General features: G+C 32.5%; 4 protein-coding genes across 4 annotated transcripts; all 4 read right to left on the bottom strand.

The window, feature by feature from the left end:
* Positions 1 to 26074: 26074 nt before the first annotated feature.
* Positions 26075 to 26908, bottom strand: LOC110708899. Its single transcript, XM_021887123.1, has one exon. The coding sequence runs from the start codon at positions 26906 to 26908 to the stop codon at positions 26075 to 26077; it is 834 nt and encodes a 277-aa protein (XP_021742815.1).
* Positions 26909 to 27944: 1036 nt separating this feature from the next.
* On the bottom strand, positions 27945 to 32438 carry LOC110708509 (probable nucleolar protein 5-2). The gene is made up of 9 exons (XM_021886643.1): positions 32312 to 32438; positions 32088 to 32198; positions 31951 to 31992; positions 30388 to 30567; positions 30129 to 30293; positions 29787 to 29987; positions 29002 to 29499; positions 28759 to 28893; positions 27945 to 28653 (listed from the first exon to the last, which is right to left on the bottom strand). Exons 2-9 carry the CDS (start codon positions 32163 to 32165, stop codon positions 28213 to 28215), a joined length of 1740 nt encoding a protein of 579 aa, XP_021742335.1. The 5' UTR covers positions 32166 to 32198; positions 32312 to 32438; the 3' UTR covers positions 27945 to 28212.
* A 4681-nt stretch (positions 32439 to 37119) lies between these two features.
* Positions 37120 to 42391, bottom strand: LOC110708508 (purple acid phosphatase 8-like). Its single transcript, XM_021886642.1, has 7 exons — positions 41932 to 42391; positions 39875 to 40031; positions 39132 to 39239; positions 38907 to 39031; positions 38566 to 38694; positions 38239 to 38306; positions 37120 to 37604 (listed from the first exon to the last, which is right to left on the bottom strand). Exons 1-7 carry the CDS (start codon positions 42121 to 42123, stop codon positions 37391 to 37393), a joined length of 993 nt encoding a protein of 330 aa, XP_021742334.1. The 5' UTR covers positions 42124 to 42391; the 3' UTR covers positions 37120 to 37390.
* Positions 42392 to 44297: 1906 nt separating this feature from the next.
* On the bottom strand, positions 44298 to 50626 carry LOC110708507 (double-stranded RNA-binding protein 2-like). Its single transcript, XM_021886641.1, has 4 exons — positions 50020 to 50626; positions 48426 to 48685; positions 47691 to 47910; positions 44298 to 45649 (listed from the first exon to the last, which is right to left on the bottom strand). The coding sequence occupies exons 2-4, from the start codon at positions 48669 to 48671 to the stop codon at positions 44529 to 44531; spliced, it is 1587 nt and encodes a 528-aa protein (XP_021742333.1). The 5' UTR covers positions 48672 to 48685; positions 50020 to 50626; the 3' UTR covers positions 44298 to 44528.
* Between the last annotated feature and the right edge of the window lie 4295 nt (positions 50627 to 54921).

The following is a 54921-nucleotide window of genomic DNA, read 5'->3' as shown; positions in this document are numbered from 1 at the left end:
TAATCTTCTCTCATTAAATATTTAATTTAATTCAGTTTAGTAAATCAAAATAGGTCCTACATGACTCTTTGTGGTGAAATTTTAAGGGTGGTATACTGGTATTATGACTATAATCTAGTTTATGCATTTTTTTATGAGATGGTCTTGCTTGTTAGAGAGATTTTTGATGATTTGTTAACCGATTGTCTAGTATATGTTGATTTGATGAGTTCTTTGCATCATTGTATGTATGAGATTTAAAAAAAATAAAAAATAAAAAATAAAGGTAACTGTATTGTAAATGTTGGTTTTGAATTTTTTTATTTGTTAATGAAACATCTAAAATTTATAACCTCAATTTAAGGCATGTTCTTGTCAGCTTAATTCCAGTGCAGTTTAGTTTAACTCCAACAAATTCAGTTCAATTCCTATTTTCCTTCTCTCATAAACAATTCAGTTCAGCTCACTTCAGTTTAGTTCAATTCAGTTCGGCTTCAATTAGTTCAATTCAGTTCTACTCAACTCAGTTAAATAAACCAGAACGAACCCTTAGTATTCATTTTCATTTTACATGTTTCAATAACAAAATAGATACAACATATACTAATGATAAAAAAAAAATTATAATTTTAATTGAATTAGTGAGTTTGTCTAAACATATTATAACTTTATTAACTTATTAAGTAATAACTCTCAAGTATAAATGAGAAGAACACTCCCTAAAATTGAAGTCGAAGGGATTTGGCTCCCGTGTTGTCATTTTCAAATTCCAATGACCCCTTCATCCCCAATTTATCTATTATAGTAAGGTGTCATTTGGTTGCTGTGGGAAATTACTTCCCATAGGAATTTGTATTTCATGGGAATTAAATTCCTACATCAAAATCATGGGAATTGTATAAAGTTGTTTGGTTGGCATGAGGGAAGTTGCAAATCATAGGAAGTTTGACTTACCTAGGGGGGGTTAGGTAATTAACTTCCCATGTTTTGTGGGAAGTCACAATTCCCATGAATTTGCAATTCCCTCATTTACACTTTTTATTGTCAACCAAACAACTTATGTATTTTCAAATTCCCATGATTTTCCACTTCCTCCATTTTCTTTGTGTAACCAAACAACCCCTAAGAATTATGAAAATTTTCTTCCAAAAATATATTGAAAAACTAGAGGAAAAAAAAAAAAGTTTTAGTCATTTTATAAACACATACCAAATTACCAATGTACCATGTCATCCTCATTATTCTACAAATATTTGCTTTGGACTTTTGTTATCAGGCAGCTGTTGCAAGATTTGTCAATTGGTCATCCTCTTCAACGAATTAGGAGGTATGGAGTAACATTTTTCAACCTATATTAACCTATTTTTCCAAATCATGTGATTATATACTTGTATGAAATTATTGGAACCTGTTTGAACTTATTTTATACGTATAAATATATATATAGATAAAAGTTTAAAAGGATATATCCTAATTAAATAATACAGAGTAGATATCTCTTGGATCAAGATTTGAATGTAGGTGTGTAAACAAATTGAGTGTGGTCCTAGTTAACTTAAAACTTGATAAACTTAGTATTAGTGTTCGAACTATATTTATCATTAATGATTTTTTTTTTAGATTAATGTTAATTAGATAATAAAGTGTTTGACTTATTCGAGTTTAGCTTGGGAATGAGCTAGTTTACATACTGAGTTTAAGGCTTTATTTGGTTCATCTAATTTTGCCTGAAATGATTTATATAATGAACTTATTTTATTTTATACGTGTTTTTTAAGTTGAACTTAGTTATTTTATACGTACTTAAATCATTGAATTATTTGAACTTATTTTATCGAAATATTTTGTCAAAATTTTTCTCGGTTTATTTTATATGAATTTCTTTTTATTATTACACTTATTTTATCTAAGGGTCTGTTCGCATTTACTGAACTGAGCTGAATTGAACTGAACTGAACTAAACTGATTGGAGCTGAACTGAACTGAATTGAACTTATTGAAGCTGAACTGAACTGAATTGAACTGAGTTGAAATAAATATTTTATGAGAGAGGGGAATTAGGAGCTGAACTGAATTGAAATTAAGTAAATATGAACAAACCCTAAGCATATAAAGATGAAAGTTTAAAAGGACATCCTAAAATGACAGATCTCTCTTTGATCAGGATTTTAATGTTGGTTTGCTAACACGTTGATAAAAATAATATTAGTGTTTGAACTATCTTTATCTTTAATGTTTTTTTTTAAAGAGTATTGTTTGATTGGATAATAAAGTGTTTGACTTGTTGGAGTTTAGCCCATGAATAAACTAATTTGCATATTGAAATTAAGGCTCTGTATGGTTCATCTAATTTTGTCAAACTTATTTATATGAAATTAATTTAATTTAAAAAAATTTGATTTAAATAATAATCCAACCTTTGCTCGATTTATTTTTAATAATAATCCAACTTTTTGATTATTCTAATCTTTGCTCAGGCAACTTGGTGGTGTAGGTTGGTGACTGGTTTGGTCTAACAGAATAGAAAGGGGTATAAAGCTTGGATTATGATGGAATCATAAAAAGGTTGGATTATTAAAAATAGGAAAACTTGATTTTAATAATCCCAAATTTGATCGATTTTCTTTAAAAAAATCCTAACTGTTGGTTATTCTATATTAATCTAACTTGCATAGGTATCTTCTTATTATAATCCCAAATTTGATCGATTTTCTTTAAAAAAATCCTAACTGTTGGTTATTCTATATTAATCTAACTTGCATAGGTATCTTCTTATTATAATCCGAAATTTTATTTTTATTATAAAATAGTCCTAAAAGGGATTTAAAAAAAAGCAACAAAAACGACACTTCGAAATATTTTAGGAAGATACATATATAAGTTGTGATTGTTCTAGAATAAATAAAAGTTGAGATTTTCTTAAAAGAAATCAGTCAAATTAAAGTTAAGATTATTAAAAATAATCAAAATGTGCTTTTTTTAAGCTGAACTTAATTTATTTTATATGTACTTATTTCATTAAAATTGTTTGAACTTAATTTGTTGAAATATTTTGTCTAAACTTATTTGATTTTATTTTATATGAATTTATATTTTCTGAACTTGTTTTATCTCAAAATATTTTTGTCTTATCTAAAATTATTTTCAAGACTTATTTATCTAAAATTATCTTAAATCATTATTTGAAATATGTTGAAATAAGATGAAACAAACAAATCTTAGAATTTCAGTTCAATTCAGTTTAGTTCCGAATTTTCTTCTCTCATAAACAATTCATTTCAGCTCTATTCAGTTCACTTCAGTTTAGTTCAGCTCAGCTCCAATCATTTCAGTTCAATTGTTTTTAGTAAATCGGAACATGCCCTAAGTTTGACTTATCTTTATAAAATATAAAATGATCAATACATAGTACAAACTATTTTTTAAAAGATCTTATGCATGCATTCATTCAATCTGATATGGAGTACAAAATTTTGTCACTTAATCTTTCATTATTATTTGTACATTATTTAACAAAATAAGAGTTTTTTTTTTTATATTTGTTGTTGTTGTAAAAGTTTTATTCGCCCGTATAAGATAGTCTAGGTACTTAAATGCTACATGTAGTGCAAGAGAGTTTTATATAGTTCGAACAAGCTAAGTTTTGAATGAGGTATACAAAACAATATACAAATCAAATATATGTGAACGAGTTGTTCACAAACATTTATAAGTGACAAGTAAATATGAAGTTGCTTGAGTTTGACACATATATATATTTAGCAAGCTTAATCATTTTTTGTTCCTGTTTGTTTAATTTTTTTTTTTAAATAATAAAAAAAAAACGAGCTAGAGTATTGACATGTTTTTAATAATGAGAATAGAAGAAATGTGTGCTTTATTAATTATTAAAACTCAAAAGCTCAACTTTTTTTGTCTCAAAGTATTTATATGAACCCATATTTTATTTGCTTAATTATTTCTTCCCTTTGCCAACTTTCTTCACAATTATTTTTATTATCTAAAATTATTTAATTTCTCTTTTTAGGGGGAAATAGAAATTATGATAATACCAAAGAGTTTAATTAAAGTACGTACAATATGGTAAACAGACAAGCGCAGCTTAAAACACTCAAGCTACACAAAACCAAAAAGAAGCAGCAGCCTCAAAAACAAAACATTAAAGCACTAAACCCTTAATTTTCTTATGTTGTAATTCTTGAAAACAATAATATAAACAAGAGATTATAGATTTAATTTGTGCGTGCACAATTTTATTAGGCTTTTCCGCTTTTGTTTGTTGTTCTGGAATAAATCTTAGTGTGCAGTAGATTCATTTCTTGAATTAAGAAACAATATGCATGCTTTATCAAATGCAATAATACACTCAAATCTTAAGCAAGTTATTGAGATAATATAAACATAGTCAATCTATCAATTGGTTGTTGGTGTAGTGGTGATTCAGGCTACATTTGGTAGGGAGAATTGAGTGTTCGATCCCCGCAACAACAATTAGAAGACTGGAACCAAACCTTCCAAAAATCTGGATTAGCTCAAAGGGTGAATTGTTTGGAACACCAAAAAAAAAAAGAAGTAGATGTTAAGATATCAACAAACTAACAAAGAGTGAATGTCTATGTACAATATAAGTCAAAGCTTTGAATTTTTTTTTGGTAACATATTTATGGACCGTTAAAAAAAAGCTTGGTCAAACTTATTGAAACACAATCAAATCAATAAGGAATTATGGATATTGAACTATTATTAATATATATATAATTTAATTAAGGGTGTGATAGGCCCTATTTTGTTAGCTTAATTTCATTTCAATTCCTAGTTTCCTTCTCTCACAAACAATTCATTTTAGCTTTATTCAGTTCAGTACAGCTTCAATCAGTTAGTTTCTAATTTTCTTCTCTCATAAACAATTCATTTCAGCTTTATTCAATTAAGTTAAGTTAAGTTCAATTCAATTCCAATCTGTTTAGTTTAGTTCCTAATTTTCTTCTCTCATAAACAAATCATTTCAGCTCTATTCAGCTCAGTTCAGGTCCAATCAGTTCAGTTCAATTCAATTATTTTCAGTAAATCGAAATAGGACTAATGAAAAAAGAAAATATTCAAGAAATACTCTTTGCAATTTTTTTTTTATATCGTCTAAATTTCATTTTATATATGGTTAAAAATGATATAAGAATGATGAAAATGCAAAGAAAACAACAATAAAACTTTCATATATGTTTTAGCTAGGTTAATAGTTGCGATTTAATTTATGATTTTCCAACTGTATAAATCGGAGTAATTTATGAACTATTTTAACTTTTAGTATGGTGATCAGTATAAATTGACTAATTGCTACCTCAAACTCAAAATTTTTGGCCTCACTATTTTAGTTTTAGCTTCTATTCTCAAATGCATTGCATGTACTATCAAGTGTACACAATGGTCAATGTATGTCAATTGATGTGTTAAGTAACATGTTAATCAATCAATGTATGTCAATTGATGTGTTAAGTAACATGTTAATCAATCATACAACTTGGCGTTTTTTCTATTTCTTTTTTACCTTTAAGATATATACTAGTAATAATTATTACCTCCGTTTCTTATTATGTGCAACAAAGGGGTATTATTCGTGAGACATAAAATATTCTTTTGTTGCATATAATAAGAAATGGAAGTAGTATATTATATGGCTTCGTTAGGTTAGGAGGGGGGTAGAAGCTGCTCACAATAATTTTTAAGTATTTATGTGGAGTTTCTTTACAAAGAGACATGTAATTAAAGCTTTAAACAGGACCTAAGATTAAAGCATTGATCGTTTTCGACAATAATTTGCTACTAACACACTCCTTCTTACTATTGTTTAAATCATTAATTTTAATTTCTTTGTTAAGCAAGGTGATGTACAAGCACAAACATAGTATAGTATTTGCGTTTTAAAAAATAGTAGTATAAAATTTACAACAGTATGTTTGAGTGCAAAAAAAATTTACAACAGTATGTAGACTCATCCTTTATTACTTGTATTTGGCATTAGAATTATATAACAACATAAAAGGGGCTGCTCTCATACGTTTATTTTCAGTTCAGTTCAGCTCAACTCCTAATTTCCTTCTCTTATAAAATATTCATTTCATTTCAGCTCAGTTCAGTTCAGCTCGGCTCAACTCAGTTCAGTTCAGTTCAGCTCAGCTCAGCTCAGTTCAGCTCGGCTCAGCTCAGTTCAGTTCAGCTGATTTCAGTCTATTAGAACAGGCCCTAATGCTATCGGGTTTGAATTTCGCTAAGTAGGGGTGTTTGGTTGGAGATTTCTTCACCTTAATTTTCCCCCTACTCCCAAAGTCCCAAATTCGTAAATTAAATCAAACATATTTTGATGTAAATTTGCTTTTTGGGTGAACTATGATCACTATCTCATTTTTGTCAAAAACTTGTTGCTTCTTATAGAACAATCAAACTTAAACGACCCCAATTTTAGTGACTAATATCTCTAATATACTTTGTATAAGCTAAATTGTAATGTTTAAATTTGTACTCGTATTAGGCTGAAAACAAACTTCAAAACAAACTTCATACAAGTACAAGTATTATTTAATAATGTAACGAAATTATTCATATTGATATCGTATTGATGACTAAAGTTGGCCGTTTCTTGTATGATGTCGTATGATGTTAACGATTTCTAATGGTTGTTTCATGCTTGATCGTCAATTTAATAGCACCATCAATCATGATAATGATTAGGTTGAGGATCAGAGTGTCATATTTTAGATTTTTATTTAGATATTCAATAATTTCTGTAAACTGAGCATTATTTTGTTTTATATAGGTTGGTGACTTGGTAGATGATTGTAATAAATTGTACTTTCCCAATCTTGGGTTTACATAAGTTTGATGGCAAATTCTTTTTTTTGAGCTTGTCCCATCCGATTATCCGGTTTTTAGTGTTGATTATATCCGGATTCGACCCGGGTTTCGCACCTGATTTATGGTGGGCGACACGTGACTTATGATGGGTGAGTCTTTCAACAAGAATTTTCTGTATTCGGTGAGACTCGAACTCGAGACCTCCTTTAAATGACATCAAACTTCTTTACTCTTATTGGTTGATCACAAATTCACGGTAAGAATTACATAGTTTATTATTAGCACTCTAGAGTTAATTTACTCTATAATTATTATAGCTTGCCTTTCGCGACAAACTTCACTAGCTAGTTATTGATAAGGATAATATATGCTTGTATGGATGATTTAGAGATGTTCTTATTAGGTTTGGCCGGAAATTGTTGGGAAGCACTAGCAAGGTAAGACAAACTTTTCGATGTAATTTTCTCATTAACTAAGTCGCGGTTATTTTTTTGTTATGTTTATTATTTCGAAATAACATTGTTGTACATATGGGCCAACCTTTGAAGTTTGATTGAATTGTGATTGTGACCAACATGCAACAATATGTCTTTTACCTGATTTTTCTCTGTCATTTGTACAAATTCAGTGCGTTGCAAACCATGAAAAGAAGAAAGTGGCTAACCCAACCTAAAGAGCTCACCATCTTTATTCACCCTGAGAGACTACTTTGCTACTTGCTAGCTTATGAGTTTCTAAAGGAATGATTTCTAAAACCTTGAAAAAAACTATGTTAAATCTTATGCATTTGGCACCAACGTTGGCTTAGGAACTACCAGTACCAAATTACCAACATAAAAATATTAATGTGCTTGGTCTTAAGCTGATACACTAATTAATCTAGCAAATCACATATTTTAACTAATTGAAAACTACTTGGACTGCTTTATTTACTAATTGTTGACTGCTCTACTGTGGATTAGTGGGCCATTCAGCTGCTCTTATATTTGGACTGACTTGAACAACTATATGACTATGAAGTCAAAGATCATCATCATATTGGGCTTGGAGAAAAAAAAAAACAATATATATACGTAATTTATTCTTCTTCTAACTAACATAATGGAAATAGTTGAATATTCTAACTTTGATCGATTTACTTTTAATAATAGAAAGTTGAAATTATCAAAATAAACTGGACAAAATTGTGGCTATTAAAACAATTTTTTCCAACATAATTATCCTGGTTGTTTATTCACGATTGTATGAGAATCAAAGTTGGTCTAATTGTTTAGAAACCCTCCTTCCACCCATGTGAGAGGGGTTCGATTCTCACCCTAAGCAAAGTGAGAATTGCCAATTTCCAAGCAAGGGATTTCATTATTCCATGTATTCGATATAAGTTGTCACATTGTGCACCGCAAAACTAATAGATTTTGTGATTAGCTTAGTTTTAGATCGAGTAATGTGAGTGAAACTTCATATTCTATATTATTTAAAATTTTCTTGGTAAATCTAATTTTATTGACTTTTATTCCAACACATACGAGGTAAATGTGTAACTCTTTAGCTAATTTGTTGCTGTAGAACGTAGATACACATACACTTTACTTGAAAAGATAAACTAGGAAGCATTTAAGAAGATTTTGGTAGTTGAACAATATATTAAGTATATTGACCAAATAACACTATTTCAGCCATGAAGTCTCCAACTATATTTGTTCAGCACAGGTGAAAGACTAAAGAATAAAGTTAAAGCAACACACATCACCAAATTCATTACTCGTACAATACCTAAAAGTGATGTTGATGGTCTCTTTCTACTATTTGAATTTAGTTACTACGGAAGTACGGAGTAAATTGGGTGTTACCAATAATCAAATATGGGCCTTGCAAGCGGCGCAAGGCCCATATTGTGGGAGATCAAAAAGAAAAAAAAAAATAAATAAAAAAAAATTCTCCTTTCGTTATTTTGAGTCTATAGATTCAAATAACTTCTCCGAACTAAACTAATTTTATCTTTTAAAAAACCTTGACGAGTATCTACTTGTTGAATATGTTATATAATACGGAGTATATACTACGAAGTAGAAAATATTTATAATAAAATTAATAAGATCTGTAAAAACTTTGTATGGAGTACTATGTATAAAATTGATAAAATGGACCTCAAAAAAGGTTTTGAATTGATATGAGAGACAAAAACTTTGCGTTAAAAAATTGTTTCATTGTTTAACTCATTTGGACTACAGCTCATAATCTAGCAAAGGAAATTAGTTTCAATTTAAATTTACAATATTAGCAAAAGTGTACCTTGTGAGTTTGTAACCCTACATTCAATTAATGTCATAATGGGACAACCTCAATATCCACTACAATTTGTTTTATGCTTTTATACATTTCAAATATTCAAATACTACGGATTATAACAGATTATTTTCATTTAAACAACTTTTTAACTTTTGGAGTAGTGTTTTACAGAAGCTAGCATATCATTTTTTTAAAAATCAATGTTTATGACTTAAGTTATTTATTTAGCTAAATATGGAGTGTACAAAAGTATTGTGCAAAACTTTGAAGGTTTTTGGGTAACTTTTAAAAAGTTAAATCTACAAGTCACAACCAATATGATTTTATGAGAGTAAGTTCAATTAGAGTTTATCGATTTTCATCACTCGCCAACAATGTACAATACTACATAGGTAAACTAGCAAAGATGCATGATTATAACAAGATGGGTTCATGTTTGTACAAAAACTTTCAGGACTGATTTTTAGGCTAAGCTTTGAATTATTTTAGTCAGTGACCCTCTTTTACGCCTAAAAAGCCCAGCCTTTAATACCTTAATTCAAATTGGATTCCTGGCCCATATTAACATTTTCCACTTTAGTCCGTTTCTAAAAATTATAAACGGACTCATTTGTTGTTTGCTGTACTCTCAGGCGTTCTTTGTTTAAACCATTCTGGACGCTCTTTGATTGGCTTGATGAGCATTCATGGACAAGTGGACAATTAAAGTTCAGTTCTCTTCAGATCATTTTCAGTTCATTTCTTGATTTCCTTCTCTTATTTTTTTTTTTTTAATTTCTACTTCACTAAGAGCAAGTTTAGCCCCAATGGCTGACAACATCATTTTGAGTCTTAAGATTTATACTTAACACTTTTCCCATTTTTCTACAAAAATCTCAATCAAGTCTCAAATTGATTCTTGAAATTTCAACTTAATACTCGAAATTGGACCCACTTCATCCACTAAATTTGTATAAGTCCTAGGGTGTCTTCACAAGAATTTGATGACATTATTTTAAATGAAAAACCACCAAAAATGATGTCACATTAGGGCTAAACTTACTTAAGTTCAATTCAATCAATCAAAACAGGCCTAAAAGAATTATCTGACCAACTCTCACTTTGTCAATTTACTTGCCTCATCTATATTATAATTGTAGAGTCAATTCACCACAATCACCCAAATCCTCAATCCTAAAATTCTATTGATCACATTTTTTTAAAAAAAAAAAAATTTAAAACACCCATAACTACCCTACCCATCCCACTATTTTTTGTAATTTTTTTTCAAGGAATACCAATAAGCAATAACCACCAACATTTCACTTTAAATAGATTTCTTTCGCATATAATGTATCCCGTGCAAAGCACGGGTATGCTCTAGTTTACGTAATTAGAGAGTATTCCGTACATTGTTCCATTTTACTTGCCTCAATTACGTAATTAGGAGCAAGTACGTTTTATCCATTAGCTCAACTACGTGACATAACTAATTCTTCCTCCAAATTTCATAACAATTTAACTACCGTTACTGTAATAGAATACTTCTGACCAAATAAGTTAAATCCCACTAGATTCAACTAACTATGGTTAAGTCATTAAAGCGGTCCAATTCTTGAAAGAGAAAGGTGAAGAGACAGAAACACGGGTTACCCATAAACAGCTCACCCATTTATGTTTTTCCAACTTTTTTTAAGAATATCTAACAAAAATAAACTATAACAAGTAAATCTGTCAGAATTATTTTATTTCTTAGATCTACCTCCATGTTCAAGACTCACACTGATAATTTTTGCATCATTCCAAACTAATAAATTACAAAATTTACACACATTAAAGAAAAGAAAAACAACTTCATATTATTCCAATTGTAATTCGGACACATATTAGACTCCGACTAATCCGGATTCAATTTAAAACACATGCTATATATTCTTACATAGTAGTAGAATTAAGACAGATGTCAGAATTACAAGAATAAGCTTACAATTAAAGCTAAAAGAAAAGAAAATATTTTTCATTCCTAAACTCAAGAAGTCATATGGTATAGAGCTTCATCCTGACAAAAAACAAAACACCAAACATCATCTCATAAAAAACAAGTTGTACAAAAAATAGATCTATTACATAATTTTGAATTCACCTCTTACACTATATAGAAGAAAAAAAAATTTTACAAAGCACAAAAATGACAATAAAAGTTTAGATCGATCTAAAACACAAGTAAGTCAAAGTCATAAAAGTTTCACAACAGAAGGCTTTTCTTAAAAATCATGTAATAAATACTATAAAATGTAACAAATATTATAAGAGTAGAACAAATTTAGAGAAAGAGGAAGAAATTTGAAGAATTAAAATCATGTATCAAAACTCAAAACCACCCAATATTTTGCTACTATAAATAAATAAATAGAGTTTAAAAAAAAAATCACAAAAAAAGACAAATAAATTCTGTAAAAATGATTTTTTTAAAAATAAATAAAGAAGAATTAAAGGAGAGAGAAAGAAGGGAGAAGGGGGATGTAGAGCTCCCTTCAATCCAAAAAATGACCAAACCTTGAGAGGGCAAATGACAGCTCCTGAGATATGCAAAACCAAAGGCCTATCATCAACACCCATTAAAATGGATAGGACTATGGATAACCATATATCAGCAGCTGTATTATGCCCTAGTTAGGCCTTCTTTTGGACTTCAAGGAGCTCTACTTTTAACCACCTCCACTTTAACATCGACATGAACACGAACTCGACTCGAATGGTCACCAGGCCATCTTATTATTATCATAATAGGATTTGCTTTGTTCATCTTTGTATCACCTTATAATAAAAAAATTTTGTTTATTTGTATGAAGAAATGAAACCCTAAAACACCAAGAAAAGAATTATTACAGCATGAAAGGGAATGGTGGTGGGTATATATATATAGGGAATGAATGGATGTATGTGTAACTAACCCTAATTCCGTAAAGTTATGTTATACTCTGAACATAACCCTGAAGTTATACTGTGTCAAGAGATAAAAGAGAGGGGGTTGATTAGTCTACCTTGGTTAATTGTGTATTTAATGGTATTAAAGTGGATCACAAATGAGTGGTTCATGCCAATCCTTGGGTTTCCTTATTATCGATACCAAATACAAAGCACTTCCTCTGTCCCTAAATTACATTTCTGTTTGTAAAATTATACGGGAATTAAGGAGAAAAGAATAAGACAAATAATAATAATAATAATAAAATATTTCAATGGGAAATACTAACATTAAATGATGTCTTTGAATAAAACAAAGATAGATTAATGATGTCATGTCAATATGTCATCAATCCTTTGCAAAAAAAAAAAAAGGAACAATAACATGTTTCTAATTGAAAATTAAGAACCAATCATATTCATTATGTTGGTTATGGGAAGTACAGATTTGAGAAAAACGATGGTGATAGAATATAAGAGTGAGAAAGCATTAAATATACAACAGAAAAATAGAGTTGATTTAGGATATTTGGAAAAAAAAAAATATATATTACTAAAAATAGAAAGGAGGAATGTAATTTTGAAATACCCAAAATAGAAACAAGGAATGTAATTTAGGGATGGATGGAGTATATTGTATTATTCCATCCATTTCGTAATAATCACGACACTTGTCTTTTATATTAGTTGTATACAAAGTAATACTAATAATTAAGGTTTGTTCTCTTTCGCTTATTTTCAGTTCAGTTCAGTTCAGTTCAGCTTCAACCAGTTTAGATCAGTTATGTTCCTAATTTCCTTCTGTCAAAAATATTCATTTCAATTCAGTTCAGCTCAATTCAAATCAATTCAGTAAATCAGAATAGGCCTTACTGCATGAATTCCTAATTTGAAACTGCTTTGTAATACTTTTTGTTACTCCCTATTTCTCTTTATCACTAACTTCCTTTTTACTTTTGATCAGGTATTTAGGTAGGAATGATTATGATGAATCATGTACTCGTAATCAAATTTATTCAGGAATAATATTACTCCATATTTAGGAATCAAATATTTTGATATCTTGTACTTCGTATTAAAATTTGAATTAACGCATTCAAATTATTTAATACTCACTTATCGTCCTCGAATATGTAACTAGCGCCCGCAAAATAAAATAAAATTACGTATTTATCCTTATTATAACGATTATAAAAAATTAATTTTAACTCAATTTCACACTTTTACTGCACACAAAACTTTTTACCATTCTCTCTAGAGATCAACGGCCACTATCGCTCATCGAACAACCACCCCAACCACCAGAGTTTCAAAATCAAACAAATTTTTAAAATTTTGCAAAATCAAATTCGTTAGATCTTATGGACAACGACGAAATACCAGAAACACAACCTTAGACGCTCGCTAAAGGCTCGTCAGACCGTACGGAATTGGTATTCGCGATAATTTTTTTAAAAAAATTCGAAACCCAAGAAACGCCTAGAATTTTCGAATACCCTAGGCTGAAACGCCTAGTTTTTTCGAAACATTCGAAAAAACTAGGCGTTTCAGCCTAGGGTATTCTAAAAAACTAGGTGTTTCACCTCAAACGCCCAGATTTTTCATACAACCACACGATTGTTTGCATGGACTAGGCGTTTGAGCCTAGGACGTGCGAAAAATCTAGGCGTTTGACGCGAATTCAGAAAAGAAAAGAAAAACATTTTCTCCACCGGTGACCGACTTCCCTTTGTCCTTAATTACTCGTCATTCCCGCATCTGTGTAGATTGTGAAACCGGAGGTAAGTAGTTGGTGGTTAAAAGAAGAGGAGGAGGAGGAGGAGGAGGAGGTGGTGGTGGTAGTGGTGGTTAGTATGAAGAGGTGGTGGTGGGTAGTGTAAAGAGGGGGGTAAATTGAGGGGGTAATTTTTTTATTAAAAAAGGGTAAATTTGTAATTTTAATTTATTTTGCAGGCGTTAGTTAGATATTCGAGGGCGACATTTAGCTTTCCATGACTATTTACCTTATTTAAGATACATATATCTAAAAATATAAATAACTCCAATTTTATTGGTGCAAATAGAGGTGTTAATTCAGATTTTAAAGTCTAGTCTATTTAAGGTTGAACTTTTTTTGAAAGACTATTAACAATGAACTTAGACTTTGTCAAGTCGTAAAAATATAGCATTCTTATCATGTTTAGGTTTGTATTGGATCAAATTTGATGTAAGTTATAATGTTATATTATATCAGGCCATTTAGGGTCATTCTCTTATGAGTATTTTCATTTCAATTCAGTTCTTAATTTTCTTCTCTCATAAAATATTCATTTCATTTCAGCTCATTTTAATCAATCAGAACAGGTCTTTACCGGCTTACCCTTTCAACTAACTTTAAAGTTTAGTTGGTATCAAGTTATCTTTGGAGTGGGTTACTTTAAATTCAGGTTGTATCAAGTTGCGTTTAGGGGTGTTCAAAAAAACCCGACCCGATTTCCCCATGACCCGGTAAATACCCGATAGAAAATTTGGGGAAAAAAAATCTGTTTTTGCGGGACGGGTACTCGACCCGGGAAAATTGGATGTTATCCGGGTCGGGACATAGGTCACATTTTTTAATATTCGGGTACCCGGATTCCCGAAAATGAATTAATATTAAAAAAAAAAACCCCTCAAACTTTAGCCCAGTCCATTAGAACCCAATGAAAACCCTAATGAGAAATGAGAACCCCCCTTAGCCGCTTTTTCTCTCCACTACAAGAAAAATCTATTTTCGTAGCGATTATTTCGTAGCGATTGTACATTCGCTACAATATGTCAGTATGTTTGTGAAATAATTAAGGATGTTATATCATTTTTACAATCGCTATGGTTTTCCCATATAAAATCGATACGGAAAACATAATAATACATATCCACACTATTTTTTACACATTTATATAATTTTGAGAAATCGTATCATTTACAATCGCCACTTAATCCTAAAAATCGATAGGAAAAGCCTTTTCAACACTAGATATATAAATATTGTTTGAAAAAGAATACATAAAATATGTCATAGCTTATTGGTGAAACATTTAATATAAGAGTTTGATGTTGCATGTTCGAATCTTGTAAAGATCATACGCATGATTGGATGTAGTTTTTCGTATCGATTATTGAGGCAAACCCCAGCGATATTGAAAACCACTACTAAAGGCTAAGGCAACGGGGGATATTGTATCGAATAACCATTCGTTGGAAAAGCTTTTTGTTGCAATTACAATCTATACTAAAGGTTAAAATAATCGCTACGAAAAGGTTATTTTCTTGTAGTTTTCTTGTAGTGCTCTTCCTCTCTTCCTCTCTCTGCTTCGTGCCTCTCTCTCTCTTCCTCTCTTCACGAATCTTCCTCTCTTCCAAAGTAAATTATAATGCAATCATATGGTTAGATTAATAAAAAATACGGAGTACTATAATGCAATCTGATGGTTTTCGAAAAGGAAAGATTATTATCGACAAGCCTTCACGAGTTCACGCAAATTCAAGCAACTCAAGCCTTGAATTTGTGGTATTTTTAGGGGTATTTTTAAATTCGTTGTAATTTGTGGTAGATTTGAATTTATGTAATCCAATTGATAGTATTATAGTGGTAATTGGACTAAATCCATAGTGTATTTCGTTGAATTCATGGTATTGCATTTGTCTATGACTATTGTTGGAGTTTATGATGGTCAAACATATTTTGACTTAGTTTGTTAGTTGCTTCCTTCACTCAAATTAAGTCTGTTAATCATGTAATTAGTTTGGAGAGTATAAATAGGTTGTATATTGTATTAGTTCATGCTTAACACAACATAATAATAAAAACACATATTTTACTCTTTCTTCCTCATCTCTCTTTACTGACCAAAATGCAAGCTCTACTTTAATGGCTTCCCTCTCTCTCTTTGCTTTTCTTCCTCATTAGATTCACAAAATTAACATGGTATCAGAGCAGACGATCCTAGCTCCATAATTCCGCACAATTTTCAGCTTAACCGTGAATCCCCAATTCACATTTTCTCCAAAAATTTTCTGTTCGAATTTTTCGGTCAAATCAAGTTCGCAATTGAGCAGTAGGAGTTTTAATTCGTCCTATTTTTCTCTATTTTCGATTCCAATTTGTTTTTCGAACCTTAAATCACGCAATTGTCAATTCTTGGATTTTCCCCAAATTTTAGGGTTCTTCCAATTTTATTCTTTATTGTTCGTTTTTTTGAACAATTTCAATCAATTCTGATGGATTTATGGGTGTTTCTTGAAGATTTTCGATCGTTTTTCTGGGTTTAGGTTATTCGAAGTTAAGTTTGATTGATTTGAAGAATTTCGACCGCTCAAGTTTTCGCTCAAATTTCTGGGTTTCATGTTCTGGGCTTAGAAATTAAAGATTGTCTTGGTTTGAAGTTTCTGGGTTTTTGCCGCAATTCTGACAATGTGTATGGTGGTTTGGATCAATTAAATACCATCCCACTAGAGCATTTTCTGGTGAATGCTGAGTTGTTGTACCCTCAGTTCCAATGAGAAATTGTTGGGGGTGCTGTAAGCTCGAATCATCAACCGACGACATTGTTATTCAATTCGAAGAAGATGAACACGAGATGGGTTGAAGTGGGTATTTCTCGATTAATTTGCAGTGCTATTTCTCCGGTGGTGATTGAACCAAGTTAGGTTCGTTTCTTGATTGGCTTGGGCTTTTCTGCGAAATCTGGTATAATTCTCATGCTTACAATCCTTATTATGATGGTGATTTGGTGTTTTTTGGTGCATATTGATTGATTGGAGGTGTAGTCAGAATTTGTTTGGTAATGGTTTGTTGGGTTCATTATACCGATTTGGGATTGTTTCAAAGTAGTGTGATGGTGATATTTTGATTGATTGTTGATTGTTGGGTGTTGGTGTGTTGAAGTTTTCCTGAAATTTCCCTGAAATTGTTTCCCTGAATTGCTCTGAATTGTTTCCCTGACTTGTTTCTCTGAATTATGTTCCTGATTTCTTTTCTTCCTGATATTTCTATTTCTCTTATGAGATTTGATTCTCTTTATTCTGATATTTTCTCTGATAATTTTTCAGATCCCTTGTGATCATTTTTCTTTTATTTTCAGCCTCTAAACACATTCATTTTCTATATTTTATTCTTTCCATATTTCCTCTTATTCTTGATTTTGCCCATAGTGGCTTGTTGATTTGCCCATAGAGGCTTTGAATTTTGAGACCCATAGTTGGTCATTTTGTTGTGCTCATAGAGGCCTTCTTTTATGATCCATTAAGATCAGTTTTTCAGACCCAATAGATGGTCATTTTCAAGACCCATAGTGGTCAGTTTTGTTGTGGCCAAAAGGTCAGTTTTGTGATCAGTTTTGGTGAGACCCATTGAGGCTCATTTCTTCAAAGACCCGAAGAGGTCAAATTTTCAGATCCTTTGTGATCACTTTCTTCTCCTTTTCAGCTTCCAAACACATTCTCTTCCAGATGCATTCTCCTCTTATTTTACATTTACATTGGAGCTATAGTTTATTGTTATATTGTTGGAGATTGGTTTGATTGTTGATGTTGGAGTTAAGGCGTACATTGGTGGTTTGGTTGTGTATGCATTGTCAAGCTTTGAATGGATTTCTTCCCTTCTAAGCTTGAGGGGGGGAATATGGTATTGATGATCCCAAGGTTGATGGATTTGGTTTGGTAGTTGTAATATGAAAGTTGGGGGTGCTAGAAATGGAAGGAGGCACATTCTCCGTACTTGAAAATGGTATTCAAGTAGACAACAGTAAGTGTTCAAGACATTTCAGAAGAGTTATTGTGCAAGCTCAGTTGGTCCAGCTTACTTCTTTGTGCTCTTGGTTCTAATTGGAGTTTGGGTGTATGTAGTGTGATTGGTAGATGGTTATAATGGTGTTTTATTTTAGAGGATAGTTGGTGGTATATTGTCTAAGATGGGGCAGCAATGATTGATGGTGATATTTTGGCACAAGGATATGATGTGCATGGATTTCTCTGAAGGTTGGTTAAGTTTCTGCCAAGTTTGACAATGATTGGAGCATCTAAATTCTAAAGTGATGATACAACAATTTTAAGGCCTTCTCTGGTTGCTCTTCTTGAATAAGCTACAACATATACTACAATTACTTTTATAGGTGTGTTGTGTGCACATGGCTGCAATTTGTATAGAAATTGAAAAAAATACAGTATGATGCTGATCTAATGTTCAAACTGGAAATGTTACCCATTTCCAGTTTGAGGGGGAGTGTTGGAGTTTATGATGGTCAAACATATTTTGACTTAGTTTGTTAGTTGCTTCCTTCACTCAAATTAAGTCTGTTACTCATGTAATTAGTTTGGAGAGTATAAATAGGTTGTATATTGTATTAGTTCATGCTTAACACAACATAATAATAAAAACACATATTTTATTCTTTCTTCTTCATCTCTCTTTACTGACCAAAACTCAAGCTCTACTTTAATGGCTTCCCTCTCTCTCTTCGCTTTTCTTCCTCATTAGATTCAAAAAATTAACAACTATATTCTTCATTGTTCATGGAATTCGTGATATCCGTAGTGTATTTGTTTCCTTGGTTTTTTTTCTCCACTGAATTACAGCAGGATAAATACATAAAATTAAGTAAAAAATTATTATTTTTTTTTTTTTTAAAAATCCGGGTACCCTTTGTCCCGACCCGAATAATTCTGTTGAAATTTATTCTATTCTGTAGTGCATTACAAGCCCTATTCTACTCTACTATGTTTCGTCTATTAGAATCTGCTCTACTTTGTCCATAATCTCAAAAGAGTAGGGACTACGAATAAATTATACTCCAAAGTGTGAAAAAAAATCGATGGAAGCAGGTTGGCACTAGATTGTGGGTTTACTTTAATTTATTGTGTCAGTGTAATTTACTTTTCCATTTGAAACGTCACATGTTATGCTGCTTTTTTTGTCCCCTTCTCTCTCTCTCTCTCTTTTTTTTTTCTTTAAATTAAGTCCATTTAATTGACCCGCTCCAATTGACGAGCGTAGCACAGTCTTCTGGACGGGGTCCCGACTTCCGAATCCCGATGCTCTTGCCTCATTTGCCAGATGTTAACACGTGTAAGCTTTTCAAAATCATGTAATATTACCTAATTTTTCTACCGTTGACATTAGGGGTGTCCATAATTCGAATTAAAACCGAAATCCAATCCAATCCAAACTGAATTATTAATTCGGATCGGATCTGAACTTTAAATCGAATCGGATTGGATAGAGCTTTTTTGAAAATTCGGATTTTCGGATCGGATCGGATTGACCCTAATCGGATCCAAACTAAACTGAAAACCGAATTATAAAATTAAGCATGTATGAATATGACTCAAATATGGACTGCTTGGTGTCTTGAGTTGCTGCTGCTAGCTACCTATTGTTGAAAGTTAGTGGCTCTAACATGGTGAAAGTTTTTACTTGCTGGTGATGTTTGCCTATTTGGTTCTTGATGTTATTATTGTAATGGTGTTTCCTTATAGGTGTAGTGGTGTACTAGTATTAGTTACTATTGAACAATTTATTTTATATAATCATGTCTATTTTAAAGATTTGTATTAATATTAAGGCTTGGACGAATGTGATTTTTATAATTGTATTTGTATTTATTTTTATTATTGTATGAGTCTATTACATGCTAAAAATAAAAGTTTTAATTCGGATTTTTGGATTGGATCCAAATAACCGAATTTTAATTCGGATTGGATCGGATTGGATTAGGAGAGTAATTCGGATCGGATCGGATTGAAAATTTGAAAACCGAGTTATATTTTGGATCGGATTGGATTTGAGCTAAATCCAAACCGAAAACCGAACGGACACCCCTAGTTGACATGGGTCTGCCTGAATTTCCGCTGTTGTTGATGATTATCGGTGAGGTCACACAATTTCAACTTTACTGTCTTCTTAAAAAAAAAAAAAAAGTTAATGAGCGCCCTCGAAACGTTAGATAAGAGAATTAAAGTGCAAATATTAGAGTAAAATTAACATTAATTACACCGAACGACGCGTGATTTTGTCATAAATTCCTAACTTAATACCATTTTAACCAATATAATTTATCCTTATCTAACGTCTTGGGGCGCTCGTTAGCAATATCGAAAAAAAATATATCATAAATTTATTTTTTTATTTAGTTTTTTGTGGTAAGAGTTAATATAAAATGTACTAGTACTAAGGGCCTATTCTCATTGACTGAACTCAGTTGAACTGAACTGAATTGAAATGAACTGAATTGAGCTGAACTAAACTGAACTGAACTGAATATTTTATAAGAGAAGGAAATTAGGAGTTGAGCTGAACTGAACTGAACTGAGCTAAACTGAACTGAACTGAACTGAATTTAACGTAAGAGAACAGACCCTAAGTACATGTTCGTTTGAATTTATTTTTATTTTAGTTTAGTTCAACTCAATTCAATTCTTAATTTTCTTATCTTAAAATATTCAGTTCATTTCTTAATTTCTTTATCTCTTAAAATATTCACGTCAATTCATTTCTTAATTTCCATATCTCTTAAAATATTTAGTTCAGTTCAATTTAGCTCCAATCAGTTCAATTCAGTTAAGTTCATTTAATAAAAAAGGAGTAATCCCTCCGTTTCAATATGATAGTCACATATAGAATCAATCACATAAAATAAAAAAAGGTGAGTATTTGGAATCTAGCATTAAAGTAAAAAAAAACAATTTACAAATAGTTTGCCTTATTTATTTATTTATTTATTTTTTTATTTTTTTCAAGGAAAACATTAGTCATAATTGCATAAATCAAGGGAATAATTTCTTTACATAGAGTCATGTCATTAATTCACAATAAATTAATCTAACCACTCATAATTTATTATGTATAAAATAGGAAATAAAAACTAAGTTAAAAGTGGAATACATTCAATATGGGTAGATCTTTTTGAAACGCCCAAAATAGTATATGGGACTAACAAATTGAAACGGAGGGAGTACTAAACTTTTCACAACTGTTGCCAATTATATAAATAAAGCATTACGAGTAATAACTTTCACATTCATCAAAGAGTGATTTAAAATTAGATAAAAGTCAATATAAAAATAAGGATAATGCTATAAGCATTTGATATACTCCATTTTTTGGTATTGAAAACAATTCACAAGTAAATCAGTGTAATGAATGTTTATATGCTGTCAATTTTTTTCAGTTTTAGTTTCTTATCTGCAGCCCTTAGGACTGCATATATTTTTTCCTATAAATAAATGGGAAAAAAACAATTCAAACTATGTCAATTATTGCCTCTATTTTCATGAAATAGTTGACACATTTCTTTTATCACGTTTATCAATGCACTATCTTTAATTCTTGACATTATAAAAATATAAAAACTGGAGTTTACTAAAATATATTCCATCCGTCCTATATATATATATATATATATTTTGGGATTTATAAAATTAGATTCTTACTTTCCTTTTTTAGTAATTGAGTTTTTACCAAATACGGAGTAATCCTTATTCTCCAAATTTATTCCTCAAAATGTCCCCAAATTATTTTTAAATCGGTGTGATGTGGCACAACTTTAATAACTATTCTTTGTGATCTAAAACCAGGCTGAATTGATTTGAATTGGTTTTAGATATTTTATTAATGAGAATTGAATGAATTAAAGAAAAAATTATTATAATATAAGGGGAAAAGGAAAGATTAGAGAGAGATATATAGATCGTAATTGTATTGTCTATATTCATCCATTTCATGACCATCTATATATATATACAAGATGTGAACATTGTAACTTATATCGACAATGAAGAGTCCATTCATGAGAGGATTAATGTGACCTAATGACAAAGGAGGATTACAAGGGTGCTATTACAACCATACTTAAGATAGTCATAAAAGAGATAGTTAAAAGCTATAATGACCATCCATTAACATATTTTATAACACTCCCCCTTGGATGGGCATTATCTAAAATAGATTTAATGCGTATATATGTTGCCTCATTAAAAACCTTTCCAGGAGGGAAAAAAACTATGGATAAGGGAAAAAGAGTGCAGCGCGCAATTACTCCCCCTCATTATTATATCACTGAAGATCTTTGAGACGACGCAATCCAATACGATAAACTAACTTTTTAAATGTTGCGGTCGGAAGAGCCTTAGTGAATAAGTCTGCTAAATCCTCACTTGAACGAATCTGCAATACTTTTATATCTCCATTCTTCTGAAGATCATGAGTGAAGAAAAATTTGGGTAAGATGTGCTTTGTTCTGTCGCCTTTGATGTATCCTTCCTTAAGTTGAGCAATACAAGCTGTATTATCCTCATATAAAGTTGTCGGTGCCTCTTTCCCAAATGATAAACCACAAACTTCTTTTATGTGTTGAATTACCGACCTTGACCATACACATTCACGACTAGCCTCGTGAATTGCTAAAATATCAGAATGATTGGAAGAAGTAGCTTCAATGGTTTGTTTCATGGAACGCCAAGAAATGGCAGTACCACCATATGTGAACACATATCCAGTTTGTGATCGACCATTATGAGGATCAGATAAATAACCTGCATGTACAAAACCATTCAAATTTTCTTTGGACAACTTTTGGAAAAATAAACCCATATCCTTCGTACCTTGAAGATAACGAAGTAAATGTTTAATTCCATTCCAATGCCTCCGGGTTGGACATGAACTAAACCTTGCTAATAAATTAACCGAAAATGATATGTCGGGTCGTGTATGACTTGCAAGGTACATTAGTGCTCCAATTGCACTAAGATATGGTACTTCAGGACCAAGAATTTTTTCATTATTTTCCCAAGGTCAGAATGAATCTTTCTCTTCTTCAAGTGATCTTACAACCATAGGGTTGCTCAATGGATGTGTTGTATCCATAGAAAATCTTTTAAGAACCTTTTCTATGTATGTTGATTGATGTACAAGGATTCAATTCTCTAGGTGCTCTATTTGTAATCCCAAGCAGAATTTTGTCTTTCCAAGATCTTTCATTTCAAACTCTTTCTTTAAATAATTGACAGTCACTGAAATCTCTTCAGGAGTTCCAATGATATTCAAATCACCAACATACACTGCAATTATAACAAATCCCGACCCAAATTTCTTTATAAAAATACATGGGCTGATAGGATCATTCTTATAACCTTCTTTTAACAAATACTCACTTAGACGGTTATACCACATATGCCCAGATTATTTCAATCCATAAAGAGATTTGTTCAATTTAATACAGAAATGTTCTCGAGAACTAAATTTTGCTGCTTTTGGCAGCTTGAATCCTTCTGGGAGCTTCATGTAAATGTCATTATCCAGTGGGCCATATAAATAAGCTGTGACTACATCCATCAAACGTAAGTCAAGTCCTTCTCTTATTGCCAGACTAATTAAAAATCTAAAAGTAGTTGCATCCACCATAGGAGAATATGTCTCCTCATAATCAATATCAGGTCTTTGTGAGAATTCTTGTGCAACTAAGCGTGTCTTATATCTTACAACTTCACCCTTTTCATTTCTCTTTCGCACAAAGACCCATTTATATCCCACTGGCTTTACACCTTCAGGTGTACAAACTACAGGTCCGAATACTTCTCTTTTTCCAAGAGATTTTAATTCTGCTTCAATTGCTTCTTTCCATTTTGGCCAATCATTTCTTTGTCTACATTCGTCAATGGATTTTGGTTCATGATCCTCATTATTATCCATAACATCTAATGCTACATTGCATGCAAAAACATCATCGACGTCGATTTGATTTCGGTTCCATGTAATTCCAGACATGATATAATTTGTTGAAATTTCTTCATTATCAGGTACCTGAATTTCTTCTTGTATCATGTCTAAATTCTCTTCTGGAGATCCTTCGGAAATTGTTTCTTCAATTTGACCATCATCAATCAATGCTCCTTTTCTTTTCCGAGGATTCTTATCTTTGGAACCTATTGGTCTTCCACGTTTCTGACGTGGTTTAGACTCATTAGCAAATTTATTTTGTCCTTCCGGGACATCTATTTTAAATGGAGCATTTACAGCTGGAATATGTGACTTGGTCACTCTTTTTGGGTCAGCAAACGAGTCTGGCAATTGATTCGCTAAACTTTTAAAATGAATTATCTTTTGAACTTCCAGTTCACACTGTTTAGTTCGAGGATCAAGATGGGATAATGATAATTCATTCCATTTAATTTCCTTTTCCAGCTCTCTCTTTTCTCCCCCTAATGTTGGGAAAAGTGACTCGTTAAAATGACAATCTGCAGAACGAGCCGTAAATAAATCCCCTGTTGTAGGTTCAAGATATTTAATTATTGACGGGGATTCAAACCCAACATATATCCCCAACCTCCTTTGAGGACCCATCTTAGAGCGTTGTGGTGGAGCTATTGGAACATAAACCGCACATCCAAAAATTCTTAGATGGGAAATATTTGGTTCCTGACCATAAACCAATTGTAATGGGGAGAACTTATGATAACTTGTTGGCCTAATGCGAATTAGTGCTGCTGCATGTAATATAGCATTTCCCCAAGTAGAAATTGGGAGATTGGATTTCATAAGCAATGGTCTAGCAATTAACTGAAGACGTTTAATTAATGACTCAGCCAAACCATTTTATGTATGAACATGTGCTACAGGATGTTCAACATTTATCCCAATGGACATGCAATAATCATTGAAAGCTTGAGATGTAAATTCACCATCATTATCAAGCCGAATAGTCTTGATAGGAGTATCTGGAAAATGTGCCCATAACTTAATCAATTGGGCAAGTAATCTCGCAAACGACAGGTTACGAGTTGATAACAAGGACACATGTGACCATCTAGTTGATGCATCAATTAAAACCATAAAATATCTAAATGGTCCACATGGGGGATGTATGGGCCCACAAATATTTTCTTGTATACGTTCCAGAAAACTAATTGATTCAAAATTAATTTTAGCTGGTGATGGACGAATTATCAACTTGCCTTCTGAGCAAGCAGCACATGAAAAATTATTATGAAGAATCTGTTGGCTCTTCAAAGAATGTCCACATGAATTCGTAATTATTTTTTGTATCATTATTGAACCGGGATGGCCTAACCGGTCATGCCAAACAACAAAATTATCAGTAAACTTCTGGTTTACTATAGCATGAGATTCAATAGTATTGATTTTTGTGTAGTACAAACCACTGAAAATGTAGGGAGTTTCTCCAAAACATGTTTTGTGCCTTGAGTTATATTTGTGATTTGAAGGAATTCGCTATTTTCTTCATTGATTGTCTCAATATGATAACCATTGTTGCGAATATCCTTAAAACTTAATAAATTTCTTTGAGACAATGGGTAGTGTAAAGCATCAATTATTTTAATTTTAGTTCCCCAAGGCAATTTTATAGTGGCTCTTCCGGAGCCTTCAATAATATTTGTACTACCCGATATGGTACTCACATTAATCCTTTTCATCATTAATGTAGAGAAGTATTTTTTATTTCTAAGTATTGTATGAGTAGTTGCACTGTCAGCAAGACATAGTTCTTCACCATTCATAGCAAACTGAACTTGAGTAATATCCATGTTCTTCATGAAATAAAATATATGTCAAAATAGTAAGCATAAAAATAAAGATGATAAAATAAATAATTCAATAAAAACACCCAAATAGTTCATAAATTCATTAAGCATATAAAGTCCTTATTACAACCATAGAAAATAACATAAGTAAATAACTAGATAAAGTCTAATACTTAAAGTTGACATAAAATAATATAAATTTAATTATTCCCTTCCGGGCATTGAAGAAATCACCAACTTCTAAATGAGTTGTACTGCCAAAATAAAAAATATTTCCTTCCGGGGAAGTAAGGAAATTAGCAACATCGAAATGATTTGCATTGCCAAAATCAAAATCACCTTCACCATCTTCAAGAACAAGGTTTGCCTCAACTTTCTTTCCTTTCTTCAATGATTCTTGATAAAGTTCAACAAGATGCTTTGGAGTTCTACAAACTCGAGACCAATGGCCTTTACCTCAACAACGGTAACATATATTGGTCTCACTTTTCTCTTTATCATCCCTACGTTCCCACTTCTGCTGGGAATGAGAATTTGTGTAATGACCTCCACGACCTCTACCATATCCACTAAAACCACGCCCACGACCGCGACCACGCCATTGGCCACGACCGCGACCACGACCTCTACCTCGACCACTACTGCTGGAATGGTCTCTGTTTTTAGTTTCTTTCCCGTTATGGGTTGTCACATTCGCTTCAGGGAATGGAGTAGAGCCAGTAGGACGTGATTCATGATTTTTCATTAACAGCTCGTTATTTTGCTCAGCCACAAGAAGACAAGATATTAATTCAGAATATTTTTTAAAACCTTTTTCTCTATATTGTGTCTGTAGGACAATATTATTTGCATGGAAAGTGGAGTATGTCTTTTCAAGCACTTCTGCATCAGTAATATTTTCTCCACATAATTTCAATTTAGAAGTTACTTTAAACATAGCTGAGTTATATTCACTAACAGATTTAAAATCTTGCAATCTCAAATTCAACCAATCATAACGAGCTCTAGGGAGTATCACTGTTTTTTGGTGGTCATACCTTTCCTTTAGATTACTCCAAAGGATTTGTGGATCTTTCACAGTTAAATATTCATTTTTGAGTCCTTCATGGAGGTGATGGCGAAGGAATATCATGGCTTTGGCCTTATCTTGAGATGTTGCCTCATTAGTCTCTTTAATGGTTTCACCAAGGCCTTTAGCATCTAGGTGTATTTCAGCATCTAACACCCATGATAAATAGTTCTTTCCAGTATTATCAAGAGCCACAAATTCAAGCTTGGCAAGATTCGACATTTTTCACTATATAAAATAATAAGCAAAATTAGATCTCATAAAATATCAAACATATACATATCATAACATAATGGTTGATAATAAAAATGTATGCAAATAAAATAACATGGCTAAGCTCATTCATACAAGCACAAAAGCATATTACAACCACAATTAGAGTAGTATGTGGTATCACAAATTATGTTATAACATAATTAATACGCAAGTCAGAAATCTAATAATCAGGAACATAATACGCAAGTCACAATTAGAGTAGTATATTATAACATAATTTGATAGTCAGGAACAAGTCAGAAGCAAAATTAATACGCAAGAAATCTAATAATCATAAAAGCATATTGTAACCTGACATACAACCTTGTAAAAAAACAAAACCGAAGGCGTATAAGGTGAAGGATATGAATGACATATATAGACACGTATATTTAGAAGCCAATATTGATGAAATCTGTAGAAGGTATGTAACCACGACATCAGATCAAGATATGAAACAGTTCCTAGCATCATATAATACCTTTGGACTTTATTCTTGGCTAGTATACTTACGGAGTGATCAATGTAACAGTTTCGTTTAGAGTATGGTGCTGATAACGTATTATAATATAAGGGGAAAGGAGAAGATTAGAGAGAGATATGTAGATGGTAATTGTATTGTCTATATTCATCCATTTCATGACCATCTATATATATATACAAGATGTGAATATTGTAACTTATATAGACAATGAAGAGTCCATTCATGAGAGGATTAATGTGACCTAATGACAAAGGAGGATTACAAGGGTGCTATTACAACCATACTTAAGATAGTCATAATAGAGATAGTTAAAAGCTATAATGACCATCCATTAACATATTTTATAACAAAAATAATTTTTTTAATGACATTTTTCAAGGCAAAATCTTGCATGAAACAATGGTATGATAACTTACTACAAGACTATTAGGTCTATGACTACGCGCAAGTGAACACGAGAATGTTTCATCCAATCCAACTCATTTAGCTTCAGCAAGTGAATTTTCAATCTGTAACCAGTACTCAATAAACATCAGAACCAATATATAAATAACTTCTTTCAAAAGTAAGTCAGCCAGTACTCAGCCAACAAGATTTGCAGCTATAATCCTTGAACAAACATTCAGTCACATACATGAGGCATAAGATTACTAGACTAACTCTAACAAGAAATACTCCTATAACAAAACCCCAGAAAAGAGCAAATTATACATAAACGAAAAATATTATCCATTGTCGAAGATGGCCAAAATTGTTTGATTTGCCCGAATTACCACAAATACCTCAATCAATCCTCGCTGCTCTTCTTCTTCTTCTTTTTCTTTTCTTTCTTCTCGCTTACAGGTTCAGCTTCCTCACTAGCATCAGCATGCTTTCTCTTCTTTTTCTTATCCTTCTCTCCCGCCTCAACAGTTTCCTCATCCTCTGCCTGCTTCTTCTTCTTCTTCTTCTTTTCCTTTTTCGTTGTCTCTTCATCATCTGCTTCTTTGTCTCCATTCTCAGCCTGCTGCTTCTTTTTCTTCTTCTCTTTCTTGGATTTTATTTCAACTTCAGGTTCCACATTTTCATCTTCACCATTAGCAACACTGTCTTCCAAAACGGCATCCTTCTTTTTCTTCTTTTCTTTCTTTGCCTTCTTTGTTTCCTCAACAACATGAACATCCTTTTCAATTGCCATCAAATTATCATCCTTCTTACCAAGGATAGCATCTGCTGCAGGATTATACGTCTGCAAAAGATTAAAGATAGAACGCAGTGTTAAAACTAAGGTAAATAAAAAGACTGCCAACTTGGCAAGGCAAGACTTGCAAGAGAAGCTGGGAATGAAATATACCTTTGCAGGGGTAATTAGTGCTCCTGCTCCCTTCTTACGATCTTTGTCATAAACTTCTATTTGTGGTTTTCCCTTGGCTGATCCCGCAGATTTGCCCAACTCTTTACCTTCAAGATTTCTTAGACGGGCTTCAAGCTGTTTCAGAAATGAAGCAGGGTATATGAGAACAGGTCCGGAGTTTTTTCATATTAAAAATTAATTGGATGAAAAAATTAGGCAAAAAATTAATTATGAAGTTGTTACCTTGGCACGATTTTCAAGACCCATAGTGTTATCAGGGTTATCTCCAAGAGCATCGTAACGAATAGCCAATGCAGTTTTTGCTGCAAGGGAACGAGATATTTTACCCTTGTGTTTAGGAGCAGCCTGCCCAATCAAGGAAGCATGGTAGATAAGCCCATATTTAGGGGTTGCATGTTTTGTTTTCAAAGCTCTGAAAAGAGCCTTTTCTGCCCCAAGAATTTGTACTGTGCTCCCAGGCTGCTTTGCAAGATTTATCAAGCTTCCACCATGGGCAATAAGACGGGCACCAACGAGCTCACCAACAAGGGCAGTTAAATTTGGAGCAATTGTGTTCATTCTGCTTTTCAAATAGTCATATAATTGAGCTCTGTATTCAGCTAGAGACAAAACTTGGTCACAGAGTTCACTGATATTTATCAAATCAAGATCGCTGACTTCAGTTCCCATAGAAATCATGGCAGCCTCTTTGAGTGCTGTCTCAACCTCTTCGTCCAAGATCTGTAACAAAAGAAAGGAAGGTTAAATTCCACAATGTTACCTACTTGATAATAGGACTGTCAAGATTTTATTTCATGACCATTTCCTAATTGACTTCACCAACTTTCATTCTCTCAAATGTCCAAACCAAGATTTACATGAAGCAACAACATATTATCAATGTTGATGCAAGTCCTTGACCCTTAAATTCAGTCCATAACGTCCCCAGAGGCATATGCACCATTTAAACACAAATGGGACGCAACATACATAAAGAAGATTATAAAGTACATTGAAGTGGTGTTTACCTCAGAGAAGTCAAGCTTTGCAGCATTAACACGATTCATCATGAACTTCACGGTCTTGGCATATAGAATATTGTCTTGCACAATCTTTGCAAGCTCAGGAAAATGCCATCCATACCATTCTCGGACCCTCATAGCATATGTATTAAGCTCTTTGTCAAGATCATCCAACAAACCAATAGCTTGAATGATCATAGTGTCAACCTGCATATACATCAGGTGCAGGTTAAGATAGGTGATCTTTCACTCAAGCAAGTCCAATATCATTTAAATTAAAGTTCAATTTCATGAAGTTATTGACCAAAGTAAGCAGCCCCCAACAGTGATTTATGGATTTTAACTAACCTTATCAGGACTGAACTTTAACTTGTATCTAGATAAGCTGTGAGATAAACCCAAGCTCATTGGAGCCAAATCTTGAGCTCCAAGACCTGAGATGAGTTCTGTCAGCTGACTTCTTACTCCTCTCATTAGCTCCATCACTGAATTATTGTGAACGCACTCAATTTGCTGCAATACAAGGCCATATCCAGCTTTAAATTAGACAGGTGAAAACCAACAAGCATTACAGAGTGCAGGACATCAAATTGAAATCTACACTAACCAATTTCTCCTTGATTGCATTTCCAAGTTTAGAATCGGCAACACCTAATGTGCTACCCGTGCAGTGTGCTTTCAAAAATTTTCTCAATCCCTTGCTAGGTTTGCCGTCAATCAATAAAGTAGTAGCTGCTAAAGCTTCTGATGTATTTTCAAACTTGTCAAATGCTTTCAGCTTCACTACCTGAAGAATTGTTAAAAGTCAAGCACAACGGTTAACAAATTAAAAACAGTAGCATTATTAGTTGACTACAAAACTCAATAATTGGTGTAGAAACTATTGAGAGCTATGGATGAATCACTATACTGAATTTCTATCCATTAATAGAAACAGATCAAGTATGTTCATAATTTCCAGCATCATACAACTTTGACGTGCAACAAGGCAGTAAGATATCACTTGGAAAACAGAATAAGAGCATGTGAATAACATTAAACAATTTTGCAGATTGCAGGTCCTAAAGCATAGCATCTTTAGATGAGCTTTCTTCCTTGAAACAGACACAAGTCAACTAGCATGAAACAGTCCTCACCTTAACTCTATGATGGGCTTGAAGCACATCTACAAAATTATCTTTCTCATGGACAAGTGATTGTTTGGTTGTTCAATTATGCCCTCCATGTCGTTAGAGATATAAAAACATAATGTTGTCCAACCGTACAGTTTTTACTTCCGCATAGGGTAAAGTAAAGGCAGTTTTCAATGACAAACCTAGAATTTAATATAGTTCATTTTCGAGCAGTGTTTAAAATTGTCAATATCAGAATGAACAAATCCTTCTCAATTTCTAAATACCGAACAAACTTGCTTGACCTAGAACCAACTAATTCTTCTGCCCTCCTCACCGCACTAAGACACACTACAAGTTTAAAACCTCTTACTCATCTTAACTAATCAGCCTTAAACAAATAAACAGCATTCAGCTTCTACATATAAGAATGTCTAACTTCTTAATTAGGGCATTCAGCTTCTACATATCCACCATCACCAAATACCACCTTAAACTACAACCAAATGCAATTTACTTCTAGAAAATTTAAAAATTTTTACACCCATTTTCACACATACAAAAGCTAATGATTTTGAACATGAGAAAAGTAGCAGTCATAAACATAATTATTATCTTCATCTTCATCAAACCAAATGTCAAACCGACTATCCCGAACATAAACCATTAAACCAATTGCACCCTCCACAAACAAAGTAATCACCCTAAAACCTCTATTTCAAACCTAAACCTCGAATTTTCGCCGTCCACAACACAAACAAAACCTCGAAGAAATCTAAACATAAACTAACTAACACTGCTTCCCAACAACAATATACAATTTTCTACGTTACCAACTTCAATAACACTTCTATATCCATCTATGCATCATACTTCTATGCTCAAAACTAGTCTTAACATAAGACTATGCATCATAATAATTCTATAAATATCAATAAATTTCATAACCCACTTCCACACATTACAAAAACCCTTAACAATCAATCAATCAATCATTCATCAAAATCATGCAATCATAAACATTATAAATAAAAAAATTAAAAGGCAGAAGTCTAAACCTTTCTAGCAGAATCAGCAGTTGAAAACTCTTTCCACAAATCCTGCAAAAAAACAAAACCCACATTAATACTTACCAAATCAACAAAATTAAAGAAACAAAATAACCCGGAAAAATAAAAGGGGAAAATCATCATACCTCAACTTGAGAAAGCTTTCCTTCGTCAATAACTTTGAAAAGGGCAAAACCTGCAGGAGTTTCGAACAACACCAACATTTTTCTGCCCTCAAATTTTCGCCCTTTTTTTCACTATACCAAAAATCAACAATAAACCCAGAACAAATTAATACTTAGCAATTGATTAATCAGATAAAATAGAAGCATACGTATGAAAATTGAAGAGGGTGGAGAAGGAGGCTTACCCTATCAGAGAGGAGAGAGAAAATGGTGAGAAGAAGAGTGAGGACGATGAAACTGGAATTAGGGTCTTGTGAGGGTTTTAGAGAGGCGACTCTCTTTTTAAATAGACTACCTCTTTTCTTTTTGGGTCGGGTTACCCGTTTTTAGGTCAAATCTAGTGTCTCTATTTTTTAATTCTCTCTCTCTCTCTCTCTCTCTCTCTCACACACACACACAAAAAAAAAAAAAAAAAAAAAAAAAAAAAAAAAAAAAGTGGTTAATAGGAATGTGTTAGAGAAAATTACTTGATTTATATGAAGAAAAAAATTAGACATGAAATTAAAGAAAGTCGATATACATTTTAGTTATTGGTCATGCAAATTACTGGATTTTGAAATAAGAAAGAAAAGTTGTTTTCGTTTGAAGATAACACTAGCTATGTAAAACATCTTTTCTTTCTTTTTGGATACTGACATCTTCTGTTTCATTTGTGAATGTATAACACATGATTGTAACTGCAACTCTTTCTACCTTTTTTAATTTCAGATCTTGTTAAACATACTAATATGTAATTCGCATTTGATTTGTATTTATATACTTAGGGTTATTTTGTCTACTTTGGATACAATTTAGAGTCTCATAGTCGTCTACAATATAGAGCTAGAGTAAAGAGGGGTGACACATGTCGTACGTAGTGAGTACATGGTGGTTTCGGTGCTTCATTGTGCCTTTATAACATGCGATTCTCATTTACTGTGACGATTTGAATGTTAAGTAACTCTATAATTAACTCGTTTACCATTAATACAACAGGATACATTAACAACCTCGTTAAGGAAATGTTCCTCTTAAACATTTTTCAAATGTTGTAACTTCCTTGACTAGTTATTATATATGATTTTCGATCCCATTCGATCTAAAGGTTTGCGTTTCACTTACATCTCACTAAGACTGTCCATGAAATAATAGTATTGGCAGATTTACGAGAATAGACTTCTACATAATGAAAAGTCACAGTCCAATTGTCTCGACTATCATTATGGGGTGAATTATTGTCACCAATTGATAAGTGTTTTATTTGTCCACTTATCATGGCATTATTTTTAACACAATTTTGTAGTTATTTTCCCCTCTTTAACCGCTTCCCTAACTCCTTTTTGTGCAAGATTGTAGCTTTTGGTGTTTCCTTTCCTCTTGTGTGTTTGCTCGTGTTTATAGGTACAAAGACAATGTGAAGAATTAGCTTAGGCTCGAAGACCTTTACAAGGAGCCCACCAAGCTTAGGAGTGGACACACTCAACTTCAAGAGCGAGCACTCCTAATGTAGGCACTATAATTTGCCTTGTTGGCTTCCAAGAGGAACTGGCGCGCATCAAAGGAGGAATGCATGAGGCTGCCCGCTCCTGCTTCGTTTACCCGTCTTTTTGGGTGGATTTTAGAATGTAATTTTTGGGTGTATAAATACGACCTTTCGCTTGGCTTCATTTTTATGGATCTTCTTCCCTAAGTTTTTCTTAGACCCTTATCTCTTAGTTATTTGCCCAAACTCTCATTAATTAGCTTAGTTTATCTCAAACTCAATCATTGAAGTAGATTAATTGAAGTTTGTATTCTCAATTTCAACAATTCTTCTCGACATTGAAGCTTTATTTAGTAATCTTTATCTCTCACTCTTGTATTTTCTATTTTAATTACTTTAAATTATTTATTTCTCACTTAATATTGTTTAATTGTTGTCGCATGTTCAATCTACTTCCATCTTATCAATCCCTTCAACTAACCTGTTAGATTAGTGCTAAAATTAGGACTTGTTTCTATGTTGTTCTTCACCATGATTAGTGAGTAGTTAATTAGCTAGGGGCTGAGAGAAGACCCACCTAAGCCATGAGTTAATTGATATTAGTGCTTACATGTTTATTTTGGGTTGATGATTAATTGTTAAAGAATTGGTTAATTGCATTTGTAATTGGATGATCACTTATTGCTCATATATTCACTTCTATGCCTGCATTGAAAGATGGAGTTTGGTTGTGAACCTTTTCCTATATAATTAACTGAAATTCTATCTTGATTATTACAGTTCCTTGTTTTGATGGTGTAGTAGTCTTAATTGTGATAATTAGGTGAACAATCCCAATTACTTGTGCCTTAATGCTATCTTGGACCGATCGAAAGAAAAACCCGAGTTACTATTGTGACTTGGTTGGCCTATCATGTTAGTTGAACTTGGTGTAGGAATGCTTAGTGTTGTGGCTTCAAAAAAAGACAATATTGAGTGTCCCTTTCTATCACCCAATTTGTGCTCATGCTTGCCTATTGTATTGATCTATTGGTTTGATTGGTGTCAATTCTCAATTCCCGGTAGTGTTTGTCCCCATAGTAGTTAATTAATCAAAACCGTACCCCCAATTTGTGACCGAACTAGATTACAACCATTTCATATTCTCAGCTCGGTGTACTCATACCCATTTCATGTGGATACGATCCTTTATTTTCCCTAAACTTGTCTTAGGTTAGCTTAGGTAGAAATAATGTTTGGCTTAGGGTGATTGTCCAATAACGACCTACTTTATCCCTCTACCACCAATTGCATTTGTAGTATTTGGAAATTTAATACAATTTTTTAAATTTTGGATCTTTTAAATTTTACCATTCAATTGTAGTCCATTAGAATTTTTAAAAATGGATTTTATATTGATCCCATTAAATAATATTTGGAAACAATCACTGAATGGTAATCATGCCTCATATGAAGCCTTTGGCCACCTTACTTATCTATTCAATTGTCTATAATATGTGGAGCAATTTTGAATTTTTGAATGACACTATATTGGAATTAAATGACTAAACTATTAGGAGTTAGAGCAAAACATAACATTGCAAACCCATCATGCAACATATAAGCCAAACTTTATGGAGTAAAAAGAATGTTCATCAATCAAAAGAACAAAAATTAATATATTCCTGCACGAATAAAGATATAGTTTTGTGCTACTTTACTACACTTGCACTTTGATACATCGGGTGCATAACATAATTGACACCTTAAGCCCTGTTCACTTCATTTTAAAAAAATAATATTAAGTAAAAATAATTTCAGTTCACTAAAAATAAGTGAAGTTCAGTAAAAATAATTTCAGCTCAGTAAAAATAAGTTCAGTTCAGTTAAATTAAAGAAGAATTATAATAGAAAATCAGTTAAAATAATTTCAATTTAGCAATAAGTTCAGTTCAGTTAAATTAAAGAAGAATTATAATAGAAAATCAGTTAAAATAATTTCAATTTAGCAAAAATAATTTCAGTTCAGTAAAATTAATTTAAATTTAATAAAATTAATTTTAATTCAACAAATATTATTTTATTTCACTAAAAATAATTTCAGTTCAACTCTAATAAGTTGTCTTGAAACGCAGGCTACCTCAAGTCCTCAAAGGCCCCTAATATCAGCCATCTAACCTTAGATTGTTATGGGCCAAGCCTATAACACTCAACCACGTAAGTTAAATTCAAAGGCAAAGCCCATCAAGCTCTTCTTCTTGTTTATTTGAAACAAACTCTACTGGTACCAAAGTTTTTTGAAAACATTATTACGTAGTAATTTTAATCATCTATGATCTATAATATTTATTTAAGAAGAATAGAATGTGCATGCAATTTTGGCATCAATCACCCAGGGCCGTCCCAACTATTATGGAGGTCCTGTGTAATTGAGATACATTTGGGCCCCCCCTTTTTTTAAGTAACGTATAGTAATATTGCTTTTTTTTTTTTATTAAATGCTCCGTCATGATTTATTTGTTGAAAAGGTTTAGAATAAAGAAATATATGTAATTTTTGTAATACTATTGAAGAGATCAAAATATGTTGAAAAGCAAAAATAAAAATAAGTTATAAAAGTATTTACGGGTTATTGTAAAGAGGAGAGAGAATGGTAATATTTTCTAAAAATGAAATTGAGTCAAGGGACCATTATTGGGGATAAAAATATAAATATTGTTACAATCTTTCAAAATATAGGAATGGAATTAAAAAAAAAAGACTAAAATGAAAAAAGGCTCGAACCGCGCATCTACAAAACTTAGTATCACCATACTTACCACTAACCCACAACAATAACACTAGAAATTTGTACAACAATTTTGTATATAATTGTAAACTTTGAGGCCCCAAGCGATTTTGGGCCCTGTGCGGTTGCGCATGCCGCACACCCTAAGGGCCGGCCCTGAATCAACCCAACCACCATTTTCTATATAGGAATGTTTTAATTTAGATACATCACTTTTCTTTTTAGTTGATAAACTATATTTATATCTTTCCTATAACATGAATTGAGCTGAACTGAACTGAACTGATTGAAGCTGAACTGAACTGAACTGTGTTGAAATGAATATTTATGAGAGAGGGAAATTAGGAGCTGAACTGAACTAATTGGAGCTGAACTGAAGTGAAATTAAGTAAATGTTAACAGGCTCTTAAGTTAGATATTAAGCAATATTTGACTGAGATTGGAATTTACTTTATAACCTTGAAGCCACAAGATTGAAGCTTTTTAATTGCTATACTTAAGGGTGAGGATCTCTTACCCTTTACTTCCAAGTTTCAAGTGACTGATATATAGGACTAAGGTTGAACGTAAGAGGTATATATGAAGATTGAAGAAGATGAGCTAGTGTGTATTGGACAGGTTAATATCTCTCTGACCATATTTATGGTCTATATATTCATTTCAACTTTTCAAGAAGGCAAAAGAAATTTATTTGGGACTCATTGGAGATAAAGTACAATCCCAAAACATGGGTAATATAAACTTCATTTAAAATACAATGATCATGCTACAAAGGTACTAACTTTATTAAGTAAACATCAAATTATTGACTACTAATATTAAATACATTAAACACCATAATATGACATCTCATAACACCATTTACAACAACATCAATGAGGGTGACAATTTAGATAATGGTGAAACTATGTACTAATTCTCCTCAATAATCAATATGACACATTTGGTGTCAATGCTTCAATAATATTTTCAATTAATTACATTAACATTTTCTTAATCTTTTTATGATAGTCAAAATGGGGATGTTCTTTGTTACTAATATGTGTAGTAGCCGGGTTTTGCTTTGCTCCATTTGTGCAATGTATTGCCAAAGATATCAAAGAAGGCTATATCGACTCGAGTTCGAGTCACTTGCATTGACATAAAGCCTTGGCCATCATAATACAACTTCAACTCCTCCGGGTTCCATTCCTTTTCATCGCCCCTCCATGACTTCGAGCCACCTCCACTAGTCAAAAACTCAATTTCACTACATATTGAACAATAGCATCATTAGTACTTTATTAAATTTCTCTTGTAAATTTTAATTCGTGGTATATGGTCCATATTGACAATGTGGTTGATGCAAAACCTGATCCAACAAGCTTATTGGCCCATTTTTGATCTAAATATCCCCACCACAAAAACAGAATTTGATACGGAGTATATGAATCAAAAATTAGTTAAACTTGTTAAAGTTAGGATAATTTTGAAAATTGACAGCAAAAAAGTAGAAAATTCCTTTTTTATTTAAAAAAAAAATAGAAAATTCCTTTTTCCTGTTTTCGGTTTTTATTTAAAAAAAAAAGAAAACTGAAAAAAAAATGCCAAATAAGTGCCTAAATTTCGAATCGGATATAAAATATTCTAAAGTTGCGATTGATATGAACCGGAGGTAGGATTAATTCATTCATTGTCATCATTATTAGGGTTAGTCAATATCAAATTGTGGGACATAATATTGTATTGGGGGCCACTATCTTCATAACAGATCAATTAGCATTTGATGCAAGAGAGAAGCCCAATAGCTGTCAAAATTATGGCCCTACATTTCATCATTATACTTATTTATACACCAACAAGAAACAACGACGTAAAACAAAAGCACTAAGATAGGAAATTACCTGTCTGGGCTACTAATGTGCTCCAAGCAATGGTCATGCCCATTGATGTAAAGATCAACGTTGTTTTCCTGCGAATTCATTAAATTTTTAAATAATGTGTTAAACTCTTACCCCACGAAAAAAGGTTCGATGAGATAGACAAGTTTTAAGTTATTATAAACTATCGTGTGTGACATTTAGTCACTTATGGAGTATTTATTTCACGGGTACAATTATAGTTATAGGTACTCAATTCACAACCTAATAGGGTTAAATTAGGTTAATATGTAATTCGCTTTATTTGAATTGTATAGGAATTAATAACAGTAGAATAGTAGACAATTTTACCTCTAGTATTGGGAGAAGCTGAGCCACAAGCTCCTCAGTGTTACCATGATGTCCAGCACTAAATACTGGATGATGACCAATCACAAACTTCCACTTGGCACTCGACTTCTTCAATGCCTCATCCACATCCTGTAACATTAGTAACAATGTAACATTATGCCTAATAAGGAAATTCAACTTCTTAAGGATGACCTAGACTCGAACCCTTAATGTTAACTAGACTATCACGAAAATCTCAAAGCCCTTAACTTTAAGATCTTTATGTAATGATTTAGGGTACGTACTATGTAGTATCTCTAATTTGATTTAATTGTTACGTTACTAGTTTATAGAATAAATACCTGCAAAAGATTAGAAAGATATCGTTTTCGTGGTAATACACCTCTCCAGTCATATGTATGTTTGTCTTCTACAAAGTATTTGTCTTGAAATGGAGTTGTATCCACAAAAAAGAAGTCCACAGTCTCTGCTTAACCAAAAACAACAAATTTTAAGAAAATTTATTTCTGAAGTTTCGTAGTAAATTACACAAACAAAAAAACTTTTAGAATATGGTATTTATTCACCTGATTTGACAACATAAGATCTTAGGGAAAACCATCTGCTGTCTCTTTTTCTAAGAATTGGGCTTAAATGTGCTAGAACATCTCCTCCGTAGTCATGGTTTCCAAGCACTAAAATACCAACAACAATAAATATTTAGCATATGACATTTTATTAAACATATAAATCCTATAAAAATTGTTAAGGTTTGTTTATCCCAAAGAAAAAACAATATTCTATTTTTTTTTCTATTTTTTTTCGTACTTTAAACTTAAGGAAAATACAAGTTAATCTGCCATATAAACGAATTTTTGTTAATCTGATAACATTTTTGTAAATATATTGAAAAAACAAGGTTATTTATTCAGTACTTTTGGTGAGTTGTCCAATTACTGTTTGCTTTTCGCTTTTACTGTTTGGTGAGAAAATTACACATGTACCCCTCAACCAGTACATGAAAAGACGCATATACCCCTCCACTGGTACATGAAAGACAATTGACTAGGTATTGCTCTTAAACTTATAATTGGTGATAAGATACATTAAAGTAAGCTCTTGTCTAAGCTAAGACTATAGCCTATAGATACATCTTACGACAATTCGTCTATTCACAACCCTTCTAATAGAATCGAACCCTTTCATCCTAGTTCGGAGAGGGAAGAGGGATAGGCCAACCGCCAACCAATGGTCCGTTAGTCCTTCTCTAAATTTAAATCGTTAATAATTGTACGTGTTTAGTTTAAAAATAAATAAAAAAAAAATTTACCATTGTACCAACGCTTTTGTAAGCTAGGGGCAGTATAAATGTTTGAAAATGATTCTTCAAAATTAGGATCATGAACACCAGTCAGTCCATCGTCGTAGAAATTGTCTCCTGTTGATATAATGAAATCCACATCCAATTTCTCCCCAACTATGCCCATCTGTCAACGATAATAATTAATTTAATTGATTTTTTCAACACTCCATAATAATATTATACGTCATTAAATTGGAGCATTTAGCTCAACTATTAAAAATAATAAGAAGTAGATCACATGGAGTATTTTTTACTACTCACAATTAAAAATATACTAAGGGCATGTTCACGTTAGCTTGATTTCAGTCCACTTCAGTTCAACTACTAATTTATTTATCTCATAAAATATTCATTTCAACTCAGTTCCAATCAGTTCAGTAAGTTCAATTCAGTAAATGTGAACAGACCCTAAGTACTAAATCAGACAATTCTGACTCGACTCGTGACTGAAAAACGTCAATCCGAAATTGATCTAACTCGACCCATATCCGAATTGACCTACCTAATCTGAACCCAACCAAAAAATTGATTGACCCAACCCAAACTAACCCGACCCATACCCAACTCAAACAACTCGTTTGCCAAGTCTATTAAAGACCTGTTCTCTTTAGCTTATTTTCAGTTCAGTTGATCTCCAATAAGTTAAGTACCTGTCAAAAAAAGAAAAAAAAAAAGTTAAGTTCAGTTCTTAATTTCCTTCCCTCATAAAATGTTCAGTTCAGCTCCAATAAATTCAATTCAATTCAGTTCAGTTCATCTCACTTTAATAAATCAGAACAATCCAAAATAGTCTAATTTTTTAAAATCTTTTGAGATTGCACAAAAATAGCTAATGTAAGAAAATTAAAATTAGGGACGAAAAGAGTATCCCAAAGGATAATCTCTGAGAGACAAATACAACAAACAAAACTCGATATCCCAAAAATATAACGTGAGCATAAAGCGTGGAAACCAATTTGAGAATGTGAAAAACCAAGTCTGAAACCACGAGTGCTAGTAAGTAGTAACCAAATAACACACATATGAAACACGATATAAGGCAAGTTCAACAACTTCAACTAACTTTGTTTTTTTCAGGTATTACTACAAATACAACCTTGACAACTGTAATTGCATGATTAGCAAAAAAAAACACTGTTTTCTCTCTCTTAAACAAGTTTTGTGTTGGACATAAGAGGACGATTCTAGCTTCTAATTTCAGCATATTAAATTGTTTAATTAATTACTGTTATTATTCCTTAATTATGATGGAATATGCTATATGATGTGGACAATAAGTTAAGTTATGATTTGAGTTGTCCCTTACGCTTAAGCAATCTAAGAGCATCAAAGAATCTCATCCAATTATCCTCAAATTATCCCATTTTTCATCACTTGTGTTTGCAAACATTATTATTATTATTATTATTATTATTATTATTATTATTATTATTATTATTATTATTATTATTATTATTATTATTATTATTATTATTATTATTATTATTATTATTTATTAAAACCAAATAAATAAATGTACAAAAAAAAAACCTTAAATAAGTTAGAAATAAATTTAAAGGGAATATTTAGAGCATAAATCCACTCAAGTCACCTTTTTAAAAATAAAATGTTAATTATGGCCATTTTTTTTCTAAGTTGTAAGCCAAGTTCAACTCTCTTCGTTCTCTCTTACTTTATCACGACTATAATTTATATGAATTAAATAACACAAAGCATTTTATAATTTTCATAATTTACGAGTTTACGTACATACCTAATCAGAATGTTAAACTACATTTAAGTAATTAACATAAAGTAAATTATTAAGACATACATACATGATGAAGTAATGGTTTTAGATTAACTAAAGTAACACTCCATTTTATGAATTAAAATAGAAGATCAAGCTATTAAACTTAATTTGTCTACATATATAATCCTTTTAATTTATACGACGAATCTTGTCAAGCTAACTACTATATATTATGTTCTTTTAATAGAAGGATAAAGTAATAAATCAACACAAATTAATTAGTGTTAATTACCTGATTAGCAACAAGAGTTTGATTATAAGCACCTTTCCTTCCCCAATCACCAACAACCAACAAGCTAAGAGATCCATCTTGTTTGGTAGCATGTTTAAACTTGGGAAGCTTAGCATTAATTAATTGACCATTAAACACCATTAATATAGTAAGTATGATTAGTATTGTGTTGATGAATTTGTAAGTGGCCATGGCTAGAAATGAAGCTAGTTTCTCTCTCTAAGATGATAGGAGAGAGAAAGAAGCAGAAAGAAGGGACCTTGATTCCTTCAGCTGGTTGGTTGAGATTTAAGGGCCATGTCTTTCCTTTTATAGTGAGTGAGTGTTTTGCATGTTTTTTTTTTGTTTTTCTTTTTTCTTTTGCATGCTTCATGTGTTGTAAAATCCCAATTAAATTTAATTAGGATATAGGAAAATTATACTACCCATTAAATGTTAGGTGCAACTTGGGATATTGTTTGTGAGATATAAAATATTCTAAAGTTGCACATAACATTTAACGGAGATATTATTATTATTATTACTAGATTAGGCTCGTGCGATGCACAAGTTTAACAATAATTTATGATTTTAACAATATCTTTTACCTTATTTGTGTGTAATATGTACGTAATACAAATATTTTAAGAAAAATCTAATAAATTGATAAATTAATAAAGAGTGGACACCCCAATTCATATAATCTATATAAAATATATGGAGTAGGAGAAAAAGATACTCCGTAATGTTTATAAGAAAATGAAATAGTCCGACCTTCCTTTAATTCTCCAATGAAAATTGCATAATTAGTCAATTCAAATATAAAATCTATTAGAAAAATATATAATTAATTTAGCATTTTCAAATTTTTATTTATGTTGATAAAAAAATTAATGATGTCATTACTAGTTTTGGAGTGAAATTTTTTTACAAGAAGTTGACATGTGGAAAGTAATGACATCAGCGGTAATTAATTTAGTTAGATTTATAGATTATTATTATTATTATTATTATTAGAAGTCTTGAAACAACAATTAACTAGTTGGATGTAACTATGTTAAGAGTTGCTTCATAAGGTGATTAGACGGATTACGTATGATTGTATGAATAATGTAGTGATGTGGATCTCATCAGATAATAAGACTAGAAATAATTTTGCAAAATTATTTTTGGTTTGCATTTATTTGGCATATAATAATTTCAAACGTCAAGCAAAAGCTAACTTGTTCTCTCTATGGTTTTCTCCCTTCTCTTCTAAATAAAGCTACTTAATTTATTTGTTGAAATTTTTATTTGTTTATTTGTTCATGCTTATTATCATTTGAAAGGCTTAATAAATTAATATGAACGCAAGATAGCATATGAAAAAAGTTACCTTTAGATGCACTTTTTCTTTTAAATTTAAAAGTATCTTTTATACAACAAATTAAACTGTAATGAATAATTGTTGTACACCTTATCATAAAAATATTGAAAATAAATCTTACTTTAATTGTTTATATTGTCTAAACTTATTTTTAAATTACAATAATCGAACCTATTTATATACGTGTCACAATATGTTTCATATATGACTAGGCCGGACTCGTAAAAGAGGAAGAGCATCCACGCATAACGCATGTATAACTTTATTATGGAGTTTAGTTGAATATAGAAAGATTTAAATTAAATTAAATAAAATAATTATATTAATAAAAAAATCTTTTTATGTTAATGTGTATCCATAAGACCATAAGCACACGTCAAAGAAAAGATCTCTTCAAAAATAGCAAACGAAGAGGAAGAGGAAGAGGAAGAGGAAGCATCCTACCATCACTAAATAAATTCTAAAATAGAAACATATGATAATATTATTGTAAAAAAACATAGCAAAAATAGTTGATTGGCTTCCTAAAAATAAATAAATAAAATAGTAGATTGGCAATGCGTTGTCGACATATAATTGGAAGATAGAAGCACATGGAGTTGGAAAGATACAAGTATGTTAGTATAGTTGGCTAGTTAAGTTGCCCATGTGAAATTCTTGTGAATATTATTTGTTCCATTAATCATATATATGAACTCTTTTGGATGTTTTATGTATAGATTCTTGTGAATATACTAATAATGGTAACTCATTCATCATCTTATTTGATTTGGATAAAATGAGTATTTAAAGGAAATGCAATAATGTTGTAATCTTGATGTTTTTGAGTTATTGAGTATGGAGGATTTTTGGATACTTGTTATAAGACAATCATCATTCAACTGGCTTATCCAGAAATCCAGCAATCTTCTCATTTGTGTAATAAGAGCAAAACCGATTGCGATTTGCTCATTTGTGTGATTGAGCAAAAGCCACAAATGAGCAAAAGCAAAATTTGAAAGAATATCGAGCTGTCTTATTTCGAGTAGGTTTTTGAGTAAACGAGTACAGAGAAGTTTTGCAAGGTCACAGTGCATAAAAATAACTATTGAAATGGGAGGTCACATTGAAACAAAACAATGAGCAACAATTTGTTTTATTTATCTGAATTGCAGTCTCATCGTGAATCATCGACATACCTACAATTTTGAAACTGCAAAATTTATAGCAATTCTAACATGAATCTATACTACCTAAGTTATATGCCACTATTCTATATTTCAAGGTTTCCCAACTTTGATTTAATAATGGAAACATCACCGGTACTATTATTCCTCGTGTCATCACTTGATTCTTCCTTCTGAGTGGAGCTTGTCGTTCTTCTAGGTGGGGCAGCAGAACACACCGGCACAACTGATCTGATTTGTACAGCAGGTGCAGTAAACTGTGATCGAAAACCCCCAGTTTGCATTCTTCCAAATCTAGGTCTCACAGATGAACCCACATCACTTTGCATTCGTGGAGCAGTAATCGGAGTTCTAGCATTCCTACGAGTAGGTCCCACTGGAACGCCTTGTGAGGCTGTTGGCAAAGCCTTTCCTGTATATCCAGGGTGGTTTGAGGTTGCAGCATGGCTAAATCTAATGTTAGGCAGCCTTGACGATTCAAATGTGGGCAGTCCGTTTTCTGGGACATCCACTGAAGCTGAGCTGACATTATTAGCTTGAGCTAAACTGTCCTGTTTGGCTTCCTTTTGAAGGTTTTCATTTAACACATCAGCACTATTGCTGTTGGGAATGGGAGCTTTTAAGGGCTCTGGTGGACAATGCTTAGAAGAATTTTCTGGTTTTTCCTCTTGTATCTCTTGAATAGCCACCATTGACCTAGCTTTCATCGGATCCTGCACTATGTGGTTCGAGAAGTAGACGGGTGACCTGACTGTACACATTGAGATTCCAGGGGAGAGAGGAACGGGTTGTTGTTCCCTAGTCAAGCAGTACTGATGATGACTTGGCTGCAACATAGAGTGCATCCATGGGACAACTTGGGTGGGTGTAGGAACTGGTTGGATAGGAATAGGAAGTGCCATAAGACGGCGCTGTTGCTCTGCTGGCTGTTCTTGCAGCCACATATGATGACTTGCCATTTCAGGAGGGAGATTTGAAGATGTCCAGTTCTGATAATGAACGCCAAAAGAGGTTGGAGCTGATGGAAACGGACTTCTGAAGGTTGTAGATGCAGGTAACCTATGATGCCCTCTTTGCTGAATACTTTGAGAGGAATTACTTGGCTCTGCTGGGTTAAGGCTAGCAAGAAATCGAGCAACAACTACTTGTTCCTGCTCTTCATGACCTCCGGAAATAGTGGTAGAAGAAGTTGAGCCGCATTGAGACACTGCATAAACAAATATGAATAAATTCAAGATAAAGGCAGGGTAGATTAAAGATAATGGATCCACAATATGTTTTGTAAAATAAATGCCTATCCAATTATTAAAAAAATTATACACTTCCATAGATCTATAAAAGAATAAATCATAAAAATGGTGTAAGGATTGCCACCTTTTCCAACAATAGAACGCCTATCTAATTTTCCTTCAAAGGTTGAACTAAGGACAAAATTATAAGGTAGAAGGGAATCATTCTCACTTTCCATCTCTCTCAATTCCCAAAAAAATTAATGAAACACCAATGTGTGGTTATGCAGAAATTGATTATTACTGCAGGTTTGATTGTGGAAGATAAGTTGTTGATTAGCTATACTTCAAGTCAGAATATGACCCTCTTTTGGACTGAAACAGTTCTGTATATATCTCTTAACTTGTTCTTCGTACCACATTTTTTTGCTGTCGAGGCTTCTCTTTACCTTACCAATGAATTGATTATCACAGTAAGATATAAAAAAAACACTAGTGATGAATGCCTTCTCATTACCTTACTAATGAATGACTATCACAATAAAAGAAAACTAGCACAACTTCTAACAGTTTCAACTATAAGAAATAGGAAATATCATTAAGCAAACTATAGAGTAGAGGAATGTACTAAAGGTTGCTTGTGGACAACTTTAACTTGCAGATCAAAGCATTTATAGTCTACACAAATGCATTCCAGTCCCACAACAAGGTTTGAGGCTGTTCCTCTCAGGTTGCCTAGCCTCTTCTCTACCTCGCATTTCTAGCTATAGACAGGATCACAGGAACAGTGGAAATCTCATCAATCAGGAAGTGTAAATCACGCTAATGCATACACTGAATTCCTGATACACATGCATCAACAATTACTCCCAATTCTAGATACCTTAATATAGTAACAAACTCACAATTACTCCCCTTTCTTTACCTGTGCTTCGTCGAAATTTGTTACATTGAAATAAAAAGCACAGGTTACTAGAATCTGAGCTATTTGCCTAGTATGAAGCTGTTTACCCTGTCTAATACACCTTGTGCTTCTTGGATACAACCCGTATGTGGACACTAGGGCAGGATTTAATTTATACTTTTAACTTTTTCACTACTGTGAAAATGGAGTTGCTTTGCACAATTATTTACAAATATAAAATCAGAAAAGCCTCTCTGTAGGGATACTGAATTATTCAGCATAAACTTTCATTAGCATGATAGTCAGCACATTTTTTATCTTTTAATTGAGCTGAATTCATTCAACATAAATCAATTTAAAAGTAGCTTAGATGTATTCAGGAAAATCAATATACGTACATAATACATCTCTCTCTCTCTCTCTCTTCCCCAAATGATTTTGGGACTAAGGCTTTGTTGTTGTATTTTTTATATTTTTATTTATTTATTTAATTTTTTCTTTTGAAATGGCATGATACATCTCTTTTAATAGTTACCTAGAAGTATTCAAACAATTTCTGCTGTGAATCTATTCCAAACAACCTCTCATTTATGCATTCTCTCCATTATGCATTTAGACATCTTCAAAGTCACATTTCTTGCACTAGGAGACGAGTGTGCCACATGTTCCGATCCTTACCAATGACAACATGGCAGAACAAACTGAATAACAATGCTCTCAAAACAGAACAGATTCCCCATAACAAACAAAATGCTTTTCTTGTCCTCTATTATATGGTGAAAGGCTATGTTAACTTGGATACAAAGATCAGAAATGTGTATGGATCAAAGGTCATAAGCCTATTCTTGCAGCATTTTATCTATTAATTTGAACTTTGACGCTTCCAACTTCTTTACCCTATCTCAGGGCACTAGTGGAGGCGATATCAGATATGCATGTTTATTAAAGTGCGGATGCTAACATAATTGCTAGTGATTCACATCTCAGCAAAAGTTACTAGGAAAGAAATAGTGAAAAACATAGTTAAACGACTTAACCAATAGGATTTTATGTAATGAATGATTAAGTAATGACCAAATGCAAGGAATTCAGAACAAGAAGGAATTCATACACACTTTGTTTCAAGGCAGACCATGCAGCAATAGCTGCATTTTTCTGAGCTTGTTTCTTGGTTTTAGCTGGCTCTCCTACGAAAGTCATTCCTGCCAACTCTACTGTGCATGAGAAAACAGGAACATGTCCTGGCCCCGAACGAATAGTGGTGTAGGCAGGGAGGTTTAGGCCAGCTCTATGAGCTGTCTCTTGAAGCAAGTTCTTATAAACTCCAGTTTCATCCTGTTAAAGAATAATAAAACATGTCTTCAAGTCTACAACATACTTGCACAAATCACTGAGTGCAACTGAAAATAACTGTCAGCAGGAGCCTGATAATGTGCAGACAAGCAAGACCTTTAGAAAAATTTTCAGCCGATACTCTGCAGCTGACATGTTGGCATGTTGCCCAAGGAATATGACATGCCACTGACTCTACCTTTATATTTTACATTTAATTATATTAAAGCCTGTTCTTCAATACATAAAATCATATGAATGGCTGTCACAAAAGTTATAATAAAAGAAAATTATCCAGCGGCAAACTACAAGGGAGATAAATTATCCAGCAGTGAACTACAAGGGAGATAGTCTATTAAAAGAAAATAATACATATCTTACACGAGAGACACTATTACACAAGAATTTTGAAGTCAAGAATATATCTCCGATGCAATATTTGGAGAAGAAGGAATGAACTGATGAAAGGAATCAAAGAAGTCAATCAAGGTAAAAAGCCATAAAACATGGGTACTTACCAAAACTTTAGCGGCAAGTGTTTTTGATGGACCTCTATCTGCCAGTGTGTTTAAAGCTACTTCTGCAGCTGCATGCTCAGCCTGCCTTAGAGTAGAGAAGAAGGCTGGGCTATCAAATATCTCTCCGTTGAAGTTAACAGAAGCCTTGAAACGTGGGGCATGATCTGGTCCTTCACGGATACAGGCATAAGATGGCAGGTTGAAACAGCTACGCTGAGCTAACTCTTGCAATTGATTCTTATACATAACTAGATCTGGAGCTGTGGAAATACAAATAATCTCTATTCAATGAGCATAGTGTCACACATTACAGCCAAAAATCTCATATGGGCTATACTGATAGCTGAATTAAAGAAGAACCAAAATGGAGAAGGACTCAAAAAAGGTAATTGAAGGCCCATGACAGTAGCTCCAGACAAACAACTAAGAACTAAGCTAGACCAAAATAGGAATAGATGCCCTCAAAATAAACCTAATGTCGTTTCCCCAATAATAATGGTCAACAAAACTTGGGGGCGAGGGAAATCAATACAAAGTTTCATTTAAGAGACAAAATTCTTCATGATTTCCTTTAATGGCATTTTCCCCATCAGAGAATGATTGATCAACCCTTAGAATTGGAAATTCTCATCAGAGAGGTAGAGGAGAAAGAGCCTTACATGATATAGATTTGATGGTCTTTTCTCCCTCAATTTGTTTTTTTCCTTAATGCAAGTTTCTCTGTATCCCTCTCATGAGATTGAAAACTATAAGGATTAACCAAAAATCATCCCCTCATATTACTCACACACATACCTAACCAAAACTATCAACAAACACCCCTGGGATAGATTTCATGTAAACATCTGGGAGTTTTTTCAACCATATAGCATTTACTCCTAATATTCTAATTAAACAACAGAAGCTTATACTTTCTCCAATAGGATACTCCATAAACCCTACAAGTATCTGTCTTCTTTGTTCAACCAGCCATAGGAGGGTTACATTCAGTATCCAACCGCGAATTCCATGTACAACTGAACTCAGGACGAGCCACTAATACGACATCAAGAACCACCAGAATTTCATTACATGTTATTTGCAAACTTCATCTCAGATATTCCAATAACACAAATAACAATCACCACCGCCCAAATAAATAACACAAACAGCAATGAAACAGCTCCAGCCTCCAGCAAACAGCATGAGCAGTACATTCCATAAGCAGCTCTCCATTTCTACCCCTTATTTCAATCTCATCATATTATTATAGCTAAGAAATCAAATATACTTTCTTCATTTTAATACTCAGAAAAATTAATCAAACAAGTAAAATCAGCAACATTTTAAACCAAAACTAAGACAATCAACTTATATAATATAAACACAGTAATTGAATGCTCATCATCAATGACTAAAACCCACAAAAAATAACCATCATTGAAACTCTTAATCAAACCAAACACATTAATAATCACCCATATTGTTCATATTAAGAAGAAAAAAAAAAAACCAATCTTTAAACCCAACATTAATCAGATCAATCAATACAGAAACCAACAGAGAATTCTAAAACAAACCCAGAAACCAAATTAGCAAAGACAAGAAGGGTTACCTTCAAATTATTGAAATTCCTGATTAAGACTGAATTGGATTATAAAAAAGCCGGCAATATGAAGCTAAATAGAATAAAAAGGAGATTAACCCAGAAATCAAAATTAAATTTCAGCTGGAGGTTGTTGAAAGTGTACGTCATTCTATTTGTAAGCCCATCACTCGTTCACTCTCACATTTTTCACTTTCGTATCAAATTTCACAAAGCAGCATACACTCACTCTTACTTTTGGAACTTCTGATAGCAACATCTACTTTGTTTTGGGGCTTTTCTTTTAGGAAAAATTGCCCGCAATAATCCCACCTTTGGGCCATCCGCTAATAATAATCCGACCTTTGGATTATTTTTAAATAATCCCACCTTTATACCTCTTCCGCTTTAAATGGTCCTAACCGGTCACATAACTTGTTATTACAAGTTACTAGACACGTGTCAGTCTATGATTGGTAAAAAAATAAAATTAAAAAAAAAAACCAGAATTTTTGTTAAAAAAAAAAAAAAAAAACTGAAACCAGATTCCGGCAGCCCCACCTCCCCTACCCAATTCCGGCCACCATCTCCCTTCCCCTCCCCGATTCCGTCCACCCCCTCCCTCTCCCTCCCCTCTCCCTCCCCGATTCCGTCCACCCCCTCCCTTTCCCTCCCCGATTCCGACCACCCCTCCCCTCTCCCTCCCCGATTCCGACCACCCCCTCCCTCTCCCTCCCCGTTTCCGACCAGCCCTCCCCTCTCCCTCCCCGATTCCGTCTCCCTCCCCCTCTCCCTCCCTGATTCCGTTTCCGACCAGCCCTCCCCACTCCCTCCCCGATTCCGACCACCCCCTCCCTCTCCCTCCCCGATTCCGACCACCCCCTCCCTCTCCCTCACACCGTTGCAAATCCACCACGCACAAACCCACAACAACCTACCCAATTCCGGCTAAACAAGTGGTTTCGGTGGGCTAAAAGTGGGTAGAGGAGCTGGTTTTGGTGGGTGAGCTAGGTTAGGCGAGGTGGTTTCGGTGGTGGGACTGCTGGAGACGGTGGTTGTGGGTTTTTTTTATTTTTTATTTTTTTTTTCAATAATTTTTTTATTAATTTTTTAACCAACTATGTGGTGACACATGCCCAAACAATTCCAAATTATAAATGGTAACTTGTTTAGCCGGTTTCAACTCACTTGGGACCATTGGGAGCGGGAGAGGTATAAAGGTCGGGTTATTAAAAAATAATCGATAGGTGGGATTATTTTGAGCGGATGAGGCAAAGGTGGGATTATTCCGGACAATTTTTCCTTTCTTTTATTTGCCCCTTCTATTTTTCGAGGTCTTTCTCCTTTTTTTTCCCTTGAATTTCTACTCTCAGGAATTAGATTATACCTGTATACATTAGGGTAACGGAATGATGGAATTTATCATGCACATTGTCTAAAAAAATACTCTCTCCGCCCACAATTATCTGCAACATTTGCCATAAATGAGTGCTCTCTATTATGCGCAACAATTTTTTATCTTTCCTCTTTTAGTAAATTTTAAAGTGTAAAAAGATTATCTTACCAAACTTAAACATATGAGACCACTTTCTCTCTCCTATTTCCCACTCACTTTAACCCACTAACAAACTAAAACATATGGGATCACTTTCTCTCTCTTATTTCCCTCATTTTTACAACTTAATTAAACCCACCTAAACTTAATTAAACTACATTAAAAGTTTTGCCTAGGAGTCCGTAAAAAGGACGTTTGGTGCAGATAATCGTGGGCGGAGGGAGTAGTAGGTTTTTTTTTTTTTTTTAAGATTCAAATTTCAGGAAGAAAGAAAATGCAATTTAAGGTAGGTAAATACTTCATCTGTTTTCTTTTACTTGCAACACTTTCCTAAAAAAGAAATGTCACAATACTTGCAACACATTATAAAAGGAAAGTTACTTTAGTGAAAAACTATACTATTTCTCTTATTTAAAGCACATGACCCACTATTACACTCCTAACAACCACTCATTCAATTTTAAAACTTATTATATCATGTAAACCCTACCTTTCTTAATTACTGCGCTAAAGGGTGTGTTGTATCTAAGACCATCATCACTCATGGTATTAAAATTTATACCACCCTTCTCTCTACCACTTTCTCACTCCTTCACATCATCTGTACCACAATACAATATACTTTCTCCAAAAATTCACTCCCACCCATGGTATAAAAAAAGTTTACCAACACACTTTTTCTCTCCTATATGTATGAATTATACACTTAATTAAATTATAATTATATTTTGTTTTATGTTGAAAATAACTAATTACTATTTATAAAGTTAATTAAATAAAAATAAGCAATTTAGGTAGAAAAAAGTGAATTTCAAAAATATATAAAACTATATCAATATGGATGTCTATGTGTATGTCTTGAAAAATTATGAACAATGGTAATTTTTTCATAATTTTTGACTTTATAACTTTTTCTTAAAATGCAATTGAAAAAAAAATAAATAAAAGATCTATGACAACCAGGCCACATGGCATGACCTGGTTGGTTCATGTTTCATGTGGAACGAAGCAAAAGTTTACCCTGGGATGGTATATACCATTTGATGGTATAGTTTTATGCCACCAAGGTAGTAAAAATTTGCAACTTTTGGATGAATATTTGCACCGTGGTATAAAATTATACCACGAGTGTTGATGCTCTAAAGGAAAACGGAGGAAGTATAATACAAGAGAACGAAAAATCTTTTACAAATTAACACGAAGTTGCAAATTATGAAATTCAAAACGATTGTGGAGGCGTTTAGGCCGTTCCAATGGATCAAATAACAAAGTCTATAAAGAGATGAAATTGATAACCGAGAAAGGTATATTTCCATTTATTTCTAATTTTGTATACTGCGCACATTTTTCTTCTAATTTCGTGTTATAATTAGGTTAAGATGTTCATTTGATTATGATGAATGTTTTATACTTTTATTTATCATAATCTGATTCATTTTTTTAAAAAAATTTTGAAATAGAATTGAACATATTCTCTGAGTTTAAGCTATATGTTCTTTGAGTTTAAATATACTTTATGCATTTTAGGCTATGTATAGCTTGACATAAAATATTGTCGAAGTAAATTTTATTTGTTTGTTTTCTAAAAAGCTATAGAGAAATTGAAAAAAACGGATAGAAATGTGAGAATGGATGAGATGAATGTAAAAAGGAGGTAACGAGGAGAGTGGAAATCTTGGTTTTCCTTGTTTTGTAAAGGGAAATATTAACGTTATTGAGAGAGTAATTTCAACCATCTATAATATTATCAAAACCCAAGGGAACAACATGGTCACGCCATGTGTCACCCTTCCCACAACATGACTAGGCGACACATGTGTGTGAGGTGGCATCCTACGTGTCACGTCTTTCTACAATATAAATTGATTCCATCGGCATTAATTAAAACTCTATAACTTTAATTTATAAAAAAAAAACTCTTCATATGTATAACTTCCAAATTTAATTCTATAACTTTAATTCTCTACAATAATGTTTAATTTTCATCAAAAACTCTTCATATGCATAATCTCCAAATTTAAATTTGACATGCTTATTTTAAATATATATTAATGAAAGATCATGTAGATAATTACTCCGTATATATTTCACTTACTTATTAATAATCCGTATTGTTTAACATTAATCTTTTTTTATTAATTTTGATCAAATTTAATTATAAATTTACGAATTATCGGGGCATCGCCCTGGCCAATAACTAGTTAGAAAAATTATTTTCCATCATTTCACAAACGAAACAATGGAAATGAGAAAACAATTTACGTAGTACATCAAACGACAACCTTAATGTTTGTCCAACTTCCTTTTTAGTCTGTCCCTTAATGTTTGTTTCATACTACTTTTGGTTGTAGGGGACTACAACTTTACACTCGCAAGAGTCACTACTATTACGTTTAAATTCACCATTTTCCCTTTCGCCAATCCCTTTCAAGTTTCAACTAAATATTTTTTTTTTTTTTAAAAAAAATCCCTTGTCAGACCTTATCGAGCAAACAAAGGGCAAGAGTGGATCGATCTATTATGTACACTTGGGGTCATTTTCTCATTCAATCAACAGTTGTCAAGTTTTCAAATGCGTTCAGATGAAAATCATACCTACGATTACAACAAATCGTTAGACTGTCTCTCCGAAAAGGCTGTATATTCCAGCGATGTGTTCGAGAGATATACTACAGTGCAAGATTGTAATCCCCCGTATTTTTAAATATATTATAAATGGAATTATATTTTATTTATGATATTTATTTGTATTTTTTCCGGAATTTAATTTCAAAAGTTTCAATTTTTAATTTGGGTCGAAAATTATTTTGGTACAAATTATTATATGTACCTTCATTCTATAATTCATGTCCAAACAATCAAAGTCAACCTCACTTTACTTACTTAATTGGCCCATTAATTTTATGAGGCCCAATCTTACTTCTTACCCTACACCACACTCTCTCCTATAAATACCTCATACATCCCAAAATTTTTCCCACCCAAAGGTTAGTCTTATTTTCATTCTCCTTATTTTATTTACTTATTTTTCCTTAATTTTTTTTCCTTTTTTTTCCTTGCCCAACCACCTCTGGCGCACACCCGCCTCCCTGTCACCACCCCTCTGCTCGCTGACGGCTCACCATGGCTGCCCCCTTTCCCTCCTCCTTTTTTTGTTTTTGTTTTTTTTTGGCTTAATCTTCATATATTTAATTAGTTTTGGGTTTTGATTTGTTTTTAGTATAAAGATTATATTTTTAGTATCAAATTCGTGTTTTTGATAGCTTAAATTTATATTTTTAGATTATATAATGTTGTTTAATTTTCAGATTTTATAATTTTAAAACCTAGGGTTTTAATTGATTTAAATTGGGATTTAAGGGTTCTTATGATCAATT

This window comes from Chenopodium quinoa, unplaced genomic scaffold (genome assembly GCF_001683475.1).
Source record: "Chenopodium quinoa cultivar QQ74 unplaced genomic scaffold, ASM168347v1, whole genome shotgun sequence".
NCBI lineage: Eukaryota > Viridiplantae > Streptophyta > Magnoliopsida > Caryophyllales > Amaranthaceae > Chenopodium > Chenopodium quinoa.
This window is presented reverse-complemented; position numbering and strand designations above follow the sequence as displayed.

Coding starts and splice junctions, on each gene's coding strand:
- LOC110708899 (XM_021887123.1), bottom strand. CDS start 26,908: ATGTCGAATCTTGCCAAGCTTGAATTTGTGGCTCTTGATAATACTGGA.
- LOC110708509 (XM_021886643.1), bottom strand. CDS start 32,165: ATGTTGGTGTTGTTCGAAACTCCTGCAGGTTTTGCCCTTTTCAAAGTT. Junction 30,568..31,950: donor CTGCTGATTCTGCTAGAAAG/GTTTAGACTTCT, acceptor ACAATTCTTCAG/GTAGTGAAGCTGAAAGCATT. Junction 28,654..28,758: donor CACTAATTACCCCTGCAAAG/GTATATTTCATT, acceptor AATCTTTTGCAG/ACGTATAATCCTGCAGCAGA.
- LOC110708508 (XM_021886642.1), bottom strand. CDS start 42,123: ATGGCCACTTACAAATTCATCAACACAATACTAATCATACTTACTATA. Junction 39,240..39,874: donor ACAAAAGCGTTGGTACAATG/GTAAATTTTTTT, acceptor TTGGTATTTTAG/TGCTTGGAAACCATGACTAC. Junction 38,695..38,906: donor ATCTTTCTAATCTTTTGCAG/GTATTTATTCTA, acceptor CTAATGTTACAG/GATGTGGATGAGGCATTGAA.
- LOC110708507 (XM_021886641.1), bottom strand. CDS start 48,671: ATGTATAAGAATCAATTGCAAGAGTTAGCTCAGCGTAGCTGTTTCAAC. Junction 47,911..48,425: donor CACTTGCCGCTAAAGTTTTG/GTAAGTACCCAT, acceptor ATTCTTTAACAG/GATGAAACTGGAGTTTATAA. Junction 45,650..47,690: donor ATGGTCTGCCTTGAAACAAA/GTGTGTATGAAT, acceptor TTGTTTATGCAG/TGTCTCAATGCGGCTCAACT.